Below are 70,300 nucleotides of genomic sequence, written 5' to 3'. Positions count from 1 at the left end.
ATTGGGCCAACTATTAGCCTACGCAAACTATCTTCCATGAATAAGATATATGCTACAATAGAAGAAACCTGGTCCTCCCCATTCTTTAGATAACGAATACCACTAATGACCCTTGCGGCTCCTTTCATAGCATTCAAGCCAGGTGAATTTAACAAGCATCCTCTTCCATTTATCTACAAGAACTGTTATAAGGAGATCAGACCAGCTTCCTCTTATTTCCTCAAGAAGGCCATTAGTACTGTTCCCGTACAAATCTCTTAGTTAAATTCTTCCTCACTATAGCAGACGCATCTGGCAGAAAGCCAACTACCATCCCACAATGCCTCTGCAGATATATTTGACCTACAGAAAAGGCTGACCAATGCATCGAGCACCTAGTGCCTATGTATTTGAGGAATTGTCCTTGTTTCCCTCAAAGGACATAACTAGCCATATTGTTCCTGTGCAGATATCTATCAAGTTCACTACTGATACTCTCTCTAAAGAAGCTATTTTCTGGTGAAAATAACTGCTCTCCACCTGAGCCTTCTCCCACCAAAGCTGTCAGCCATAGCTTCTTATGTTGTTTTCTCTAGGGAAAAATTCCAAGCTCCTGTATTTAAAGAACAGGTCTGAGACAGCAGCTATGTACACTTTAGTCCAACCAAAATGACAACAATAAAGCAGGCAACCTATAGGACAATAGCTATGTATTGCAGGACAACAATTATATGGAGCAGAACAGCAATTATGCGTTGTAGGACAGCAACTATGCGCTGTAGGACAACAGCCAGGGATGATCAAGTAGCAGAAACAACAAGATTGCAACACTTTAATTCACAAAGACAATTTCACAAGCAGGTTCAAGATCCTTGAAACCTTAGGAATAACCCTAAGCTTCCAAGTTGTACAATGTAAATCATAGCAAGAATCATTCAATAGAATCCCCTAGCAAGTCTAGATTGCAACCAATTACCCAACAAATTAATGACAAAACAAACAGACTTTTATGCCAAAATGGATCAGCCAAATACCACGATGAAGGAAATATAAACCATCTTCTAGTATTGATAGGCAACGAACACTCTTTCAAAATATTCTCACTTATTTTATTATAAAGAGAAATGGTCATCAAAACATTTTAAAATCAATATAGCAGACTAGGTGATGAGAAATCCTCTTCAATGCAATTATCAAATGAAGACAGCATTAGTATCAACATCCTCCTTCTAAAATAGTCTATATAAATCTAAGATCAATTCTTATATTATCCTTTAAATGAAAATGGAGATCCAATCTCAAATTGCAGAGAAAATCACGACCATGATGATATGATCATTTTAGAATTGAAACCAACGTGAATGGATCTTGAGAACAAATACTGGCAACCCAAATGGAAAATGAGAATTTTTAGTAAAAGAAATATGAAAGATGAGAAAATTTGCATTACCAAATCAACATATCTATCAAATGCTATTAGACCTTATCATATTTCAATCAACAAGAGAAAAAAGCCTATGAATATATTACCATGATTTCCTAACAAATGAGAGACTATTATGTGCAGCATAATCATTTTCATTATTGACCAAATGAATTTTGACTATTGATAGATTCTTAGAATTGGAACCCATGAAGTTAAAGAATACAACCAAAATCATCATTATTATGCTCCAATCATTATTCATATTAAGGTGCTGCCTTGACCAAGGTATGTACCCACTTACAATGCTGAACTGAGCATAAGAAAACTGAGCTTACGCAACTTATAATGCTATTTGTACAAAGAGAAATCAAACTCGTAGCCGCCCGTATGGCTATTATCCCTTGCAAAAATGAGCTGACAAATGATTTTTCTTAAAAATGACTTACAAATCCTTAAAACTATGCATGAGAACAAATGGGAAAATCCACGGCACATTTATTCCACACAAATATGTAGTTGCAGTCCCAACACAAATGGACAGAACCAAAACTAATGTAAATCTGCGGCATGGGCAACTGCAATTTTACAAGTGAATGGGGGCTGAAAATATGACAACACAGAAACTTGTGCAGAAAATAGGCTAAACCTGTGTCACAACAAGACAGAAATATGCCTGCCAAACAGGGCTGCATTGTGCAGAAAACTGTGGTCATATCCATGGACATAATTGTGTTAACATAGGAGCATATCAATGGACAGAATTATACTAGAGCAGGGAGTGTATCCATAGGTAAATTATAAGTGCATATGTCGACTTTATTACACAGAACCTAGACTGAAGTGCATTGTGCTGAAATTTAAAAGGTTAAATGGCCAGCATAGATATGAATATGACTACCAAATATACGACTGATAAGCAAAATAGTAAGCCCTCAGAATGCCCATTCTAATAGAATTCCTCAAATACAAAATTAGAATCTCAATGACACCATGGTTATCAAAACAGTCCTGAATTTGCATGCAATAAGAGTCAATCAAAACGAGGCGATTCTTTGATTAAAATAAAATTTTCAAGAAAACAACAAGAGCCTGAATGATGTTCCTTGCCACAATGAAAATCAAACGATGCATATATCGGTTTACTATCGCAAATCAGAGAATTGAACTGGACTTTGTTCAATTATCAAAGCAATTAACAAAGCTACTTGATATTAGTTCTCATGTATCAATCGCAAACAACAAGCTATACCTCATCCATATCAAGACAAAAACTAATTTGTACTATCTCATACATCAATGACTGATATGCTATATACAATTTATCATCCTGTGCACATCAAAACTCATCCAATGATGATCATTTCAACCATCTCTTGCTACCCAAGATCTTTCATATAAAATATGCTAGCGATAGCTTAGGCCTTCAAGGCTACCAAAACCTAAGTAAATGCATAAGAGATTGATCACAATGATCTAAAGAAAATCCGATGAAATTTAGCTCTAATCTCTATTCCTGATATGTAAAAATTCTTCCTGATTCCAAACCCATGATTCATAAGTAATTCTCACAAATCTTAAACTGAGAAGGATTAAAATTCAAAAGAGAAACTAACCTACAGATGTCGACTACAAAAATTATAAACCAGCTAATAAACAATCAATCAACGAAATCACAAAGTGATCAAATCAAAATCATAATCAATGCCACAAATATCACTCTCAAATCGAATTTATTAGTCTAATCAATAGAAGAAATAAGTAATACCTAAGTCTCTTACCTTTTGCAGCTATTCGAACCTTTTCCCTTTGCTTTCCTTTCTCCTTTCAAATTTGCAATCCTCTTTTCAAAGCTCCAAATCAATCAGATCCCAAATTCTAACCACTTGACCAAATTCCAATGAAATCACCAGATCTACTAATTATTTATGAAGAAAACATGGCCAGATCTGGATCATAAACGATCGGATCTAAAGAATTTTCAAATTAGGGTTTCAGATTAGGAGCAATCAGATTTAAACCAAGAGGAATCAGAGGCGATAGATCACTGGATCTATAAGAAAATTCATAAAAAAAAAATGCAGGATCTAATGAAACTTGAAGTGTAAATGAGTTAGACTTGCACAGTAAAAATCTAGATATGAGGTTTAGAGGCTTCGATCAAGGTTATATAAATCCAGATCTAAGGTTTCTAATGAGGAAATATGAAGAGATGAAGAGATTAGAGATTGAAACTTTGAGATCTTAGGTTTTAAAAACCTTAGATCTGATGCTTAAGCACTAAGAGAAGTAGAAGACAAGGTCTGAATAGAGATCGAGCCTACCTGAGATGGTGAATGGGCGAAGAGTGGTCGGAGATGGGTTTGGGAGAAGAGAAGACGATGGCCGGTCGGAGCTTGTGGTGGATTCGCAAAGATCTGAAATAGAATGGGTTTGGATGGAGATTAAGAGAGATGTTGGAAGAAGATGGGGTTGAGGATGATGAAGAGGTTGTAGAAGATGAATGTGAGAGACAAAGACAAGGATAAAGATCGGATTTCCGGCGAAGTTGCCGGAGAAGATGATCGTAAATTTCACTTCTCTCCTTTTCTGTATTACTCAGATGGGTTTTCTCTTAGCTCTCCTCCCTCTAATTTTTCTAAAAAATGAGAAAATAAAACCTCTCCCCTTTTTCTTCGTTAATTTGTTTTATATACCCACATATGGCCATCAATATTGGCGCTACCCTAAATGATGGGCGCACGAATATTGATGGGCGCACGAATATGCCGTGATAAAAAACGGGCTGATTCACCCCCCTTTTTATACACATATGATATATTTGCCTCTCTTTCCCACAGACAACCCCCTTTTCTGGTTTACAATGACTTGCATGCTAAGGGCACTCCCCAACTTGACTAATTCAGCCCCCTCCTGGGTTCACACCACGCTCACTATCCTGGTTTGGTTGGCTAGGCGAACACGCTCAGATCTCGACGAAATTTTATGGAGACCCACGGGAGACCTTAAGCTACCCTAGGGTTCAATTTGGGACTCCAACTCATCGATTTGACTAGGCTTCGCACAAGCAACGCGAACCCTGGGTCCGGTCAAAATGGGGTGTCTACAATGTTGTTCTTGGAGGAGCATCCGAAATTGGCGAGGGAGTCAGCTACAGAATTGCCTTCTCGATATTGGTGTTGGTAGCAAGGGGAGAGGATAGCAAGAAGATCTTGAATTTCTTTCCAGAGGTATTGGATGGCCCAGGGGATTTGGCCTTTGCTGAGGATGAGGTCAATTAAAACTTTACTGTCCGATTCAACTATTATCTTGGGCACTTTAAATGCCGAGCAGCATCTAAGCCCATCCAAGAGGGCATGAGATTCGGCCACCATGTTGGATCCGATCTCGTAGTATAGGGAAAATGCTAGGATGATTTTTGCATTATGGTCTCTGATTACTCCTCCACCCCCGGATTCACCCGGGTTGCCTTTTGAAGCGCCGTCGATGTTAAGCTTAAAAAAGCCTTTTGGAGGTCTTTTCCAAAGAATCCAACTATCTTTCTGAGAGCAGGGAGGGTTCGATGGAATCCCGATTTGGGAAAGAGAGAGTTCTTCTATCAGATTGGGGGTTTTAGGGAAGCCATCACAGAAGCGCAAGCTTTTGATTCCTTCAATAATAAGACAGATAATCTTACTTGGATCATTGAGCTTACCTTCCATTTTCCGGGAGCATCGTTCTCTCCAGATTTCCCAGGATATGAAAGAAGCTGAGATGCTGGAGAGAAATGAACAGAATGATTTCCTTTTAGCGGCAGCCGCCCACCATGTGAGGATTCTAGCAAAGATCGCTTGGGAGGGAATCAAGGTGATATTCCAAAGGCTAGCAAATGCTGACCAAATACTACGAGCTAGGTCTCCATCGACGAATAGGTGATTAAGAGTTTCTTCCTTGCTAGACGAGCAGCATGAGCATTTGGAGGGGAGCTGGACATGGCAAGATTTGATTCTATTGTCTGTAGGGAGGGCCCTTTGGAAGAGTTTCCATAGGAAGCAACTGATTTTGGGCGGAAGGTGATCCCAGACTGGGCCGGCCCAAACTAGAGGTTGAGCTTTGGATCTGAACAGATTCCAGGCTGAGTTTGTGTTAAAAGAGCCAGACGGGGCGGGGCACCAGATCAATTTGTCATCTGATTGGGTGAGAGACGGCTTGAAATTGATCAATACTTGGAGGATAGAAGGAGGGAGGTGGTCACATAGCATCAGCAAGTTCCATTGCCCAGAAGGGAGGATCAAATCCTTAATGGAAACGTTGAGATCGATGGATTCTTTGTGAATAGCAAAGGTATGTAAAGGGGCGCTGCCAATCCATAGGTCAGTCCAGAAAGCGATGGACCCTTGTCCAACCACCCACCTGGCATTAGCAATCCAAATGTCTCTGACGAAAAGAATTTCCCTCCACATTTTGGAGCAACCCTGGGTAGGATTTATAAGGTTTAGGTGATGGTTGTTGCAGTAGATGGATTACATTAAAGAGCTCCAAAGGGAGGATTTGGCGTGGATATGATGAAGAGCCTTGATTCTGAATGCTGAACATAGATCTGCCATGGACTTGGTGGCTAAGCCGCCCTCAGCTTTAGGCTTTGAAATGCGGGGCCATGAGACCCAGTGAGTTTTAGGCCCATGGTCTCCACTGCCCCACCAGAAATCTGACATAATTCTATCGATTTTGTGCTGGATAGCTGTAGGTGGAGTGATGGCAGACATGAGGAAGATGGGAGTACTCGATAGAACATGGTTGATGAGAACAAGTCTTTCAGCTTGAGAGAGTAACTTATCCTTCCATCCTTCAATTTTGGATCTAATTTTTCTAATTAGATCGTCGAAGAAGCAAGTTTTCAACCGGCCGGCATAAAGTGGGACACCAAGGTAGGTGATGGGAGGGGTTTTGTTGGTAAAACCAGTAGAATTGGCTATGATCCTCTTCCTGCTGAGAGAGGTCTTTGCTGAGACTGCAAAGCAGCTCTTTGATTTGTTGATTTTTTGTCCTGAAATCAGCTCATATGAGGAAAGAAAGGACATGATGCTCTTTAGGCTAGATTTGCTCCCGTTCGAAAAGATAATCGTGTCGTCAGCGAAGAGACAGTGGGTGATGGGGATACATCCTCTCATTCTAAGGAAGTAGGTTGCTCCACCTTCTCTGAATAGGGCAGCCAGACCTCTGCTTAGAACTTCTTCTGCTAGAATGAAGAGGCAGGGGGAGAGGGGGTCTCCTTGACGGAGGCCACGAGAGGATTGAAAGAACCCGTGGGGCTCTCCGTTTAAAACTATTGAAAACCAGCTTCTATGGGTGCATTGCATGATCAATTTCCTCCATTCCAAGGAGAAGCCAAACCTTTCTAGCACATCCAGCAAGAATTGCCAGTTTAATCCGTCGAACGCTTTTTCCATGTCAATTTTGAGGATCACATTGCCTCCTCTGACCTTCTTGTTGAGACCGACAATCATCTCCTGGGCGATGGCAATATTGTCGGTGATGGACCTGCCTTTAACGAAAGCGCCTTGCTCTTGGGAGATAATTTTAGGCAAGACCCTTGCAAGCCTTGAGACCATGACCTTCCAAGCCTTGAGACCATGACCTTCGAAAGGATTTTGTAGCAGAAGTTGCACAGGCTGATGGGTCTGAATTCAGAGAATGTGAGAGGGTTTTCATTTTTGGGGATCAAAGCTAGGAATGTGGAAGAGTAGTGCCTGGAATAGTTGTGTGATAAAAGTATAGATCGTCATCTATGTAAGAATTAATCCAAATTCTTCCAATCATCAATAATTCTCCATCAGACTACTAACTTCATTTCCTTATAGTCATTTCTTCCAATCATCAATAATTCTCCATCAGACTACTAACTTCATTTCCATATAGTCATTGGGAATGTCTACCACTGGGCACTGCATTCTCCATCTTATGCCTTTGGGTTTGGGATTTAACTCCCAAACTATGAGTTCCCCTTTTTTTAGTTAGGATATATAACTAACCCTAAAAATGAGATCTTCAATATTATAAACTTAATAGACTGCACGTTTCATCACCTAATCTATAGAAACCTAACTTTGAATGCTCATAAATGACTACAATCACACAATCATTGTAGTTGATGATCTTATTGTTATTGTCTAAAGTAGGGCCGACGATAAAATAGCCTCGTTAATAATTGCTGGAAAGATATGTTCTTTAGTAACCGAATCTTGCCAAAGTGTCGGAAGTGGGATTTGGGTTCTTGAGAATGGATTGAAAATAAATTTTCTACCATCTAAATCTATTATCAACCATCCTTCAAAAGATCCACTACACATTCCCATGCGAGCACATGGAGTATGTAACTTACTGTAGAACCACTCCAAACCATGTACCGACCATGTTCTTCCTATGACCATTAGAAGAGGGACTTTGCGTTTCTCTGCTACAGACAATCTCCACGAGACACAAACTGCACCTAGAAGGACGTGATCTTTTAGATTTAATCTCTTTAGGATCAAGTCCATTATCTCATTGTGAAGATCACACCATCACAGCATTGCTATTCATTTTCTTGTTACATGATAAAGGGATATCATTTATAATTAAGACTTTTCATCTTCACAAGTAAAACCGTAGGAAGTTTGTGTTTAAAAGTGAAACACAATGACAATGACAAGAATCCAAGGAAAATTCTCAGCTAAAAAATCTCTTCAAACCCTAAAATATTATGTATCTTTCTATCTTCCTTTGTTTTCGGAAACTCACCCCAAAAAGGTATGTTTGTACACATGGCCGATTCATGTTTAGGGCACCCAAAAAGATATATCTTTCGATCATGAAAGAGTATATTTCATAAAGAAGGGTCCCCATATAGAATAATGGAGTTGGGGACCAAGAGTGTAACTGAACAAATAGCCTCTTAACACACTAGAAGTCTTTCTCTTGATTTTTGGCATTTTCTCAACGAAAATGGCAAAATTACTCTCATGTCCACTCTCAATTTGTTAGGTTATTTGGGGATTTGTTAGGTTATACTCTCATGTCCACTCTCAATTTCCGTATCGGCTCTGTTAAACAAAAGAGTATGTTTCATATTTAGGGTCCATCGCGCATTTCACGCCTGGGCTGTTGCATGTGCGAGCAGCCACACATGCTCAGATTTTGTCTTATTCAACATCTGAGGTGGCTGCTCTCACATGCAATAGGTTGGGGCGAAATGCCTTGCGATGGTCCTTAGCAAATCCCACATAAAAAAGACAAAAAAAAAGAGGCAAAATATTAAAAATAAGATGAATTAGGACAAAGGAAAAGTGAATGTACCTGTGGGTGGTTTTAGCTTTGCGGCACCTGAATGACTCGCATAAAAATCAAACCCCTCGTGGCCACTTTTTTGATGGGTTTGAAAAGGTAAGATGTGTGAAGGGGAAGAGATTATGGCGTTTTGTTTTGTGCAGATTTTAAGGGCACCCTTCATTCTACCATTCCTCATACAGATTATTAGGGCTTATATATGCTTATTGGGATTTGCTAGGGACTATCGTATAGGGCATTTCTCTGAACAGATGTGGATGTAGCTAGGGACTATCTTACGAACCATCTATTTCCCATCCATATCCTTCAATTAGAGCTAACATTGAACACTATCATAAGACAAGTGACCGTTATGGATTGCATGCCTATGTTCCTTTCTTGAGGTTTCTAGGTTTCTTCTGTTGGCAAAACCAAGTCTAGGATTCTTTGATTAGATATGTAGCTTTATACCCTGCATTTCCTCTATGCTATGGAAGTTCCACTTTGTCCAATTAAACTCCTAATGCAACCAAAATACAATTGAATTTTTATCATTATATTCTTAATTTAACTTCTAAACCGTGCATCGCACGGTTGGTCCCACTAGTGTATATGTGGGTGCGTGGGTGGGTGGGTCAAAAGTAACATTCCTCGAACTTTGTGTAGACACCCCGACCAATTGAATTCCTCCAACTTTGCATAAACTGATAAACTACTTGAGAAGGGCAAATCATATATTCCTCCAACTTTATATAGACTAATAAGGAAGAGTAGATCATATATCTCTCCAACTTTTCAGAGACTCTCCAACCATTCCGAAGGATTGAAAAAAAAAAAAAGCATCATCAAACAGCATATCTCATCCTCTTAAAGAACCTGTTTACGAAGGTTGGTACATATATAGTCCACAGGGAAGCTACCTCTCTCTAGGGACACGACTCATTCCTCCTTATTTAATTACTAGGGAAAAATTGCCAATGGGGATACCAAAATACGAGAATTGCCAACGGGGAACACTCATTTCAAAAATTATAAAGGGAGATCGAAAACGGGGTTATCAAGTCTAAAAGGGGTTATCAAGTATGTAAACAGTGAAAACCTGTCCAAAATGTCTCTAGAGGTTAACAAGTATGTAAACAGGGATTGTCAAGTTCATAAAGAATTGATAACCCCTGTTTAGACTTGATAACCCCTTGTGAGACTCAATAACCCTGTTGAGAACTTGATATCCCCAGGGGAGATTTAATAACCCGGTTTAGGTTAGAGTTGTTAAATCATATTTAGACTTGTTAACCAGTTGATAACCTCTTTTTAGACTTGATAACCCCTAGGGGCATTTTGGTTAGATTTTCTTGCAAATTCTGTTTTCGACCCCATTTATAATTTTTCAAAAGAGAGTCCCCCATTGGCAATTCTCGTATTTTGGTGTCCCCCATTTGCAATTTTTCCTTTCAAAAATTATAATGGGGGTCGAAAACTGAGATATCAATTCTAAAAAAGGGTTATCAAGTACGTAAACAGTGAAAACTGACCAAAATGCCCCTAGGGGGCCATCAAGTACGTAAACAAGGATTAACAAGTTCATAAAGACTTGATAAGCCCTGTTTAGACTTGATAACCCCTTAGGAGACTCAATAACCCTGCTGAGAACTTGATATCTCCGGATGAGATTTTAATAAACCTGTTTAGATTAGAGTTGTTAAATTATATTTAGACCTGTTAACTAGTTGATAACTCCTTTTTGAACTTGAGAACCCCTTTTTAGACTTGATAACCTATAGGGGCATTTTGGTCAGGTTTTCTCGCAAATTCCATTTTCGACTTTCATTTATAATTTTTCAAAACAATGTCCCCTATTGGCATTTCTCGTATTTTGGTGTCCCCCATTTGCAAATTTTCCAATTACTAGTCTCGAGCTAGGACCCTCACCATAAACAAGATGGAAGACTAGTGATTATGTGCAAGTTGACCCAATCTAAGCCCCACCCTTACCATATTTGAGATGGAAGACCCTAGTGATTATGAGAAAGTTGATCAAATCTTAAGCTCGGCTAGAGAAATGGAAAATTTGCCAAAACCTCCAACTAGAAACCCAACTTTCAAAACCCAAGAGTGCATTACATTTGACTCACCAATCCTTGGTCCTAATGAAACCTCCCCAAGTGAGAAAATTCCTCAAGGTGTAGAAGAATAAGGATTTCTTTTCCTTTCCTTTTCCTCAAACAACTAAACATATTCTTCTCTTCTTCTTTTTTGACACATCATTCCCTCAATTTGTACGACCTGGAGAACAAAATTGAATAGAGCGTAAAGATAAAGTGGATAGAACTTTTGATTCCTCTATTGTAACAATTATATGATCAAAATGGCTAGGCACATACTTCTAAGAATCATTTTTATTACTTTTTAATCCTAAGTATCTTCTCTATATTTATCCTTAGGTTTTGGTAAATGGGAGGGGCAAAACATTTTGGGGCAAATCATTTTAGAGTAGTGTAATGACTCCAAATTGATTTACCCTCGAATTAATTTCAATTGTTATAACGTAAACTAAGGGGAACCCTTTCAATACTTTGTGATAGATTGGATCATCAAAATAAGTGAGGCCACTCTATGATCCATTTCATAGTAATATTCCAGACCGTTTGAGGTGTTTAGTAATGTTTTGAACCTCTCTGGGCCAGTCCTTTTACACCAAATATATTATAGGGCTAGGATAATCTTCTTAAGAAACTTTTCGGCCACGTCCTATCTACGACCGGTACGGTTGGGGTTCGGGTCATTTTCTTGATAAAATTTTTGGCCAATGGCCTACCAAGGTGGGAACACAAAAATTAATGACTTGGATTGGCTGGATTTGATCATCTTCTTGAGACGTTTGGGCCATGACCTACATACGATGGGTACCAATAAATGAATTGTTTAGATGTTAGATCATGTGGTCGTTAGCCCTCGATCAGAGATCCGTGATGCTCTGATTGTGACCATTTGTGAAGATCATCACATGACAATCCCCAGATATGTATCGTTTTCTAAATTATTATGTAAATATTATTTTATATAAAAGTAGTTACTTTTCAAATGGGTATCTTTATCAATCTCATGGCATGTGCATTGAGGACAATAAGTTATGAAGACTGAAAATCCACACCCTCCCGAGAGAACACTGAGATTCAATTGGGAGATATATACCCTAACTATCTCTAATCCTCCCTTTTGCATGTCCTGACGCTTGGCATCAACACGTACCCCTACAATCTTCATTAGATCATGCAAATACGTGAACACTTCTTTCTGTGTGCTACATATAAATTCATATGTAAACTCACGTTCTGCTAAATCTTTTTATACTCGCCATTTGTGTTGCAAAAAAATAGATTGCAAAGTTGAGGATCTCAGTGGATTCGAACTATCATCCCCTTGAGAAATTTTGAGGCCATAGGCCATTAGTGAGAAACTTTTTTAAAGTGACACATCTACAACAGGCCTCATATGACTGATGACGCTGCTTCAACAGCGAGAGAAACCGCGCATGTTGTGTAAGGTCAGAGTCTTATCAACTTAGTCCTTTGTGAGTAGAAGAATCAAAATTCTCCATTATCATCCAACTTAACAAAAGAAGGATTCCTTCTATCAAAATATGGGTAAAGGATAGTGTCATGTGGCTTCCATGCCTTTTAGATGCTCATTCAAATTCTCCAATATAAAACATAACGATTACTTGATCAAATTGAGGGGAAGGTAAGAAATATTTATATCTAATCCTTCAACCAAGACTCTATCCCTTTTAAGAAAACATGGCAGGGCATTTTTGTCATGTTTTTTTTACCATAGAGGTGTGGCTTTGTTTATAGCTAAATGCTTAAGCAAAGAAGAGAATCAAATCAAAGATACGATTCAAAGAGAGATAAACGAGACCAAGTGGGCTACTGTCCTAGGCTACAAGCATCCCCTCTAGCAATACAACATTTCTTGTCTTCCTTATAAATCTCCTCTCTCCTTCTCTTTGCACTACAACAACAAGAGAATTACTATAAACAAAAGCTCATATATCAAGACCAGATGTCCTCCAAATCCTTAAGCACAACTAGGCAGACTCTAGAGACGGCACCACCGCGTATCATTACAATTGAAAGAAGGCTGAGTTTGGAAAAGAGGCTTGAAACCATTCACGAGGAAAGCGAAGGCCATGGTTTTAAGGAAAAGCCTTCGGGTTTGGCGGATTCAGCAGGAGACTTAGTAAAGAAATGCCCCTCTATAGTTGTTGGGTGACGGGACTCATATGTTATTCACATTGAAGATCTTGTCTAGTGTAATTTGTAACTATTTCAGGTAAACGGTGAGATCTACACCCAAACAGGGCCTATGTGTGCGTGCGACATAGAGTACACTTTTAGTAGCTAGGGGTGCAGGGTTGGGTTTGGTTGAGTTCGGGTCGGGTTCAGGTTCGGGTTGAGTTTTTCAAACCCAGGTTGAGTTCGGATCGGGCTCAGGTTGAGGGCTTGGGCAATCCGACCTGAGTAAAACCCTACATTTTTAATCATATTTTTTTCTACTATGCTTAAAAACACGAGCTGGGTCGGGTTGAACTCGGATTGGGTTCAGGTTGATTGAGGGCAAGTTGGACTGGCTAGGTACAACCTGCAGCTACACGGTGTCTGAGAGAGTGTGTGTGTGTATATATATATATATATATATATAGTAGAAGAGAAATTGGAGAATTATTGTCCATTTAACACGTTAGTGTACATGATTTTTACCCTTTTTTGCCCTCCCCACTTATCTGTACATAATATCTATGAGGGTAAAATAGACATTTAATTCACCCGAAATATAACAGTCATCATTATTCTTTTACCATTAACCCTTTGCTGATATCTAACATCTAACTCTATGAGAAATTATTTGAGGGTAAAATCATAATCTACATACAAAAAGTACCAACACAAGGTTCCTGTCTATGACAATTACGGAAAAAAACTTCCGAGAAGAGGTAGAGACATATGACAAAGACGAAATAACTACTTATATTACTCATGCCGGACACTTGCAAAATATTGACGAATTTTGAGCACCTAAAGAGGAACAACAATTACTGAAACCTCTCTCGATTGGAGAGCTAGGATCAGCCTATATCGATTGGAGGGCTAGGATCAACCTATGGAAATTATTTTATGGGTACAACCAATTGATGTTGTGTTCCATCACATGGACAGTTTGGATCAACCTATAAAGCCACATAATTTCAATCTTACCCCCCTATTTTATGCTTTTTTAATAAAAAATCTTTAGGGTGATCTTAACCATCCGATTTAAGAGGAACAACATATTATGGAAACCTCTATAGATTGGAAGGCTAGGATCAGCCTATGGAAATGATTTTTGGGGCACAACCTATTTATGTTGTGTTCCATCACATGGACGGTTTGGATCAACCTATGATGTGGTCCGTACAGTTCTTTGTCGGGGTATATATATATATATATATATATATATATATATGAGAAAACGGTTCCTACACATATGTGTAGAGAGTTCTCTACACACTAGCTTAAAATACAGTGGGGGCCCACATTGTTTGGGTGATCCAAGCCATCCATTTTAAAGGCCCTCACATAGATAGGGTGTCTACAAAAAATCAGATCCATAGGATCATCCCAACCCTACGATTTGTGGAGGTAAAATGGATGTCTTTAAACCTTCACAAATTAGTCCATTTTTTGCCTCCACAGTTCGAATGGTTAGGATGATCCTATGGATCTGATTTTTTATGGACACCTATCTATGTGAGGGCCTTAAAAATGAATGGTTTGGATTACCCAAATAATGTGGCCCCCACTGTATTTTAAGCTAGTGTGTACATAACTTATCTACACATATGTGTAGGAACCGTTTATATATATATATATATATATATATATATATATATATATATATATATATATATATATATATATATATTAGATTGGAGGGCTAGGATCAGCCTATGGAAATGATTTTTGGGGCACAACCTATTTATGTTGTGTTCCATCACATGGACGGTTTGGATCGATCTATGATGTGGTCCGTACAACTCTTTGTCGGCCCGTGCATCGTATGGGGTTTTTTACTAGTATATATATATATATATATATATATATATATATATATAGGGAAGTTCCTATATAGGGGTGGCAATGGTTCGGTTTCGGTTCAGTTCGACCTCAAACCAAACCGAACCGAAATTTGAATCGGTTTGGTTTTACCGAACCGAAACCGAATTTTCGGTTCGGTTTCGGTTCAGTTCCGCCAATTTTGCCACCCCTTACTCATAATCATTGAAATATTCGGTTTCGGTTCGGTTTGATCCCCGAACCGAACCGAAATTTGAATCGGTTTGGTTTAAGCAAACTGAAACCGAATTTTTGGTTCGGTTTCAGCTCGGTTCCGGTTCGGTTCGGCCAATTTTGCCACCCCTATTCCTATAGTCCCTTTCCTCTCCTCTTGAATGCAGCAGTACTCTCCCCATTAAAAGTCTCTATCTTGTCCGCTGGCTTGGGGTTGGAACTCCCACCTGTAGACTTTTTTTGGTATTCTAAGAAGACATTCACTATTGGATTTAATAAGGGAGAGATGAATAAGCCTTGAAATACAAAGCTTGCAAGCACTCTCAAAAATAAAAAAACGTTAAAACTCTCTCTCTGCAAAAGAACGTAAATGACACTCTAAATTTTGTTCACTTCAAGAACAGTATATATAGATCTCGGTAATTTGAAGTAAATTTAGTAGGTATCTAACAAGGCATATCCAAACCGTTCAAGTAAAGAGTAAAAATAAATTTTCTAGATATCACAGTCCTAAAATTAAAAAACTCCATGAGTCGGTGGTGATTAGTTCACATGCACCACCTATATTATTCAATAGAGTTGTACTAACTAGAGGGCTGCGGACATGAGAAAAGCCATTTGCTGTAGTTGTACTAGTGAAGGAAGGTCCCCTTAATGCATCAATACCTTGCGCGCTCGCGTGCTTGCGTACTTGGGGGCCCCGTCCTAAATAGTCTAATCAAACCTGAATTATCACATTTGAGTTTCCGGTATAGGCTCTCCTACGTTAAATATGAAAAGTCTGGTGCCCTGCTCGCCATTCATTGAGAGCAAGCTCTAACTATCAGTTCTCACTCAATCCAAGGCGAAAACGAAGCATTCATTTCATCTTCTTCCTGTAGCGCATCCGGCTCCTCGCCCTATAATTTTAAGAAGTATAATAACTAGAAAACTGCTAGGCCATATGAACTTGATAGGGAAAGACGGCCCTCGAAGCAACTCATACAGAGACAGAAAGCCCACCCGAGGTGCAGACGTTCCTTTGTCTGAACCAATGTAGTCTTTATGTTGAAACTGCAATTGATCGCGACTTCCCAATTGAGATAGATGTGGGTTCGCCCGCCCTTCAGCCCTAGCTTAAAGGTGTGAGTGGATCTTTCTCTCCGGCCCGGGAGATCGCTTCGCTTCTGGTGACTAACTTCTACCACTTCAATCAATGGCAAGCTAAAGCTACCTTTCATCAATCAATGAATGAATGAAAAGGAACCTCCATGTGAGGGGTTCGAGGACCTGTTGGTCAAAGGAAAGGGGAGGTCCAGATTTCGGGATGGAGCCGTATGACGTGAGAGTGTCACGTACGGTTCCTTTGAGAAGGGTGTGGCTCACTACCAGGAAGTTGACCATTGCGAAAGCTTGACAGGGCGGTTCCCAGACGAGGACTGGGAGTTCGATCTGTCCTTCCACTTTAACAATTTCTCCCAAGAAACTGAACAAATCAGAGTTCGCCGGCTTCAAGCGGTCGTCTCCTATCATCATCTGTTTGAATGCATGATAGTAGAGGATTTCGGCCGAACTCCCGTTGTCGACGAGGATTTTCTTCAACTCCCAGTTCGCAACTAGCATGGTTATGACAATGGCGTCATCATGGGGGAGTATCAAGTTGCAAGATTCGCGTCTGAGAAGGAGATCTCATTCTCTGTCTTCATCTTTTTGCTGAATGTGTGCACGACATTGACTCGGTGTGCATAGGCCTTTCGAGCAGCAGATGATGTACCTCCGGCGGCCGGTCCCCCCATAATTGCGTTGATGACCCCATTAGGCTGGGATCGGCGCATCTCCGGCTGTGAGCTTGATGGTGGGGGAGATTGATTCCACGCAGGGGGCGGCTATGACAGTCGAGGGGTCTGGCCCTGAAGGCTCTTCTCCCTGCGCTCTCCCCTGTGGCCGTCATCTTTGACATATTTTTTCAAGTATCCCCGATTGATCAGCAGCTCGATCTTTTCCTTGAGCTGCCAGCACTCGTCTGTGTCGTACCCGTGGTCCTTGTGGAACCGACAATACTTCGACTTATCTCTCTTGTTTCCTTTGGAGATCATCCTGGTCGGCCATCTCACGAATTCTTCTCCTTTGATCGCGGCCAGTATGTGTCTCCGGGAGGTGTTGAGAGAGGTACAATTCTCTTCTCTCCTCTGGGGGTGGCCTTTCTCTTCTGGAGACCTTATCATCCATACGCTGCTTGGTAGGGGTTGTTTTCTTCAGAGGTCCTCCTTTGGTTTGAATCTAAGGCTGCCAGAGTCTCCTCCACGACTATGTACTCCTCGGCTCCAGCCATTAGATCCGCCAGTGAGTGCGGGTTTTGGCGAGCTACTGATCGATGAAAATCATTGGATTTGGCACCGGTGAGGAGTGCATTCATGGCGGCTGAAGGATCCAAATTTGGCACTTGGAGGGCCTCCCTGTTGAATCGGCTGACGAATGTTTTCAGATGTTCATTATCCTCCTGCCGCAAGGCCATTATGGATGCTGTTGTTTTCCTTGGCCTCCGGCTGCTCATAAAATGGCGGACCAGATCGTCCCCAAAGTCCTCAAAATTGCTGATGGAGTTCGGCTTGATCCTTGAGTACCAGTCCTGGGCTGCACCGGTCAGTGTGGTCGGGAATGCTCTGCAGAGGAACCCGTCAGAGGTGCCGTGGAGCAGCATCATAGTCCTGAACGTCTCCAGGTGGTCTATAGGGTCGCTGGTTCCGTCATATTGCGGAACGGTCGGCATTTTGAACCCTCTGGGCGTTGGCGCATTCATAACGTTGTTGGTGAACGACGGTCTGTTTGAGAACGTCTTTACAACAGGCTGGCCATTCTTCACTTCTAACTGCAATTACATTCAGCACTGGAAAGTGGTTGTAGAGAAATCAAGAAAATTTTGATATTTATGCATAATACCCTTTATAATCATACTTTATGTACTTTGGGTAACTGCAGAACCTTCGATATATTTATAGTGAATTACAGAAAGGGGAAGTTGAGAAGCCTGCCCATAGATAGAAGGATGATTCTCGATGGGGTAAGCTTGCTCCCTATGTTTCCTTTCATGGTTATGAATGTATAATATATGTATTAATTATACTGTGTGGCATCCTTCCTTAAGTTGCATGTAAAGAAAAAAAAGGGAAAACTTTTGAAAAAAATGTCCCACAGAACTAATAAAATATAAAAAAATTGCGAAGAAAATTCAAATAAAATCACAAAAACAATAAAGAAGATGTGAAGATTTCTACTATCTTTGAGAATACTCAACTCAACTCAACAAAGCCTTTGTCCCAAACTAGTTGGGGTCGGCTAAATGAATCCTTTAGAAAAAATTCATGAAGATGGTGAAAAGAATCTACCCGACTCTAATCCTTGCTCTAGTTGGGTTCTTCTACGTGGATCATTTTCTTCCATTCTATCCTATCCAAGGTCATGGTATCTGTTATGTTCCTAGCTATCAAGTCTTTCCTCACTGTTTCAACCCAAGTTGTTTTCGGTCTGCCCCTACCTCTTTTTACTCCATCAACTTGACACGAATCACCTCTTCTACAGATGTCTTCATTTTTAATTCTGTCTAACCTTGTGTAGCCGCACATCCATCTAAGCATTCACATCTCTGGTACATTCATCTTATGCACATGCTACTTCTTGGTGGCCCAACATTCTTAGCCGTACAACCATGCTATCCTCACAGGTTTCTTATAAAACTTTCCCTTAAACTTGGTAGGGATTTTACGGTCGCACAGAACCCTTGAGGCAAGCTTCCACTTCAACCAACCTGCTCTTATTCTATGGTTTACATTATCTTCAATCTCTCCTTCCTTATGTAGAATTGAACCAAGATAGCGAAAGATATCCCTCTTAGGTACCTCATGTCCAGTCATATTTACTACACCCTCGTCCTGCCTCCTTGCATTGCTAAAGTTGCACTCCATATACTCTGTCTTAGTCATACTCAGTCTAAAACTTTTGGATTCCAAAGTAGTTCTCCATAATAATAGGGTTAAATGCTCTTTCTCTCCTCCACAACCTTGAAATTAAAATTGTATCATATGACCCTAAAACGAAGCTCCTTAGGAATATAAATACTTTCAAATACCAAAATTACCCTTAATACATGATAAAGTGTAATACTACCTAGAAGATCAATCATCGACATAATATAAATCACAATGAATCAATGGTAACATTCATTTACATCTTGTTAGAAAATGTTAAATAAAAATTAGTTCACAAATAGCATAATAAGTTGATAATTAAGATAGTTGTAAACAATAAATTTAATGCAAATTTGCAGCTATGCATGGATGCGTGCATGTATTCTATATATTATAGGATTTGCTAAGGGACCATCGCAGAAGGCATTTTGCGGAATGGCTGTTCCATGAGTGTGCAGCTATGTAGGCTCACTTTTCAACAAATTTTGTCTTATTCATTCAATTCATCTAAGGTGGCTGCACTCTCATGAAACAGCCATTCCGCAAAATTCCCTCCAAGATGGTCCTAGCAAATCCCATATGAGAATGTCTAGACAATTTCGCACAAAGATTTTTTGTGGCCGAGGGAAGAGCAACATCATAGTCTGAGTTGTCTAGTGAACTAGGTTTTCAAGGAGCGTTGGTTTTTGTTGTCCGAGCTTGTTCCGGACTAGGAGTGCGCTCCCGGTCTTTGCGGAGACGAGCCGTGGCGAACCAAGCAGCGAGTACCCTAGTTTTAGTGAACTGGGTTTCCAAGGAGCGTTGGTTTTTGCTGTCCGAACTTGTTCCGGACCAGGAGTGCGCTCCCGGTCTTTGCGGAGACGAGCCGTGGCGAACCAAGCAGCGAGTACCCTAGTTTTAGTGAACTGGGTTTCCAAGGAGCGTTGGTTTTTGCTGTCCGAGCTTGTTCCGGACCAGGAGTGCGCTCCCGGTCTTTGCGGAGACGAGCCGTGGCAAACCAAGCAGCGAGTACCCTAGTTTTAGTGAACTGGGTTTCCAAGGAGCGCGAGGAGATTTGCAAAAGAGTTTCTATCATTCACATTCAATATATGTTTACAAAGTCAGTTTTACGCCGGGTGGTCTATCACTGGTAGTATTTCCGGAGGTTCTTTGAGTTCCAGGCATGGGGTAGTAGCTGCTCCCCAAGCGTCTCCAGCTTATAACTTCCCGGGCGAATCACCTCTTTTACTTGGTACGGCCCCTCCCAGGTTGGGGAGAGTTTTCCGACCTTCTTCGGTTGGGAGATAGCAGCTTTCCTTAGGACTAGGTCCCCTGTTCGGAATTCTCTGGGGCGTATCTTCAAATCATGATAGTTCGACACTTTCTGCTTGTAGGCGGCGACCCTCATCTGGGATTCTTCCCTGGCTTCTTCCAATAAGTCAAGATTTGCGCGGAGCCCGTCCCCATTGAGCTGTTCGTTGAAGTTGGTGACTCTGGGAGATGGGGCGCCTACATCGACTGGTATTACGGCTTCCGTTCCAAAAGACAAGTTGAATGGTGATTCCCCTGTAGGTGTGTGCGGAGTAGTACGATACGCCCATAAAACGTGAAAAAGCTCGTCTGCCGATCGGCCGGCCTTTTCGTCCAGCCTTTTCTTAATTCCCTGCAGCAAGATTCGGTTCGTCACTTTTGTCTGCCCATTTGTCTGAGGGTGCGCCACTGAAGTAAATCTTTGCTCGATCTTCAAGTCAGTGCAGAATTTTCGAAAGTTCCGGCAGTCGAATTGTCTACCGTTGTCTGTTATCAGGAGGTGTGGGATCCCAAATCTGCACACCACCGATTTCCAAAAGAAGTTCTGCACGTTTTGCTCTGTGATCTGGGTTAGAGGTTCGGCCTCCACCCACTTGATGAAATAGTCAATGGCCACCACTACGAACGCGCGTCTTCCGGAGGCCGGTGGAAAGGGGCCCAAGATGTCCATCCCCCATACTGCGAAGGGGAGTGGACTGATGATTTGGGCCATAGACATAGCAGGTTGGTGGATGGTGGGGGAGAATTTCTGGCATCTCTTGCACCTCCTGACCAGATCCAGTGCGTCTTGCCTTAAGGTGGGCCAGTATAGACCTCTCAACAACACTTTGATCGCCAGGGCCTTGCCCCCTAGGTGTTCCCCACAGATCCCCTCGTGCGTCTTTTGTAGGGCGTACGCGGCGTTGCTGGGCCGGAGGCACTTCAGGTATGGGAGGGTGTACGACCTTTTGTACAGGCTCTCACCATCGAGGGAAAACCTAGCTGATCTCTGTGTCACTTTGCGGGCCTCCTTCTTGGCTTTGGGGAGTTTTCCACTACACAGGTAGTTGATGATCTCGTCCATCCACCACGACTCGTGCTCTACCTGCATCACTTCGGTGGCTTCATTTTCGTTACTGGATTTCTGTAGGAACTCCATACATATACTCCCAAGAGTGGTGTATCCGGATGCGGCCAGCTTAGACAGCACATCTGCTTTTGTGTTTTCGATCAGCTCATTGATGCCACCGCAAGTCACGAATTGTTGAGCTTCATGGACGCCTTCTCCGGATACAACCAGATCAGAATGTATGAGTCGGACATACCAAAGACTTCCTTTATAACGGATCAGGGGACGTACTGTTATCGTGTCATGCCCTTCGGCCTAAAAAACACCGGGGCCACGTATCAGAGGCTCGTGAACAAACTCTTCCAGAATCAGATCGGTCCTAACATGGAAGTCTATGTCGACGATATGCTGGTCAAAAGCCGAAATGCACAGAATCATGTGTCCGATCTGAGGGAAACATTCCAAGTCCTTAAAGAGCACAACATGAAGCTCAACCCCACCAAGTGCACTTTCGGCATCAGCTCGGGAAAATTCTTAGGGTTTATGGTAAGCCAAAGAGGGATAGAGGCCAATCCAGAGAAGATCAAGGCCGTGGTGGAGCTCACTCCACCGAAAACCATAAGAGAAGTGCAGCGGCTAACGGGAATGGTGGCCGCACTGGGTGCTTCAACTCAAAGTCCGCAGAGAGATGCCTGCCTTTCTTCAACGGCGTCAAAGGAATCAAGACAGCACCTTGGACAGAGGAGTGCCAGATCGCGTTCGAGGAACTGAAGCAGTACTTTTCCTCCCCACCGCTCCTGACAAAACCAGAGCCCGGGGAAGAAGTACTCCTGTACCTGTCCGTGAGCCCTATGGCATTGGCAGCCGTGCTAGTTCGAGAAGAACACAACCAACAAAAACCGGTCTAGTATGTCAGCAAGGTCCTGCACGATGCCGAGATCAGGTACCAGCGGGTCGAGAAATTGGCCTACGCCGTGATCATGGCAGCCAGGAAGTTGAGACCGTATTTTCAAGCCCACACAATAAAGGTCTTGACCGATCAGCCGCTCAGGCAAGTTCTCCATAAGCCGGACACCTCAGGACGACTCGTGAAATGGGCCGTGGAGCTGAGCGAATTCGATATCCAATACGTGCCTAGACCAGCGATAAAGGCTCAAGTGCTGGCAGATTTCGTGGCTGAATGCACCATCCCTCAGCAGAGCACTGAACCTGAAATTGCCCAAACCCCGGCTGTGGAGAAAGAGACCACAACTGAGGAGCAAACAGAAGATAGGACTGGAGCAGAAATCATCCCCGTATCAGCAGAACAGGATCCATCGGCCGCCGAACCGCTCTGGGAAGTGTACGTGGACGGATCTTCGAACAAGGGTGGCTGTGGAGCAGGTTTGATTCTCACCGGGCCTGACAACTTCACTTTAGATTACGCCCTGAGGTTCGGATTTCGCGCATCCAACAATGAGGCTGAGTATGAAGCCCTCATCGCCGGAATGAATCTCGCAGTCCAGACCAGCGCCCAAAGGCTGAAAGCATACTGTGACTCCCAGCTGGTTGCAAACCAGATTTAAGGTGTCTATGAGGCCCGCGACGACTCTGTTGCCATTGGATCAAAGTAAGGCTAGAAGAGAATCATGAAAAACCGCTAAAACTAAGGATCTAAAACATGAAAACCTGTAAAGTCGGATGAAAACCACTAAAATCTAAGATGGTGAGTGAGATCAGCCCACTTCAGGAAGCCCTGTTCACTCATTAACTAGGGTAATTTTGGGGTGTTTCACCCATGATCATGTGCTTATGTATCATTATTGATCCTATCCTGCAATGAAACAGCCCCAAGATCTAATAATATTAAAACAAAAAAAAAGAAGGTTGCGTTAGGTTACCTTATGATTCATAAATAGGTGGGGCCTTTAATTGGTTTGGATGCTCCTAGTGGGCCCCTTGATGCATACATGGCTGAAAATCTGCAACAATCATCCTAATTTTTGTTGCAACCAATCGACTTACCCATAAGGTGCTATTGTCAGTATTGCAGGAAGAGGGATCACAACAGACGAGAGCGAGAAACTCCTGCCCGTCTCTCCCACGATGGTTACTATCCCAGAAAAATGACTTCGGCCATCTTTGTTAGGCCGACCGGCTCACATTAATTTCACTATTCATTTAATGATAGTGTCTTTTAGTTATAGAAATTATATAGAATCAATATAACTTACGAAAAGAACAACCTGACGTAACCTTGAGAACCTATCCTCTAATCAAACAGCCCCTACGAGTTATAAGATAAAAACTACCATTGCTTATGATTCATAAATGTCAATGTTGTACCAAGTTACCTTAATTATGGGGGCCTTTAATATCATTTCCCAAAAATAAAACATGTAAAATACTCGCACATGTTCCCTTAGTTGTACTAGATGTACTCCTTCATAAAGGCGGCATACTAAGGGCATTGATGAATTCAACCCCCCGCCCCCCCTATGGTTGTGAAGCCACAACCGGTGTACAACCATACCATCTCTCTCTCTCTCTCTCTCTCTCTATATATATATATATATATATATATATATATATATATGAGGAAAATGATTGTAAGCTTGAGCGCACCAAGCTTAGGTGAACTTGAGTGCCCAATACTCATGCGTCCCCACTACAAGAAAAATGAGTTTCACCGACGTTCTTCATGTTGAACGTCCCTAATAATACTGCATACACCGACGTTCATCAAAGAAGCGACGGTGAAACCACTCGCGCCCAAAGATAAGGAAACCCTCGCGCGCGGGAAAACCTTATTTCGCTCTCTTCTCTCTGGCGCGAACAAAAGCTAGGGTTTCCTTCTTCCTTTCTCTTGCCGTCGCCGCCGAGAAACTCAGCCGCCGTCGCCACTGGTTTCAAGGTAGGTTTTCTTTTTTGAAGAGGAAGAAGAAGAATGGGTTTGGGTTTCGATTAATGGTCGTTTTGAAGAAGAAAAACAGAGAGGATTCGTCAAGGAGGAGCTCCATTGTGTCAGCCTCCATCATCTCTTAGATCTCATTTTTTGGGAGGGTTTTGGAGGTCTCTACGTAAAAACGGTACCCTCTCTCTCTCTCTCTCTCTCTCTCTCTCTCTCTCTCTCACACACACACACACACACACACGCTTCTTTATAAATAGATTAATTTCATGGAGGATTCAGTTTGATATTTGGGGCTTTTTTCATGGATTTTTGGGGGTTTTTTCATGGTAATATGATTATGTATTTTTGGGTTTTTATGAGATTTTATTTTGGGGTTTTCGTGGACTATGTATGTATCGGACCTAGGGTTTTCGTGGGTAGCGAATCCAAACCTTTACCTTAATCTTTTTTTCCTGTGAGTGGACTTATTTTAATGGAATGTGGAAGTATATGTTGAATGTCTTCTGTAAAAGTTGTTCTGCTATTACTTGTTTGATTGTTTAATTTGGGTTCTTGGTTATTGGTTATGTGTTTTGAATTTTGGATTTGTAGGTGTTTAGGTTATTGAATTCAGGCTCTGTATTTCTTGGATGCTTGAATTTGCATTATTTAGTTTCAGTAATTTGCTTTTAATTTTGGGGTTTCCACTTTTAAGGATTTTTGTAAACTTGGCTGATGGGTTTTTAATCTGCAACGGTCTCCAAGCTTGTTTTCATTGTTTTTTTTAGGTTTCTGGTTTGTTGAATATGAGTTGTTTGTTTTTTTTACCATTATTTGCAGTGTCTATTTCATTTTTTTTCCATTTCCCATTTATAATTGAAAGGTGGCAACTGTCTGGCATGACGCGTTGAAAGTTTCATCTGTATTTGCCCTTGGTTGCTTCTAGGATGGAATTTACATCAACTAGTTGCAGGTCAAAGACAAGTATTTGATTGTTTACTTGTTACATCAGCGTGGCAAGGTTCTGTGCTGGCAAGGTTTTATTAAACACTGATGTAGATCTCCCTTTTTTATATTACAGGTCATATCTTTATCATTCAGTTATGGCAAAGAGGAAGAATATCCCCACCTCCCATGACTCACAGCCACCCTCTATGAGGAGACATATACACCCCCCCGCCCAGAGGATGGAGCCTCACGCACCTTGCATGGCAGTTGAGACGCTCCCATCTTACATGGAAGATGAGACACTCCCACCTTCAGAGTGGCAAGAGCCGATCACACATTCAGAGATACAGGAGACGAGCCCACATTTAGATGCACACGAGCTTATCCCACCTTCACAGGATCTCCATATGTCTTCCCATTTCATCCCCTCATTGAAGAGGACTCGAGGGGCCACACATTGCAAAGATACATGGGGTTCTAAAGAGAAAAAGATTGTGAAATTTAATGAGCTTGGGCAGCCCGAGTGTCCAAAAGCTTGCAAATTGGCGAATTTCCTCGGGTCTGTAGCGAGAATGGGTGATAAATTGCCGCTTACTTATCTTGACTGGAGGAAGATGCCGAAGCAAAATAAAGATGACGCATGGGATATTGTTATGGTATATTGAAATGACAGACATTTGTCTTTGTTTCTTCATCATCAAATTGCCAATTATATTATATTCCGGTCTTTTTTTTACATGTAATGTAGGAAAAATGGGCTTTTGGTGATAGCCATAAGGGTTGGGTTATTGCAAACATTGGAAGGAAGTGGCGGGAATGGAGGTGTACCCTGAAGACAAAATATTTTGACGAGGATCTTCCGCCGCCACTAGATAGAATTACTGAGTCGCACTACCGATTTCTGTGTGACCACTGGAGTACACGAGCATCGAAGGTAAGATTGAATGTTAAATAAATTTTGGGTTCTTCTACGTACAAAAGAATGAAATTGAATATTTTTTGGATGTCATGATTTAGGACCTTTGCATTCAAAACAAAGCGAACCGCGCCTTACAAATGATAAAACACACCGGTGGGACAAAAAGCAACGCAGTGTATTGGAAAGAGGAGGTAATTTCAATAATGACTTTAATTGATTTACTTGTCAGCTCTTCGATACTTACAAACAATGATATTTTTCTATGAGGACAGACCGTCAAGAATGGTAGGTCTCAAAGCCGTGGAGATATCTTCATACGTACCCACCAAAAGAAAGACAAAACGCCTTATGATGATACCTGTGAAGCTATTATAGTAAGTTTTGTAACATTCGTAGTTAATCTACTATATTACTCTTGATATTACAATTTATATAAAACTTGATTATTTCACCTTCTCTTTATTGCAGGCACAAATAAAGGACATCCAGACTCAGCATCCAAAGTCTAGGTCCTCAATTGCCTCAGATGATGACTTAGGGCGGGTCTTTGGCGCAGAGAAACGAGGCAGGGTGCGCATGCTGGGACCTGGCCCTACGCCGTCTAGGTTGTTTGGCTCGCCATCAGGTGGTGGGATGTGGCAGGAGAAGGCTGCATCACTTGAGCGGGCCAATGAACAACTGAACGATGAGGTGACGCGTATGAGTGCGAGGCAGTCTGAAATGGAGCGACAGATAGCAACACTACTTTCTCATTTTCAGGGCGTTGAAAGTAGCAATGTATGCATATAATTTATTCTTCATTTAATAGATCTACTTGTTCAATCGTTCCTTCACATATCTATGTTGTTTTTTTTTTCGTAGGCATCTGACGATCTTACTCCTTTGCACCAGCATGTACCCCCCACTAGCAGCCAGGGAGATGAGATTCTGGTAAGACCGGAATAAATTTAGTGACTTTTAATCTATATCATATGGCAAAAACTGTCCTCATTAAATAATATATGATTTTTTTCTGATTATTTGGCTTTTTCTAAGGTTACATTAATGAGCATTCGACGTGCGGGGGTCAGAGTTGCACGTGGCGTTCGTATGAGCGTCGATCCATTACATGTAGTTGATGATGAGCCATTAGGGGAGTATTTCACTGAGGTCCAGATATCGGTCGCAGTGCTTCCGGACGAGGCTCTAGTAAGACCGTCTGAATTCTTCACATGTATGGGAGACGCGGTAGGAGCACCAATCGCTTGGCCATCCCACCTAGTAAGTAAATGATATATAAGGCATGAATTTATTGGTGGTTGATGATATTTTTATTGACAAGTATACTAATTTTTGTCAATACTTTTGCGTTTCATTTGTTTTCAGGTAAGACCGGGATGGATTCTTTGAGCCGCCTTATGTTTGTGGCTTCCCTTGCTCTTAATTAGTTTTTTTGATCCATTGTATTACACTTCCTCATCTTATTGTCGTAGAACCTTTTTGGTTTTTGTATATGTTTGGTGATGGGGATGGTGATGGTAATGCTGATGGTGGGGGAGGTGGTGATGGTGATGGTGATCCTTTTCATTAAACACTCTGTCTATTTTTTGTAAAATTATACATTTCTATTCGTTTGGGAAGATATGCTTTTGAGCCTGTACATGAACTTGTATTTCCTGTTTGGTTCAGAAATGAAACATGGATCTTTGATGACTAGAAAGAAATGCTATATTGTTTTATTATACTTACATTTGGAGATTTTAATCCATCCCCAACCATTTCTTGCGTGTGTATATTTAGTTGGAATTCTTAATGAAAACGTATTACTTGAGTCAGCATATACGTGTAAGACCTTGCATGCTGAATTGAAAGTTACTTCCTAAAAGCCAAGCGATCGGTCAAGAATCTTGTGATAACTTCATCAATTTCAGCGGTGTGGAAACAGGATGGTTTGGATAAAGAGAAAAATGATCCTTTAGATCCCTTTACGTTTTGTACAGGATACTACAAGTCTTGGGAGGGCATTGGATCAAGAGAAAAATGATCCTTTAGATCCACATAATGGAAATCGTGAGTTTTTTTTTTTTTTTTGTTGCCTCTTTCCTTCTATGCTTCTATGGTTTATTTGATTTGGGTTTTGCTTTGCACAGGGTACTAGAGGTCATGGGAGAGCTTTGGATCAAGAGAAAAGTGATCCTTTGGATCTACATAATGGTAATCGTGAGTTCTTTTTGTTATTTGTTGCCTCTTTCCTTCTATTTATTAGGATGTGGCAACACTATTGATATGATCTTTTGTCTCTTCAGTAATTGTTCATCTATAATTGTATTCAAGATGCTATCTAATTGTACATCTACATTTATGATATGCATAATCTCGTGGTGGGTGGTGCCCACATATTCATAAAATCAGCATTGAATGGCTTCGCATGTCCATTACTGAGGAGCCCTTGTGATCACTACCTTAGAACAATCAATAAAGACTTCGATCAGGTGAGGAGGCTTTTTTCTTTCACATATTTATGTTTTAGGATTGAGTTTTTATATGATGAAGAGCAGTATAAAGCAGTATTGGAGTACGTTGGAGATCCCATCCTTGATATTTTGATCCAACGGCAGCTCACTTTTTGAGGCAAAAAGTGAGCTGCTGTTGGATCAAATATGAAGGATTAGATCTCCAATACTGCTTTATACGGCTCTTCATCATATAAAAACTCATGTTTTAGTAGCTATTATCATCTCTTAAAGAAATCCTATTCAAATCCTTGTTTTTTTATTAGGACATTGAGCAAGGGATAGGGACCAAATTTTTTTAGTATTTGTGAATGTTAGACTTTTATTATGATTAGAGCTCAAATTTCTGTTCAAGTTCCATACGAGTAGATGTGTAGTAGCTTTAGGCAAAATTGTAGGCAATGGACTTAGAAAATATTCTTGTTTTGTTTTTAAATGCACAAGGATCATTTTTTCGATTTCCTTTTACTGAATATTCTATCTTGGATGGATTTTTTGAGCCTGCTCATTGATTCTTTTCAGCCTGCTCATTGATTCTTTTGAGCCTCATATGTCATACAAACTTTGTTCAAGCTGATTGATTTTGTCTCTGACCATTTTTCTCCCTATAGGTTGATCTTCTTCCTCCCTATTTTATTTTAGTTTCTTTTTTTGCCCCTTGCAGATTGTTCAGAAGAGAGAGGGCTTACAAGGGTGATTGATTTTGTCTCCTCTCTTAACGGCATCAGCGGTATGCCTCAAACCTGTAGTCTCTCATCTCATATCTCTCATTTCACATATCAAATCTCTCATCTATCTATTATTTTGTCTCCTCTCTTACTAGCTGCTGATGCTTTATTGGATTTAAGTTTGTTTCTTGTAAGCCCCTGTTGCTTTGGATTTTGAGAATTGATTACTAAGTCCAAAACTGATTATTGGTCTCAAAATTAGTCCAATAATCAGTTTTGGACTCACAATCTGTTCTCAAAATCCAAAACAAACAGGGCTTAGAATTCTCTACTAAATTCTCTACTAAAAGAACACAACCTTAGTTAATAACTGGTAAGAAGACTATAACACCCTTGCCTTGCCTTATGCACTAGATATTACTATCGCAAATTAGCCATTTTGATGGATAAGAACATAAGGGACATGCATTTTTTGTTTCTGATTCTCTGATTGAACTGTCGTCCATTTCCTTGCTTTTCTATTCGATACTTAATGCTCAATGTACCGACAGTAGTAATTTTCTAATTCAACTGTCGTCCATTTCCTACAGTAGTAATCCATTTCCTTGCTTTTCTATTAGATACTTAATGCTCTTGTAGCTGATTTTATTGAATCATTTTAATGAAAATCAGAGCCCCATACGAAGAGTGGCACCCGAGGAGAAATCAGAGCCAACAGGTTCCTGTATAGTCCTACACAAGGACTTCTTTATTGACTTTGAAACAGAGATGGATCTCATTTCTTGAAGACACTTGGGATCTACCTCAGTGCGTACACCATCAACCCTTAACTTCTCAAATTTCTTTTTTGCCAGATTTTTGAAGCTTACCCGTTTAAAGTATATGGTTTCTGGTGCATTGTACCTCCTTTGAGTTTACACCAAGACTACCTACTCGAGTTACTTCAAGTTTGCTTCATTCAATGTCTCTCCAACTGACCCAATGGCATCCAGTCCATGGAACATTACTCATGGCCAGTTCTTTCATGAGTCTCTTGATCAGATTGAATACCATTTCACTATATGAAGTGCCACTAGATGATTTGATTCTAGCGAGTAACATAAAGTAACAGGTGACCCCTATGTTTCTTCTCTTTCTCCACTTTCTTCTCCTACGTATGTACTTACTGCTGACAATGTATCTCATTGTAGACACCCGGATCTGGGATCCACACTCATATCTTGAAATTACCTTCTTCCACATTTCCTTTACATTTTCCTGAAATTTGGTATGTTCCCAAGTGAACACGACCTTATTATTTCAGGTTAACTTGTTGAGCATAACTGTCATGTCCCATTTCTTCATTTGGAGACATGCAAGACTATTTGTCAATTGTCAGGCAGACAGACGGTGGAGGGGTATAAAGTTGGAAGATTTTTCCATCTGAATTTTGTTCAATTTATATGATAACTGCTCAAACATTGTTTGCATCTAGCTTTTTGCTTCATTGGCATGTCAATATTGGACACGACAACACAATCACCCTAATCGTAAATCTCTGGACCTTCTAGTTCAGCCTGCTGTTATCCTTAGATTGCAAAATTCAAATGTCACAACTCACAACTCTATTCGTAAGATATATCAGATAGGAAAACATTGCATTCTTCCTTCCACAGTTAGATAGTAGACAGCTACTAATTTTGAATTTTTGCATTTTGATGCTTGGGGCACTGCCATCAACCAAGAAGATCAATGGTATACTTTCACTAAGAAATGAAGATACATTTGTATAGGATCAACCTCAATTCCAAGAAAATATCTCAGTGGATTAAGATCATCAATATTGAAGGCGCTTCTCAAATGGCCTTTCAAGTATTATAACATATAACAGCAGAATTATCCCTTATGATAATGATATCGTCAACACACAATCATGATAGTAATCCCTTCTTCCTAGTTAAAAACTAAGCTCTAATAGAACTTCGATGAACTAGAAACTTAGACACGAAACAAAACGAACTAAATAGACTGGACTAGTTGGCTTGATCAAGTCAATTTTGATCAGATTTTACAAAACAAGTAACCAGTATTAAGGCTTCTTTACTGTCTTAAGAGTGGGAAAGTGTTAAATATAACCCATTGATTAATGTTCTTGTTGCAGATAGCCAGTGTTCAATGTTCTTGAAAATTGATCTTTGTGAGGAAGATAAGAAATCACAGGTAGATTGAAGGGTGGGGCCATCTAACGCCATTTAAGTGAGTATCAATAATGTTATAAATTGTGTACAAGCTGACAGATGTCCCAAATGGACAACTCCATATTTTTTTGGTCTACATTCATAGCCCATATTCTGCATTGAAGTTTCAACGATCTATTAAAAGAATGGTCTTGGTAAATGGAGATCTATAATAAATGCAAGGATAATGTGAAATTTATACAAATCTTATGCATGCCTCAACAGCTTTTAGAACCAGGTGTTATGGATTTGTGAGAAAGCCTATTAACTATGATAGGGTTCGATTCTTGGGTAGTGTGGGTAACATAGGGGGTCAAAGAAAGAAGGTTGGGAATTAAATCACAGAATTATGGATCTCAGGAAGCAAGCGAACTTCATCCTACTCGTGCTATTGACTTGATTCTCCATTTACCTTGGTTTTGGTTTGAGCTCATGGTCAGCAGTTTGAAACTTTCAGATGAACCTGACTTATTTGTTGTAAGGGTCTGTAATTTCTTTCTTTAGTTTGCTCTCTCAACAGCCTAGTTTGCTCAAGTTCACTCCACTTTGGTTGAAATGTTTTTTGTAATGTCCTTGTAGTGTGAGGTTGTTTGAATGCCATATTGCAGGCTGTATCCCAATATTCTGATAAAGGGAATTTTTAAAAAAAAAATGTCTATATTTACCGACGGTCAGGACCGTCGGTGATTCTCACAAGTAAACTACGGCCATACATTTTCACCAATGGTCCTTAACCGTCGGTGTATTTACCAACGCTCCAAAAACGACGGTAAATGTACGTATCCAAAGACCACTTGGGAATTAGCGACGGTCACAACCGTCGGTGTAATTTCTATACACCGACGGTTTCTTAAACCGTCGGCGATTACCTTAACAGCAACGTTTGATTTTGATTTATAACGACGTTCATAAACGCCGGTATAAATAGTATCACCGACGTTTTTAAATAAACGTCGGTATATACATTTAGCCACGGTAGCATCAGTGACGTTCACTACAAGTGTCGGTGTAATTTACACCGACATTCATCGGTATATACACCGACGGTCATGACCGTCGGTGAAACTCATTTTTCTTGTAGTGCCCACATTTTTTGTGGTGATCCAAACTATTCATTTGCAAGACTCCATCATAGATAGGGTGTGTACAAAAAATCAGCTCCATTGGATCATCCTAACCCCTCCAAAAGCGGAGGGAAAATGGGCAGATTTGTGGCAAACGGTGTCTGTCCATTTTGCCCTCCACTTTTGGATGGGTTAGGATGATCCTATGGAGCTAATTTTTTGTACACACCTTATTTATGTAAGGGCCTTTCAAATGAATGCTTTGGATCATCCTAACAATATGGGCCCACATGAGTGTGTATATATATATATATATATCATGAACTTTTGGACTTTTGGTGGGTACCATAACCAATACTCTCCCTTCTATCTTCTCTCTTCGACGCAAATCCTTGGTGAGCCCAACAATGAATGGTTTAGATCATTGAAGAAGGTGGACCCCGTAAAAAGTGTACTCTTTTAAAAAACCACTTCCACCTACCTAGTTCAAAGATCCTAACAGTTCATTTTTGGGGCCCAACGTATAGAGCCCTTGCCCATAAAATCTCCATATATGATCCAAACCATCGGACAACCAAACACCGGTACAACTATTACTCTCTCTCTCTCTCTCTCTCTCTCTCTCTCTCTCTCTCTCTCTCTCTCTCTCTCTCTCTCTCTCAACATGAACCCTTGTGGGACCCGATCCCGCGAGAGGGGTGGAGCGCGAGCCGCCACGCCTTCTCTTGGTCTCTCGTACCCACGCGATTGGCGTGTGTATTTTAATGATTGATTTTAATTCATCTTTTATGTGAACTTGGGATCACTAAGGCAATCCGAATTCCACACAAAAGAGACTGACATCGTCGCCACCTGGATGTGGGATCTAGGACCCATAATTAACCAGAAATCTAGACTCGCTACCAGTTTACGAGAATGGAAGGTATGGGGAGTTATCCACCACATGCACCATTCCTGCCCGATAATCGGTCTTCGATTCCAAAAGCTAACTCTTTTAAATTTATTTTAAATGGCTCATTCAACTCTCTGTTAATATGCGAACTAAGTGACATGCATCCTATGATCTAATTTCATTATGGATCCTAAATGTGTATCTTGATTCCTTAATTTGTTTGAATTCAATCTAGGTGCAAGTTCTCCTAAGATTCTAATTTCATGAAAAGTCCTAAGTGATTTAATTAAGCATTTACAAGAAAATTAATATACAAAACCCCACAATTTGTTGTGGAGCCGACTCGCGGTTGGTATGCCATCAGACATCCAAGCTGCCTACGTACCCAAGCCTCACTGGGATCAAAGTCGACGTAGTTCGGTGCACCTAAGCTAAACTACTTATGCCTAACTCATCTAGGACACCGATCTAGACTGGATTGACTGTTTCAACAGTTTTAAGAGAAATTATTTAATTCAAGTTGAAGATTTTATTATCCGAGGATTTCATCTAAGATTCTATATGATTCTTATCTAAATGCAAGTTGTTCCTTAGACTAATGCAGGTTAGCCTACATCCTAGTTTACTAGGCTTGTCCTAGGGAAAGATTGGGTGACTAGTGTAACTAGATCTATAGCACGGTTGCTATTCATAGCAAGCGTTCGTGATGAGGCTGGACTCCTAACTCTAGGATTCCCTAAAACCTAAGACTCCCTAAAACTTAAGACAAGACACGGCACCCGTGTTCCTAAATTGGGCTCTAATGGTTCTTATGACGGAAACCGTAACCCAACGGTTCCGAGAGACACGAGATGCATCGATTTCAGTTCTTGAAGTTAATGAATTTTAGATTTTAAAGATTTTCAGTTTATGGACAATTAAGGAATACCAATGGTTCTAGGGTTCACCAATTTCGGCCCAGAATGGCATCTAAGGAAGAGAATCGTGCGTTCTTCCCTTGCGCAATTTAATACTTAGGTTATAGCACCTTATTGCCTAGCATATCTCAGGATTTCCGTGGACAGTAACCTCGGAGCCAACAACGTGTTATAGCTTAAATATTCAAATTGTCAAAGATCGAGTGCAATAGGGATACAATTATGGATGCGCTGGCCATTTTTCCAGGGAAATCTAAAGATCCTAAGATTTCTATTTCAATGGATTAAGGAGTTAATATGTGACAGAGATTTAAGGTTCTTTAGGGATTTTCAGATGATTTTCAATTAATTTCGGATTTTCAACGAATTTTACCAATTTTAAACATATGAGTGATTTTACAAGTGAAACTGTTGTAAACGAATTTGAAATGAGTTGAAACTTCTACAGCAGCAAGATATGATAAAATTTAGCTTACTGAAAGATTTTTACAGATTTTTACCTTAAGCTCATATTTAATTTTGATTTAACAATTAATTAATCAGATTGCAAAAATAACACAGAAACTACTAGAAATAGAAATCTAAATTCAATGAAATTTCTACAGAAATAAGATATGAGTAAATATAGCATTCTGTGAGATTTTCATGAATTTTAGAAACTATTTACTATCCATTTCGGATTTTTCAATTTTCAGCCTAGATTATGAATTAGCACTACATCCCATATGAAACAAGATCCAAAGCACTTGAAAATTTTACAGCAACTAGAAATATGGAATTTAAGACTACTGTAAAAATTTTGAGAATTGTATCTATGATCTGATATCAGTAACAATTCTCCCACAATCTGATAGTTTTCAAAGAAAGCATAAACTAATAAACCAAAACAGTTCTAAAAATTCTCAAAAATTCATGGTAAAATGTATCAGCAGTATATTATTTTCCTACGAAATTGCATTAATTTTGGAATTCGTTTAGTATATATTTTATTTTTCTTCGTCGAAAAAAATATTTTTGAAGAGTTTTCTATTTTTAAAACACGATTTTCGAGAAAATTACGATTCCGAAAAACGTCCTCCAACCTTGTTCTGATGTGATGAACACAAGAAAAATTTAAAATTCCAAAAAATAGATCATCCTGAGATGGCTATTTTTTCGAATTTCGTAATTACTCAGCCAATATTTTAAATAAAATACCACTCTTCAGTCAAATTCTAAAAAACTGTTGATCCAATGTCCGATCCGATCCGATAGTTATTTTACTCTATTTAGATAGATCGTTGTATTAAATTTCGGGACGAAACGGAATTGAAACACCCATGTAGATCATGATTTTAAGCACACACATTTAATATTGAATTAAAATCATTTAAATGCTTAAAAATCATACAAAAATCTAAAAAAATACCAAATAATTTCGGAAAAATTCGAGAACAGTGTACTTACCTATGGTGGAGTTCCTCGCCGCATCCAAATGCCTAAGAACCCGAAAAATCCCGCCGACGTTGCGATCCGACCCGCTTTCTTCTCTTTCTTTTTTCTTTTTTTTCTTTTTTTTTTTTGTTGTTTTTTTTTTATTTCTCTCACGGCTGGGAGAGGGAGTGATTGGGATATGGGGAGTAAGAGAAACAATGAGAGATATAGATAGAGGGTGAAAATGAAACCAAGAGATAAGGGGGATAGATAGAGAGAGTGCCGATGCTTTTTTTTTTTAGAAATAAGATGAGATTGAGAGATGAGAAACAGAAAAATAGAACATGCAGAGAGGTAGAGAATGGGTGTGAGAGAACAGAGGGTGGGAGGAGAGAGAGAGAGAGAGAGAGAGAGAGAGAGAGAGAAATACAAAAAAAAAACAGAGTGTTTAAAAAAACGTTAATAACACAATGTTTTTTTCGTAGTTTTTTTTTTTTTTTTTTTTTTTTCTTTTGAGAAAATGACCAAAAAAAAGGCCTTTATTATGATAATGACGTGTCCAGAGGGGAGATTTGAAAATGACTAATATAGAGTGACTTTGACGAGAATACCCTTCCTTACATACGTTTTTCTCTCTCCCTCTCCCTCTCTCTCTCTCCCTCTCTCTCCCCTATCAAATCAACTGAGAACTATGATGATTACTTTCAGCTGTTGGAAATATAAATTTCAGAAAACCAAAGCACTTTACCCACCCACCTCTCTCTCCCTCTCCGGCGGTCTTCTCCGGCGGTCTTCTCTACCTCTCTCGCCGGTCTTCTCTACCTCTCTCGCCGATCCTCTCTCTCCCCGCCACCGGCACAAAAGAGGTTGGTACCCCTCTGACTGTGAGTTTATTTTTTTGAGATGGGTTTTTTTTTTTTAGAAATGGCCTCACCGTGACTTTCTCCTTCTCTTTTGTCAAAGATCAATAGGTAAAACCCAATAGAGTTTTGGAAAAAATGGTTTAAATCAATATTTGTGAAAAATCGTTTTTTAAAACCCTTAATATATTTTCTCATTTTTCAAAGATCAATGGTTTAAGAGATGGTTTAAAGCAATAGTTTGTCAGAAGTATATTTTGAAACCCTTAATCTGCATGGTTTAAACCACAATTTTGTAGAAAATCAATTGGAAAATTCGTAATTTCTGCAAAATCAATGGTTTAAACCTACAGTTTGTAAGAAGTTGAGATATCATTGGTTTAAACATCTAATATTTTACAACTCAGTTGAGAAAGCAGCTAATTTTTCAAATAATTTGTCACAGATTATTTGAACAATCAATTGTTTAAACCAATAATGTGTGAGATATCATTGGTTTAAACCACTAATATTTTATAACACAGTTGAGAAAACCTCTAAATTTTCAAATATCAATGGTTTAAATCAATAATTTCTCACAGATTATTGCTTTACAACCCTAAAGTTTGAACAATCAATTGTTTAAACCAATAATGTGTGAGATATCATTGGTTTAAACCACTAATATTTTATAACACAGTTGAGAAAACCTCTAAATTTTCAAATATCAATGGTTTAAATCAATAATTTCTCACAGATTATTGCTTTACAACCCTAAAGTTTGAACAATCAATTGTTTAAACCAATAATGTGTGAGATATCATTGGTTTGAGCCACTAATATTTTATAACACAGTTGAGAAAACCTCTAAATTTTCAAATATCAATGGTTTAAATCAATAATTTCTCACAGATTATTGCTTTACAACCCTAAAGTTTGAACAATCAATTGTTTAAACCAATAATGTGTGAGATATCATTGGTTTAAACCACTAATATTTTATAACACAGTTGAGAAAACCTCTAAATTTTCAAATATCAATGGTTTAAATCAATAATTTCTCACAGATTGTTGGTTTACAACCCTAAAGTTTGAACAATCAATTGTTTAAACCAATAATGTGTGAGATATCATTCGTTTAAACCATTAATATTTTATAACTCAGTTGAGAAAACCTCTAAATTTTCAAATATCAATGGTTTAAATCAATAATTTCTCACAGATTATTGCTTTACAACCCTAAAGTTTGAACAATCAATTGTTTAAACCAATAATGTGTGGGATATCATTGGTTTACACGCCTAATAATTTAGAACTCAGTTGAGAAAACCCCTCATTTTTCAAATATGAATGGTTTAAATCAATAATTCCTCACACATTATTTGTTTACACCCCATTCCATTGCTTCCTTTGTAGGGGCATAAACCACCATTCGACTGATTCACTCCAAAGTATCATTCTATTGCATTGCACCAATACTAACCTCCATTCCATGAAAATGTATGTAGTTCCCTTTCCATTCTCCTCTCTTTCCATTTTTAGCACATTTAAATTGCATTAAACAACTTCTAATAAGTGTTTAATTTTGTCTTTACAGGAGAGAGGAACGAAGGGCTTCTTTTGTCTTACACATCGACGGCACTCTAAAGGATGTGCTATCATTTGAATACGTGGGCGGCAAGATGTTCCCTCTTATTGTTGGTCGGAGAGCAAAATATAGAGATTTTGAGAATCTAATTCATAGGAAAATTGGGACCAATAGAAGTGACGTTTCTCTATTTATAAAGTGTCGATAAGTTTTCGACTCATCTCATATCATCTTATATGATATTCGAGATGACAACGACCTTGATCTAGTAATGATGCTCTTTGATAGTACGGTCTTTAACACTGTGAGCCTATATGTAACTAAAGAGTTCAGATTCGGAGGGAACAATTCTCCGGAGCCTACGATTCCTTCCTCATTTGCAAAGGCTTCGAGGCCGAATATTAGTACTGTCCCCGTGGTTTCTGCATCACCGATTGTAACGGCCGTTGGTCGAAAAGAGAAAAGAACGCTTGGCGGTATTCATACCATACATCGGTAAATTATAGTATTGAACGTTGGGTGCGATTAATATTCATTCCTTTCATTGGATCATCAATTACTTTAACTTTAATTGGCTACCGATCTGCAGGTATGAAGTGACTTGAATCAGGATTTTGAAGATCCCACTTTGAATGAGACCGGCGCGATTGAGACCGACTTTGAGAAAAGCCAACCAGGCATAAACGATTGGGACTTCTGTAGGGATTTTGGAGGTGATATTCATGATATTGATTTGGTTCGACCGAACGATGGCAGTAATGACGACGATGAAGAGGACTTCGGTTATGATGAAGACGACTTCGGTTATGATGAAGAGGAATTCCGTTATGATGAAGAGGACTTCGGTGACGATGATGAATTGGGTCATGAGGAGGAGGATGAACCTAGTAATTATGTAGGCGATGCTTTGGGAAATACCAATATAAGGCAGCCGATGGAAGCGGATGAAATGGTTGTAGGGGGTGATGAAGTAAATGTGATCGTGGGACCTGAGGATTTCACGGTCGGGGCAATCTTCCCAAATCTTAAAGTCTTTCAGAAGAAAGTCACAGAGTACGCAATCCGGCATCGGTTTGTGTTTGTCCCACAAGAGACAAATCCCACAAAGTACGGCGTTAGATGCAAGGATCGTACATGCCCATGGCGTATCACAGGGACCACTTATACATATTATGTTAAGGTAAAAACATTTATCCCTCAGCACACATGCTCAAGCACAATGAAAGGGAACGATCATCCCATGGCCACAGCAAAGTGGGCTGCTGAGTGCTCTCTAGCCTTATTCGAAAGCCCAGAAGATGTTAGGGCTCCTATGATAAGACGGTACATCAAGGCCCACTGGAGTATAACAATGTCGTATCGAAAAGCCCACATGGCAAAGATGATCATACAGGAAATTATGTGTGGGAATGCCGAAGCGTCATATCGCATCCTGCCTGCATATGCTGATGAGTTGGTAAGAAGGAATCCTGGCACAGTAGTGCAGTTGTGCCGAACTCGAGACCTGCGGCCAAGAGGGGATGATACATTTGGGCGTTTCTTTTGGTCATTTGGCCCTAGCATTAGTGCGTTCAATCGAACAGTTAGGCCCCTCGCCCTAATTGATGGGACCCATCTGCGGGGGAAGTACATGGGGACTCTACTAGCCGCAACTGCGATAGATGGCAACAATGGGTTATTCCCGCTGGCACTTGCAGTAGTCGAGGCCGAGACGTATGAAAGCTGGGTATGGTTTTTGCATTTGTTCCGTCAGAATTTCATTTCGGCAGGACGAGATGTCATCACGATTGGGTCTGACCGGATGAAGGGTTGCCTAGAGCCGTAGCGGAAGCTCTCCCAGGGTCGTACCATTTCTATTGCATCCACCACCTCAGTGCCAACTTCTATGGAAAATTTAAGAGTGAAGATCTGCGGAAACTTTTTATGAATGCTGCATATTCCCTAAGGGAGGGTGTTTTTAAGGATGCGATGGAGAGTATTAAAACCATGAGTAAAAGCGCAGAGAAATGGATATCGGAGATTCCTAAACAAAATTGGGCCAGCTCTTATTTTGAAGGTTGTAGATATAACGTGCTGACAACTAACGCGGCTGAGAGCTTCAATGCACTTTTAAAGAGCGCAAGGGAGCTGCCTATTGCAGCACTTGTCGAACAGACAAGATGGAAACTATCTGACTTCTTTCAGTACCGTCAGAAGGCAGGTACGAAGTGGACGACTCGTTTGACCCCAAACGCGGAAGACTGGTTGGCCGAACAATGTATTCTAGCAGGTGCTTATATGGCGCACCAGTGTGGTTGGACCGTATATGAGGTGAAGTCCAAGTACCACGTTGATGAGGTGGACTTAGAAAAGAAAACATGTACGTGTCGTTTGTTTCAAACGATGGGAATGCCGTGCTCCCATGCAATAGCAGCCATGGGACTGGACCAACGAGAATGGTATCATGCCGATACGTATCGGAGGACTTACGATGGAGCAATTTATCCCACGTTAGACCGATCGCAATGGCCGGAGTGTACCCATCCTTTGCCGTTGGTATTGCCGCCAAAATCAAGACGACAGCCAGGCCGACCGAAAAAAGTGAGAACGGAGAGAGGGATGCAAAGAGGAGTGCACCATAAGTGCGGTATTTGCCGTCAACTTGGACATAATAAGAGATCGTGCAAGAATCCGCCCATCGTAACTCCTCAGCCAAACGTGGTCACAATCGGGCCTTCCGCAGCAATGGAAAATTGGTATGTAATTTTTGAACTTCTGTTTACTCTTATATTATGATCCTCAATACAATCCGTGCCCCATCTTGAAACTATTCTACTAAATTTGATTGCAAGCCCGTCCTATCCCGCCCGCCTCCGTTCTTTTAAGTAGGATTCTTTTGTTCTATTTTTCGGATCATTTGAATTGAAGGGACTTGGATTTCGTTGATAGAAACTGTTTAGAGGGTCGTCATCTAATGCTTTATCGAAAACTTCTGGTCTAAGGACCAATGAAGCACTGCGCAATTCAGAAGTTTGGATTCATCTGAAGATTATGAAGTTATATGGGAATGACCTAGAATTATGTGTAGTCTATTTTTGAGAAATTTTACTGTTTGATACCCTATAATGTACAGCCTTCAATTTGTACCTACAAAATGGTTGATTAATGAAGTTTGCAACACAGGTTTCATTTTAGATGCTACTTTCATGCCATTTGCAAATGGGGGCAATTATGAAGGCAAGTTTTGTTCTGCCTAAAATGGGTATCCTTGATCAAGCACACTCACTGTCAAAAAGTATAAAGCTATATAAATATAAAGCTCCAAAAATATCCAACCATCATATAGCAGCTGTAGAAATATAAAGCTAATACAGCCCAAAACATCCAGAAAGAGACTCACAATATAGCAAAGGAGTCGGACCAAAAAAATTGAGCCATCAGCAAATAACTGCATCCATCTACTGGTCTGGAGGAGGTGGTGGCGGATAAGAAAAGGAATTGCCCGGGTGCTTACTCGACGGACCACCGGTGAGGTACTGATAAAGGGTAGAGAACTGGGCGTCAACGTGAGTCGAGAGCGATTGGAAACGCGTAGACATCTCTGTGTCAACATGGGTAGTGAGCCGCTCAAACTGCGTGGTCATAGATCGCTCAAGGGCCTCCTGCATGGCTGCGAAACCCTGAGACAAATCCGAAGAGGCATAGGGCGCCGCAGGGGCCTCAGTGTCCGGAGCGTCCTCGTCTTCTTCTTCATCAGGGTCTACGGCAACTTCTTCATCAGGGTCAACGGCAACTTCTTGATTCGCAAGTGCCATGCGCCGGAAGGTCCGATCATCAAAAGGAGCGGTGGGAGTGTCGGTTGCCTCACTCTCCAGAGTGATACCGAAGTGGCGAAATACACAGGTAAGGAGCATGCCATACGGCAATGAGGCGCGGTGTCGAGAAAGAGTCTGGAACATGAAGCGAAAGATGATGTATGGTAGACAAAGCCGGCGACCCTCAAGGATGCAATATATGATGTATGCCTCAAGGGGTCGGATGGCATCGGTCATGCCACCGCGTGGGGTGAAGTTGTTGAACATGAAGTTATGAAGCATTTTGGCCACGGGTATGAGGTGAGAAGTTTGCACAAGCATGTTGGGCCGATAGTACTTCGTAATTCGGCCAAACACAGTGTCGTGATCAAGATCTGGGAGGGAATGGATTCCATTGCTTGGCCAAAAGTAATGGTCAAAGCCGTCGGAACTAATTACGAGAATCTCAGCAAGTTGATGAATATTGAGTTTGATGGGGGTGTTCTTGACACGAGATTCAATTCCGAAGTAAGAGGGAGTGATAGTGAGATTGGTATAGAAAAGACGAACTAACCGAGGGTAGACAAGCTCGTTGAGATGAAGAAATTGGGTCCACCCAACGGCATCAAATCGCGCTTGAAGGTCGAAATGGTGGAGAACGTCGGGCTCAATGAATCGGCCGGTGAGGATGCCCCGATTAGCCAGTTTTGGCCATGTCTTCTTGGCTTGGGCGGAGGAGAAGTATGAATCGGAAATAAACTCAGTTTTCCGAAGCGGAGCTTTAGCCTTGGCTCTCTTTCTTGATGGTCCTTCATCGTCTCAGCCGCCGGAGGAACGGCCAAACTTAGGATTTTTCGTTCTAGGCATGGTTGGAAAATTAGGGTTTGAAGAGAAGGAAAGAAAAGAGAGAAAAAGAGGGATTTGAAGCCCTAAATGGAAGAATATGACGAAAGAAGGGGGGAGAAGGAAGAAAAACGGGTTGCATGTAGGATGGAGAGGAGAGATTGGGGAAAAGAAGAGGAAGGGACACCTAAAAGATGGAAAAATGAGAGAAAGAGGAAAGGGTTTCAAGAAAAATGGTGTGGGTAGGGTTTAGGAGAGGAATGTAGGGTTTCGTAAGGAAGAAGAGGATCGAGGATGGAGGGAGTATGGATGGTGGATTTAGGGGAAAAAAAATAAAAAACAAAATGAGATGGAGGAGAAAAAGGGAGAAACAAAAATGAGAAAAACGAGTCGGTCCACTCTTTATGCGCGCCTGGGCCGAAACTCGGAATTCCGAAAAAGACATTCGGAATTCCGAGACATTTTTTTTGTCATTTCGGTTACTGCGGAATTCCGAGAAAAATAGCGGAATTCCGCAGTACGCAACTCGAATGTAGACGTTTGGGATATGGGTACTGCGGAATTCCGAGAAATAACGCGGAATTCCGAAGCATTTTTCGGAATTCCGCAGTAAGGTTCCGACGAATTTTTTTTCCTTGCTTAATGTTTTCACAAATTTCTCACTGATTATTGCCCACAATTTGTCATCTGATTTTTTGCCACGGAATTCTGGGATCAAAACTGATTATTGGTCACAAATTTATTACCGACTGAAGTAATCAACTTTCGGCTTACATTGGATCTCAAAATCTAAAATAAATTTATAGAGTAAAAACCATCATCCATGTATTTGATAAGATCCACATATAGAACAACAGAGATGAGATGTTTTCGTGTTGGAATGTGTACCACTTACATATCAGTGTAAAGCCTATCTTATTTACAACAACATTTTCTACTGGTTGGTAGAAAAAGACAAACCAAATACAATGTTGATATCAAAAATGATTTCGAATTCTTCCGAGCCTTTACCCACATATAAACATTACAAGGATATTTTTTCTTACAAACCTACATTTCAAATGGAATTCAACCTCGCCAAGCCTGCCTGTTCATGAACTCCTACAAGTTCAGAACCGTGCCACACCAGCCTTCTAAGAAATTCTCAAACAATTGTCGTCTCATCAGCGCTATATCTGCCTGACTGAACTCAGGCGGAACGTCACGTGCGAGGCAGTCCATCTTCTTAAGCACAAACAGCCCGCAATCATTGCTGCAAAACAACAACACATCATCGACCACGCTCTTCCACAATAAATTTAAACTTCCAAACTGATTTTAAGTGAACTTTATTACCTGTTGAGTTGTAAGGGCCTCTTCTCGACTTCCACCACTCTAAACTTGCTTACATCGAAGTCCCACATACTTATGTATAGCCGTTCAAGGTATCGTATCTATAAAACAATCCATACAAGCTAAGGATTTTATATACATTGAAATATAACCAAGGAAAGTGGGACCCGAACTCACCAATGGTAGAACATCTCTATAGTAGATCTGCTCTCGCAAGGAGTTGAAGATGTAGAACTTCTCATCCACCATATCGAGGACCAGGAGAATCCAATGGTTAGGGACATGCAGCGGGAATAAGACTCTTTTTAGGGTATCCGGCGGGTAGTCGTTTAATCGTTTCACATACTTCATAAGACTATCTCCGCCAGTGTAGTCTTTGCTAGTTAGACAATCCTAAAAACATAATACAAGAGAAGTTTATGGAGTGACGAAAACAAATTCAAACCTTGTGAACAACCACCTCTAAAAAATAACTTGTGATTGGGAATGAAAAACTATCTATTCTTACATAGAGGAAGGTAGTAATGGCCACACAGGCTCTTTCTGCAGGCTTTCTTTTATTTTCGTCCCGAACGTTTAGATATTCGGCGTATACATTCATAATCTACGTAAAATAACATATAGAGATTTGAGACAAATATCGATGGTGAAAGAATTCAGCTTTAGCATAAATAACCAAATTATTTACCGGAGAACTTAACCACTCATTGGGGTTGTTAAGGATAACCAAGTCCTCGGCAGACAGGAAGTCGTCGTTGACCTGTATAACTCGTTCGCTGCAAAACACCTGATAGTTTAGGATTTACAAAGGCTAGATAGTTTAGGATTTACAAAGGATAGTTTTGGAAAAGGGCTTCAATCCAATTTACCTTGGGGGAAGCGCAAGAAGCTTTGGGAGCAACCGATGGCATTGCGGGTCTGCCACCAGCAATGCTTTATCATTGACCTTCTTAGTCCCGAAAGCCGTATACGGCGAAGTAGTATGTTTAGAGGGTTTACTTTTCCTCAAACGCAGCCTCACTCCTCTCTCAATACTCCAAATCACTTTTGCCACAGGTTTCAGTGGACTGTCGGGGATGGAAATGACATTCCGTTTTATTTCCTCCTCCAACGAATCGTGGCTGGGGATGACTACCACCCCTCCGTCATCCCGTCCCATCATCTCCCCCTTTCCTTCATCCTGCGATTCGGCCACCCCTCCGTCATCCCCTTCCATCATCTCCCCCTTTCCTTCATCCTGTGATTCGGCCTCCATTCCACCCGAGGCAATGATCCTCTTAAGCTCGGCTATTTCATTTTCATGTCGTACTGACCTCCTTTCAAGGTCTCTAACCCTCTCCACTAACAAATCAAAATCAGCCTTGCTTATAGACACATGGTCTTCCTTCACTTCCCTATCAACATCTCTTTTTCTCCCTGTCCTCCCCTTAAAAGGTATGCTCCTCTGAAAAGTGGAAATGGAAAATTATTAACATATCACTCAGAGAATGTACTATATAGTAATTGAATATAGAATTAAAATTCAGTACCTTACGTAACATATCACTCAGAGACGCTATCGTTTCTTTCTCTAAAATCCGAATGTCTTGGAGGTATTCCTCAACTGTTGGGGCGGTCGCAGAAGCTTCTTTCTTATAAATGTATCAACAATAGAGAAAATGTATCAACAATACAGAAAATTTAGATAACTTGAATATAACGACCCTATGCAAGAAAGAGAGTCATTTTCGTTACCTCTCCCATCACAGTATCAGCCTAATCTGCCGTGAAAGATAGCAGGCCCTCTTCTCGAGGAAGAGGTAGTAGGCACCTCACAACCTGAAATCAAATAGTTAATCTCGGTTACAAGAAGTGAGTACTAGGGGAGTACAGACGCTCTAGGTCTTACCTGGGTCTTCTTTAGCCTCCCATCACGGATCTGTCTGATAAAGGCTGCATGGTCAGTCCGCCGTGTATCGATCCCTGTGATCCACTTTAATAGGCGTGGATGTGCATCTGGTGCTGAAGGTGCCCACAAGGTAGTATGCTCAAAGAGCCACACCTGGAATGAAGACAGACAGTCAGCCTTTAGAGAAGAAAAAACCAAACTTACAAAAGAGTAATCATGTATATAATATATGTACTCTTCACCTGTACCACAATAGCGCATCCGGTGATATATCCTGTCTTCCTATTTTTCGAATATGAATCCAATGAGTCTACCAGGAAGTCGTACACAGGGTATGCCCAAGCAATTCTTCCCACGGTCTCTGCTCCTAAGTAAGGGAAGAGGCAGGATTTTGTCCTGTGATCCACAGGGTCAGCTCGGGCAAAAAGCACACAGCAGCACAGAAGCAGCAACAAATGTCTCACTGTTGCGTGGACGGATACAATCTCATCCGATCTCGACTCCGCCCTTATAACATCTGCAATCTCACTAAATCTCGCCCAAGCACCGGAAAACCTCCAACCTTCGACCTCCTCTGTCGAATCCCAGTCTATTCGTATTCTATTTCCTACCAAGCTTAGGCCCAATGCCAATGCTAAATCCCTTACCTCAAAGGGGAGTAATATGCCACCTATTTGAAATGCCCTTGACTTGGGTATCCAACATCGCACGAGGACGGTCAAAATTGCCTTGTGCAATTTCAGACCTTCCAAATTAAGCAAGGCCCCAAATGGGCCGCGCTCTAGCATATCGGTATGTGCTTTCCTCAAGTCAAGGGACCTGAAGAATTCGTCAAACTTAGAGGGGCAGCATCTCGACGTAGCATAAGACGCCTGCAAAACAAACCATTATTAGATATATACAACATTTTTAAAAATACAAGGCTTAAAAGAATAACGGAGGCATTACCATGGTTTGATGAGATGATCACTAGGGGGGAAAGATGGAATCAAATCCACTAAATCAGATTTCGACCTGTTGAAACAGAATGTGGTGAAAAAAAGTTAACAACTGCTTTAAACCAACTGATTTCTCAAATATTAAGGGGTTTAAACCAACCTTTAGGGCTTTAAACCATAGATTTAGTAAAACATTATGGGTTTAAACCAACCTTTAGGGCTTTAGACCATACATTTAGTAAAAAGTTAGGGGTTTAAACCAACCTTTAGGGCTTTAAACCATAGATTTAGTAAAACATTAGGGGTTTAAACCAACCTTTGGGGCTTTAAACCATAGATTTAGTAAAACATTAGGGGTTTAAACCAACCTTTAGGGCTTTAAACCATAGATTTAGTAACACATTAGGGGTTTAAACCAACCTTTAGGGCTTTAAACCATAGATTTAGTAACACATTAGGGCTTTAAACCATACATTTAGTAAAAACTTAGGGGTTTAAACCAACCTTTAGGCCTTTAAACCAAAGATTTAGTAAATAATTAGGGGTTTAAACCAACCTTTAGGGCTTTAAACCATACATTTAGTAAAAACTTAGGGGTTTAAACCAACCTTTAGGACTTTAAACCATAGATTTAGTAACACATTAGGGGTTTAAACCAACATTTAGGGCTTTAAACCATAGATTTAGTAACACATTAGAGGTTTAAACCAACCTTTAGGGCTTTAAGCCATAGATTTAGTACAAAATTAGGGGTTTAAACCAACCTTTAGGGCTTTAAACCATAGATTTAGTAAAAAACTAAGGGTTTAAACCAACCTTTAAGGCTTTAAACCATAAATTTAGTAAAACATTAGGGGTTTAAACGAACATTTAGGGGTTTAAACCAAAGATTTAGTACAAAATTAGGGGTTTAAACCAACCTTTAGGGCTTTAAACCATAGATTTAGTAAAACATTATGGGTTTAAACCAACCTTTAGGGCTTTAAACCATAGATTTAGTAACACATTAGGGGTTTAAACCAACCTTTAGGGCTTTAAACCATACATTTAGTAACACATTAGGGGTTTAAACCAACCTTTAGGGCTTTAAACCATAGATTTAGTAACACATTAGGGCTTTAAACCATACATTTAGTAAAAACTTAGGGGTTTAAACCAACCTTTAGGCCTTTAAACCAAAGATTTAGTAAATAATTAGGGGTTTAAACCAACCTTTAGGGCTTTAAACCATACATTTAGTAAAAACTTAGGGGTTTAAACCAACATTTAGGACTTTAAACCATAGATTTAGTAACACATTAGGGGTTTAAACCAACCTTTAGGGCTTTAAACCATAGATTTAGTACAAAATTAGGGGTTTAAACCAACCTTTAGGGCTTTAAACCATAGATTTAGTAAAAAATTAGGGGTTTAAACCAACCTTTAAGGCTTTAAACAATAAATTTAGTAAAACATTAGGGGTTTAAACGAACATTTAGGGGTTTAAACCAAAGATTTAGTACAACATTAGGGGTTTAAACCAACCTTTAGGGCTTTAAACCATAGATTTAGTAAAACATTATGGGTTTAAACCAACCTTTAGGGCTTTAAACCATACATTTAGTAAAAACTTAGGGGTTTAAACCAACCTTTAGGCCTTTAAACCAAAGATTTAGTAAATAATTAGGGGTTTAAACCAACCTTTAGGGCTTTAAACCATACATTTAGTAAAAACTTAGGGGTTTAAACCAACTTTTAGGACTTTAAACCATAGATTTAGTAACACATTAGGGGTTTAAACCAATATTTAGGGCTTTAAACCATAGATTTAGTACAAAATTAGGGGTTTAAACCAACATTTAGGGCTTTAAACCATAGATTTAGTAACACATTAGGGGTTTAAACCAACCTTTAGGGCTTTAAACCATAGATTTAGTACAAAATTAGGGGTTTAAACCAACCTTTACGGCTTTAAACCATAGATTTAGTAAAAAATTAGGGGTTTAAACCAACCTTTAGGGCTTTAAACCATACATTTAGTAAAAAATTAGGGGTTTAAACAAACCTTTAAGGCTTTAAACCATAAATTTAGTAAAACATTAGGGGTTTAAACGAACATTTAGGGGTTTAAACCAAAGATGTAGTACAAAATTAGGGGTTTAAACCAACCTTTAGGGCTTTAAACCATAGATTTAGTAAAACATTAGGGGTTTAAACCAACCTTTAGGGCTTTAAACCATAGATTTAGTAACACATTAGGGGTTTAAACCAACCTTTAGGGCTTTAAACCATACATTTAGTAAAAACTTAGGGGTTTAAACCAACCTTTAGGACTTTAAACCATAGATTTACTAAAAAATTAGGGGTTAAAAATTAGGGGTTTTCAGAAAACTGATTTTCAAACTGATTTTTGTTTTCAAAACCCCTAATTTTTGGTTTCCCTAAAATCCTAAAAATTTGGTTTCCCTAAAATCCTAATTTTTGGTTTCCCTAATTTTTCAAAACCCTAAAATCCCAAAAAAAAACTGAGAGGGAGAGAGTACCAACCTATGAGAGAGGGAGAGCGACAGGGTGCCGTGCCGTCGACGAAGAGGGCCGGAGAGAGAGAAGGTACCGTCGAGAGAGAGGGCCGTCGAGAGGTCGAGAGAGAGGGTGCCGTGCCGTCGACGAAGAGGGCCGGAGAGAGAGAGGGTACCGTCGAGAGAGAGGGCCGTCGAGAGGTCGAGAGAGAGGGTGCCGTGCCGTCGACGAAGAGGGCCGGAGAGAGAGAGGGTACCGTCGAGAGAGAGGGCCGTCGAGAGGTCGAGAGAGAGGGCCGTCGAGAGGTCGAGAGAGAGGGTGCCGTGCCGTCGACGGAGAGTGCCGGAGAGAGAGAGAGTAAAGAGAGAGAAAGGCCGGAGAGAGAGGCCGGAGAGAAAGGCCGGTGATTGCGACAGAGAGAGAGAGAGAGAGAGAGAGAGAGAGAGGTGAAAATATCTTTGTGAAAATATCTTTTTACTCATTCCCAAAGTAAAAAAATAAATTCAACTGAGGGGTACTTTGGTCTTAAAACACCCAAACAAGTCACTATCACTCTATATTAGTCATTTTCAAATCTCTCCTCTGGACACGTCATTATCATAATAAAGACCTTTTTTTTGGTCATTTTCTCTTTTCTTTTTCTTTTCTTTTTTTTTGAAGAAGGAAGGTTAGAGGGAGAGGCCAAGATGGGGATCGCTGTTGGAGTAGGGGAAACAGAGGGAGAGCTTGGTGGGATGAGAGATAGAGAGTATAAGAGAGATAGAGAGATGAAAATGGAAACAAAGTGAAGAAAAAAAAACCAAAACTACGATCCTCTGTTCTTTTGAGCAATGGGAGAGCTGCTGTTATCGTTTTTTCGTCTTTCTTCGCAGCTCGCCAAAGCTGCTGTTGAGGGGATAGGAGATGAGAGAAAACGTGTGAGGGTGATGAGTGAGGGTTGTGAAACAGAAAGAGATATAGAGGGAGAACGAGAGAGAGTTGGGAGGAACCACTGGTGAGGGGAGAACTGAGTGAGATGCAGAGGATGATGAGAGGTTGAGGGAGATGAGAGGCTAAGAGGGTGGAGAAATGAGAGCGATCATCCGCCCAGAAAGCTGCTGCCCCTACCTCAAAAACCTTGAAACAGAGCCTCCCTTTTTTCTTTCGTTTTTTCTTCGTTTTTCTTCTTTTTCTCTAACGAGTATCTTCTCCCCCAAAAAAGACAACCGGCTCATCCCCTTTCTTAGAAAAGAAGAAAAACTTCCTTTTTAATCAATCCTCACTCTCCTTTTTGTATAAATCTCCAACCAACTTCATATGGCAACCTTGCTATCTTCTTCTAACAATAGAATAAAGTATCCTTCATCAGAGAAGGCAACATGCAATTTTCGATCAACCATCCGCATATAATTCCATTCCATGGCATGCTGGATATAGCCAATTTCCAAAGAGACCAAAAACCTTATTCCTCTTGCTTTTTATTCTTTCACTCTCAACCCTTAATATTCTCTTGGTATATTTGGATAAATCTTATTTTTTATTGGCAACATCTCTCTTTTTTCAACAGAATACTCTAAACTTTATTCAAACAGTGGTGGGCCCCACTTCGGGTGAATTCTTCTTGCACTGCACTACTTGCATTCAAATCCCTTCCATTGGATGATCTCAGCCGTCCAATTTATGGGTCACGGCCCAAATAGATTGCGCGCCCCAAATCACTTCCATAGAATGGTCTGAACTATCCATTTGATGCAACATAATGTAGATTGGCCGCGCCCCTCTAAATCATTTCTGTAGGCTTATCCGAATAACTCAACTTGATGATCGTAATAAAATTGGTTGTTAAAACGACGTCTCTGAGATCTTGACCGCTCCCTTGATGGACATCTTTATTCATTAGATCGAAGCAGGCTCAAAAACTCATTTTTCATTAAAACCATATGCGAGCCCTCTGGTTGATCCAAATCTAATCAAAATATTCAACGCGGCCCACCAAATGGGTCCAAATTCTCTCTGGTTTGGATTTTTCTGAATAGCTCTTCTCAACACTCAGCGGAAAAATGCAAAACACGGCAGAAATGATCGGAAAGATTAAGGAAATATAAGAGACGGACACGGGAATGGAAAATACCGAAGAACCGATAGAAAAACACTGACTTCTGTGTTGACTAAGGCGGAGCAAAATGGGGTGTCTACAACCCTTGGTGGGGCCTAACAACTGAATTGTTTAGATCTTTGAACAGGGATGGCTTCACCCATACTTATTCTCATAACCAATATTTTCTTTCTTCTCTTTTTAATACGAACCTATAGTGGGGGCCAACAATAAATGGTTTAGATCTTTGAAGGTGCACACCATAAAAAGTGTCATTTTTGAAAAAGAAAAAACTTCGGCTCACATTTTAAATAGGCCCCAGAAACCATCTCTCTAGGATGATCATAACCCTTTGATACCGCCGCATGGTGCCATCATATTAGATTGAAGGGTTAGATCATCTGATGGAGATCATTTTTTGGGGCACAGTCTATTTCCGTTGATTCTTGACAAATGAACAGTTCGGATCAGTGATGAAAGTGGCCCAATGAATTTTCTAAAAAATTTGTGGTATGTGATGTATGCACATAGGTGCCATATAATTGGTGGGTCCAAATGTATATTGTGTTCGTTCCTAGGTGAGTATATATTTTGAAAAATACAATGAAGCCCACTTTGTTTGAAGATCCAAACCTGTTGGGACCCAATATTACTAAATTGTGCCCCAAAAATCATCTCCATTAGATGATCCTAACCCCCCTAGTCTGTATATATAAAAATCTCTATAGATCCTAGAGTTAGGATCAGCCAATGGAGATGGTTTTCGTGGTACGACATATTTACGTTGGGCCAAACAACTAAATTGTTTAGATCTTTGAACAAGGTGGGCCCCATTCTTCTTTTTTTTAAATGCATGCACATGCATACAGACACACATATTTATTAAATAATTCATTGTGGCCCACATTATTCTAATATATTGACTGTTCATTTGATGGGCCTCAGTGTTAATAGGCCTCTCCCCAAAAATCATCTCCAGGTGTTGATCCTAACTCTCCGATCTGGATCATCTTATGGAGATGATTTTATGGGCAAGGCCTCTTTACGTTGGGCCCAACAAATGAACCGTATGTTTGGATCTTTGAACCAAGTAGGCACACGTGAATTTTTTTTTTTAAAAAATACATTTTATGGGGTCCACGTTCAATGATCTAAACCATTCACAAACCAAGGGTTTGTGATCATGAGAGAAGAGAGAGTACCGGTTGTGGTAAAAGTTGGGACTAGGACCACCAAAGTTCATGTAGAGAGAGAGAGAGAGAGAGAGAGCACAAAAGGCTTAAACTAAAGGGAAGTGATAGATTCGCACCTGTTTTTTACTTGGGACATATCAGTAAGTTTTTTACTTGGGACACATCAGTAAGTTTTTCTTGTGCCAAGAGGCACCCAACTTCCACATATAAATACATTGTAACAGCATGTAAATTGTTGTCTATCATATCCTTGTAATATCGCCCTCATATAAGGGCATTATTGTCATGTAACAATATATTTTGTATATATAAAGCAACCAAAGAGTATTAGATTCAAACTCTCTTCACATTGCAGAATCATTTTCTTTCTCATTATTCTTCGAAATGGACTTCTAAATGGATTTGGGGTGTATTTTACAGTCTCTGGAGCACAAAAGCATCTTAGTCACTGGTTCTACTGGCTTTCTAGCAAAGAGTATTATCCTTTTTTTCTTTAGCTCTTTTGCATTGTCTGGTATATTTGTTTTTAATGATAGTTTTTCTTTCAAATGAATGTAGTTTTTGTGGAGAAACTACTTAGAGTTCAACCTCATATGAAGAGGCTTTTTCTTCTTATAAGGGCTACAAATGATGAAACTGCTAGGCAGCGCCTGCAAAATGATGTATGCCACTACACTTCATTCTTTCTTGTAATATCATTTTTTAACTCCTCTATCACTCAAGCCTCTTTAAGGAGGAGGTATCATACCTGTGAAACAACCAGTTACTCTAAAAGCTTAAGCTCTTGGAGACGGTGTTATTTAATCTTTTATATTTAACACTCCTTTCACGTGTGTGGCCCCTCTTTCTAGGGTTGGCCTACAGATGGCACATGTGGCTCATCTTTTGGGTTTGGTCATTGCATGTGGATTTTTGGTATCAGGGAGGTTTGAACTTAGGACCTTTGGCTCTGATACCATGTGAAAACTACCAGTAACTCCAAACACTACAAGAAAGTTCACCTTCAGCGGCGCTCTTTTACCGACGTTCCAAAAAAACGTCCCTAAATGATATAATTACCGGCGTTTATTTGGTTAACGCCAGTGCATGTAAATTTCATGCGGTCCCGTTGGTAGGAATATTCACCGACGTTCACTAAACGTCCCTAAATGTTGCTAATCAGCGACGTTTGCTATCAAAACGTCGCAAAACATGCGTTTATCCCATGGCTTGGACCAAATTTTGTCTTTGTTTTCAACGACGTTTTGTTAAACGTCGGTAAATCGAGGAATAATCACTTTCTGGCTTTGTTTTCAGCTACGTTCAATGAAACGTCAGTTATTCTTATGACACCGGCGGGTTTTATTGACCCTCGGTGAAGGTCTTAGTAAAAACCCAAAATTGAAAGAAATGGACCACGCACGCAAATCCCTTTTCTCCCTCCCGCGAACTGTTTTCACCCTCCTCTTTGTGGACTATCTCTCCGGTAACCCTTTCTCTCCGGCGAGTATCTCTCCGGCATCTTCCTCAATACGTTCAATTGAAGCAGTGCCATGTTGTGCTTAAAGTTTGATTAGAAATACTCTTTATATGATTGCTTTGTGTTATAATTGTGATTTATTTGTGGGTTTTTTCCATTTTGAAATCCTGTTTTAAGGATTTCCTTAGTGTTACAAATGCGATTTGTTTGTGGGTTGTTGCCATTTTTTAGTGTGGATTTGGGTGTGGGTTTTGGACTATCCCATTTTTCAACACAAGTTCCTTCTGGCATTGTTTCCAGTACAAACACATGATTATCTCAGAATTTTGGCACCGACTAGCAGCCCATTCATCAAACTCGACAAACATTGTTATTACTTATGCTTGGTAAGCAATCAAGGAGCCATGTTTCAATATTTATTATGTGCTACCATTTTAACATGGAATGGTTGGTAATAAATGTCAAACAACCTAAATATAAAGCAATCCATGCTTAATTTTTTGCAAACTGACTATGCATTCAAAATACTTTATGAACCCAATAGAATTTTAGCAAATGGTCAATCGAAAACCATGATTTTATAGCACTTCAATAAATCATTGTGCGAAAATGTTCCAACTCACATCTCTCACCTTCCCCATTTTTTAGTACATATTATAATTTTATCAAAATGTGATGGTGGGAATGTGTGTATAAAACTGTTTATTCTTGCATGTCAATTTTTCCATCTCAGATATAAAAAATTATCAGTCTGTCCAACACTAGATTTCGAGTTCTGTTACATAGATTATAGGTTGGACAATGTTTTATAGACTAAAGAGATATGACTCTTGATGTCCTAATGTTTTGTGTTAAACAACCAGTTAATCCAAAAGCTTAAGTTGTTGGAGAAAGTGTTAGTAAATCTTTTATACTTTAAAATCAGTTTCCCTTGTTTTTACATTACCTTATGGTGCTTGTTTTTATACTTTAAAATCTGTCACACTGCTGCCTTGGTGCTTGTTTGGATCAAATGTTTATTCAATTCAATTTGGACCCATTTGGTATCTTATTTCATGACAGAGCACGGAACAAACATTTGAAACTTTATGTGTTTCCACTCTTTGACAGGTTCTACTGAACTTAACAAATGATAATCCTGTAGGCTGTCAGAAAATTACTGGTGTATTACACTGAATTTATAAGCTCCCTTTGTCATCTGAATGTGTCTTAGTCATCTTGAAATCGTCTCTCCCAATAGGTTGATCTTCTTCCTCCCCGTTTTTTTTTTTTTTTTTTTTTTGCCCTTGCAGATTGTTTAGAAGAGAGAGGTCTTACAAGGGTGATTGATTTTGTTTCCTCTCTTAACGGCATCTGCGGTATGCCTCAAACCTATAGTCTTTCATCTCATATCTCTCATTTCACATATCAAATCTCTCATCTATCTATTAATTTCTCAGTTATTATGGTCTTTATGGGGGTTTTTTCGGTGATCAAGACAGTTGTGCTCAATTGTCCTCTGATACCATGTAAGGAATCTATCACAGGTTCCACTAGAGAAACCAAGAGAAGAGGAGCACAATAGATACATAGAGAAGACAATGTCAGTGGAGATATACTACTAACCTCTTGGTTGCTGAATTTCTCAATTAATAAATATAATGTTGCAACATATTGAGCAACAATAAATATTACAAGATATTACAAGGATAGGAAAAGAAAGGTGTTGGTGATTGACCAAACTCAAAAGGACAGAGAGGTGGCTGATTGCCAAACTCTAAAGATAGAAAGTGATAAAGTTGGCCGGTAGCCAAACCCTTAAGATGGAAAAGACAAAAACGAAGACATAATGTTTTTTGAGAAAACTCTTAAAACAAGGATGGAATCCGCAAAGTGATCTGTTATCTCTTAAAATCCCCCCACCTTCGGAGCTGATCCCATGAAGAGATAGCACTGAGGTCACGCTCCTCCGAGAGAGGTTTCCGTTACCGGTGAATACATGAACAATGGGTCAAATGGGACTTATCATAGCTCTAAAATTACTGCTGTCACCAAACTGGCAATTCTTTTCTTCTTTCACCAGTGACTTGCGTGATTTAAGTTCAGAATTTCTGTACAATATGATTCAATTTGGATCACCATCATTTTTTGGGAGATTGGAATCTAATTGTAGAATTGTAACAATTTTTTTGCAACCTTATACTGATAAACTCATTTCTTTGACATCAAGATTTTCATCTCCTCATATACGAGTATGAGATTTGTTCTTATTCTGTAACACTACTATAGATACTGTTTTTTCACAGCTTAAAGAGAAAGGTTATTTTTTCATTATGCCCATTACTGTTTTATATTTGGGTCATGCATAAGCAGTATTCTTTATGTGTTCCTTTCCTTAAGCTTGTATGCATGCATTCAATTACCCTGTGTAAACTTGTAATGGAAGGAGCTTTTTTTTTGGTAGGTGCAATTGAAGGAGGTGACTGATTAGATTTCTGGATTTGAGACAAGTTACTGGATGTTTTGGGATGCAAATTCACCCTTGAATTTGTTTGCAATCATAGTGAAAAGGATGCTGAAGGAGATCACAGACGTAATGCTGGTGTAGGTTTACATATCATTTTCTGAATTTCTGGGAACTTTGGAAAGTAGAAATTGTTTCTACTTCAGTTAAATAGCAACATGCAATCTGAAATCAAACTAATAATCAAAAGCAGCTAGAGTTATATAGAGATGATGAGCTTTTACAGTACTTCATCAATAGAAAACAACTCATCCAAGTAAAGTCCCAACAATAAGTTATAACCGAGGGGAAAATCAACTATAATTAAAAGAAATCAGATCTCAATATATGTCTACCAAACGAATCCGATCTACTAAATAATATCCATGGCCCAAAAAGGTGTCTAACAGGATATAAGACTAATGGAAGTTAATAGGATAAGACTTCATAGTATGGTGAAAAGCAAATAGGCAAGGAATAAGGTTTATTAAAAAGCTGTGTTTTATGGATTTGGTAGCTATCTTATTCCAAACACTGGTTGACTTTGGATGCTTTTGAAATCCTTCCTTGCAGGATGTGTTCAATCTACTTCCAAATCTAAATGTGAGTGAACTAATCAAGGCTTTTGCAGATAATGGCATCAATGTTGCTGAAAACTGTATTTTGGCCTTTCATTCATCATCTTGTAATTGTTACATCTAACTTTTTACTCTTGCAGTGAAAAAGAATGATATGATGCTGGTTATTTTCCTTTCGTCCCTCATTCGGAGCGTAATTGCACTCCACAACCTGATAAACAACAGGGTAATGTTGTTTCTCATGATATCAATGCTCAGTTTTTAATCTAAATTCATACTCTTAAATTTCTGCCTCCATGTAGTGGCCAATTCACTATAAATTCTGGGCTCTGTTAAAAATGAAAATTGTTAATAAGTTGATAACTATTTGAATTTCATAACTACTTGAAGATTCACCTCTCTCTCTCTCTCTCTCTCTCTCTCTCTCTCTCTCTCTCACACACACACACACACACACACAGAGAATTGTACGGTGTAAGCCCGTATAGTCCAGTATTTCTCAAAAAGTACAGTAGAGCCCACACCGTAGGATGATCCAAACCATCCATTTGATGGGCCACAACGTAAATAGGTTGTGCCCAAAAAAATCATTTCCATAGGATGATCCTAGCACTCACATCTATAGATGAATTGCATATTATGGAAACCTCTAGAGATCAGAGGGTTGGGATCATCATATGGAAATGATTATTTGGGCACAACCTATTTACATTGTGGATCATCCTATGGTGTGGCCTTTTATCGTCGATCTATGGATTTTTAGAGGAAGGGATGGAACCTTTTATATAATTTTGTTTCTTGTCATTGTATTTGAAACGATGGATGCCAATATAGTGTCATTTAATGTCCTTTAAATAGTCTTTTTTTAGTACTGTTGGATGTCACACTGAGGAAGAAGTTGTTGGTATATGGGTTGATTTTAGATGGAGATGGAGATAGTTGGTTTGATGATTTTTGTTTGGAGGACCTTCTTGGGTTTAATTTAAATGGAAATGGTGGTTTGATGACTTTGGATGCTTTTTTTTTCTATCGTTTGGATGCCAATATGTGTATATATATGTTACTTTCTTATGGTGGTACAGGTTTTATACAGGTTCATATTCACTGTGCTGCTTTATTTCCAAAAAAAAATAAAATGCTAATCACCGGCGGTCATAAAACCGTCGGTGAATAATAAAAAGAAAACGCCTCTACATCTTTTACCGACGGTCCAGAACGCCGGTGTATGTCATCTACACCGACGGTTCCAATGAACGTCGGTATAGTTTAAAGAGAAAGTCCTAATTTTTAGTCTCATTTACCGACGCTCTTGGCCGTCGGTGTAAAAAAACCTTTACCGACGTTGTTAACAACCATCGGTGAATGTCCTTTTTCAGGCTCTTTCACCCCTTTTTACCGACGTTGTTAACAACCAAAGAAGCCTACGTATTCCCGCCTCCACGAGAATCAAGGCAACGTAGTTCTTCGCGCCTATTCTAAGCTAGGATGCCTAAGACACCTAGACCTCTATCTTAGACTCGATCTAAAAGACCGGACTAGTTTTTAAAGCTTCTTGAACGATTATTTAAATTCCAGTGAATTGTAGATTTTATGACACCCTATATGCCCTAACTAAATGCAAGTTAGCCCTAAGCCAATGCAGGTGGTTTCTACAACCTATGTGTAACTAGGCTGTATTTCCTAAGGAAAACAATGGGATCACTAGTGCATTCTAGACCTAGTCATCAGTCGGCGATGTGAATCGCCAACTGACCGGACGGAGGCGCTCCTATAACTCTAGGACAAACCCCTAACTCTAAAACAAGCACACAATAACTACAACAAATCAAAGACAAACCCCCTAACTCTAAAAGAAACTCTTTATTTAGGAGAAACTCTTAACTCTAAAGGAAGAGCTTTTTGAAAATACGGTTTTAAAGAAAAAAGATTAAAATATATTTATTTACAAAGTTTGGCTGGACCTGAGATAAGAATCTCAAGCTGCACTACGTACCTCGTGGAAGAGGATCAAGCCAACGTAGTTCGAAACGAACTCTCAAACTACGCTTCTAAAAGAAACACTCAACACTTTAGATTTTTTAAGGTTTTTTATGTTTTCAAATGTTTTTTTATGTTTTAAATTTCTAATGTTTTTGGATTTTAAAGCTTTTCCAATACTCTGGACCTTTAAATGTTTTCAATCTTAAAGGGAACACGCAAGTAACACCACAAACTAGGGCAAAGCCCTAAATCTAAAGGGGAAACCCCAAATAAGCAACTAGCGTCTCAAAGAGACAAACCACAACAAGAAAGATTTCGCCCCAAGAACAAAGAAAACAATCTAAGATCCCAAGCAGGGAAGGCTCTAATAAGACTGAGTTAGTCTTGAACGAAAATACTCCTAACTAATGACACCAGGGAGGGAGTAGAAATGAGTCGGAGACACTCTAATAACACTACCAAGTCAAAGACTTGCTCTAAAAGAGGAGGCCACTCTAACATGAGGCTAGGTAAGCCTCCTAAAGGGGAAACTCTCTATATGAGACAAGGCTTGTCTCTGAGACACAAATGACGTAAACAAGGGTTCTGATGAGACTGGGCAAGTCTCCTATATACAAAGGAGGGGAGCTCTACTCGGACTGAGCAAGTCCCCTAAGGATGGGCTTGGGCTAGCGCCTTCATCGCCCTCATAGAAATGGTGGCTCGCATTCCTTTTGATCAGCCCAACAGATACAAGTCAACTGGAGGAAATCTCCTTGGGGCAGATCGTGTTAACCTGCCCTAAAGGCTTGCATGCAACTCCTTCAGTTCACATTGCAGCACTGGACATAGTCAAGACCAAAAGGAAATGTCCACACGGGATGAGGCTTCATTGCAGACAACTAAATAGAACAGACGAAAACACTAAGTAACATAGATAGGACAACAAATAGCGCAACTCTTATCCATTCATCCGCAGGCCAAAACAGCCACAAGAAAAACTTGCCAAAGGTTCCCCCTCTCAATACCTCTCGCCAAATTTCTGGTCGAGTACCAACATAAAAGGTTATTTAGATTATGCCCAAGAAGACAGCAAAGTGTCTAGATAGCTCCACATGTCCAACCCCTTGGCACCAACTCTAGGTAAGCCGAAGCACATCCAAAATAGCAAGAACCCAGAAGATTATAGGAAACCATCTGTTGATCTTAAAAGGTCTGGATAAAAACCTTTTACAGCCCCACATCAATAGTTGTAGATCATTGAATCTGCAACTCCAAAAATGACAGAATAGTCTGTATTCGATAATTCTGTAAGATGGAAGGCCAAGAAAACGCTATCACCTAGAATAAGCAAGACAAGGAGACGGAAGCTTCTAGAAGAACAAACTTTCATCAATATCAACCTAAAGATCCACTCGGAAGAGCAATCAACCAAAGATCCAGTCAACCTAGACATGCGGAAGATTTAGCGGCAATTGTCATGGACACCCTGCAAGCACTAATATATCCTTCATGGTTTAGATGAAGGCATTCCAAGATAAAGCACAAAGATCGCCTTACTGGCTGTGTTTTACATGGGCGAGGCAAGCGCACAATCAGAGTTACTGCCTGAAATAAGAACTAACCCAACGAAATCAAACACAGAGGCAGCACAATAGGAATCGAGATTTTCAAATCCTAAACCCCAGATTCAGGATTCAAGGCCAAAAGAATCAGATAAGACTGGACTTATTAGATTAACCCACCTGTGAAGGTTGAGTTTCTCATAAACCTTTTTCCTAGCAGATCAGTGACACAAGAATCAATACCAAAACTAGCATTTGAAGAGATCAACTATTTTGATATAATTCAAAGACCACAACCACTAAAAAAAATGAGATTTGAAAACCATATCCACGAACTAAGCATCATCCAATCAAAGAGAGAACGAGAACCAAAAGTAATCACCCATAGCTTAAAATATGATAGGGAAGAGTTAGGGAATCAAAGAACAGCGAAGCAAGCCATGACTAACACAATTCATGCGAATGAACTTGATCGAAAGATAAAGTAAGCTGGCGATTACCTCCTCTTGGGTGTGATACGGTGATGGACGATGGCTGGCCGACGATGAAGCTATCGGAAATGAGCTGCCGGAGATCGCGGATATCACCAGAATTAGTAGAAAATTGCTGGAAATGATGCTCGAATGTGATAAAATTTGATTGAACTGTCAACGAAACTTAGAAACCTCCAAAATGAAATGAACCCCCCCCCCTAAAATCTGTGCCAGAACGGAGCAATAGCAATCCGGCTCATTCCGATCATACGTCAAAAATGGGAGAAGTATAGAGGTAGGTGGAATTAGGAGGTGGAAAATAACCGGAGCCTGGCCGGATTCCGACCGGAATCTCGTCGGAGAAGACAAAGATGGGTTAGGGTTTGGTGATTCTCTCCTCTGCTCTCTTTTTCTCTGTGTGTATAGGTGAAAATGGGCGTAGCTGTGGTGGGAAGAATAATGGGTTTCGGGTAAGGGAGATGGGAGAATCGGATGGTGCGGGTTTGATCGGATTTCGGCAAGCTTGCCGGAGGTGGAAAGGAGGCAAAAACAGGGGATATGGTTTGAGGGTTACAGATGGGGTGGCTGAGAGAGGAGGGTTAATGGATCTAATGGTGGCCGCAAATGGGTGTCAAAATGAAATGGGTTTGGGAGAATATGGCCGGAATTAATGGCGGGTGCCGGAGTAGGGTTTTGAGGGTGGGGATTGAGGTGAAGGTGGTGTAGAATGGAGGAAGAAGATGAGGGTTGGAGGAGAAGGAGGGTATGGTGGTGGTGGTAGGTAGGCGAAGAAATGGGGTTGGCCGGGATTAATGGAAGCTCGCCGGAGAAAGTGGGTTTTGGCCTAATCTAGGGTTTAGAGGTATTAGGGAAAACGGTGGTCGGAGATTGTCTGATGGTGGCTTGGTGGAGCTGAACAGAGGAAGAGAAGGTGGAGGTGATCAGAGAAGAAGAAGAAGAGGAAGAGGAAAGTGGTGGTCGGAGGTGGGGTCGGCGATGGAAATGGGTGGGGATGGTGGCTCCTCCCCTTCTCTCTTGCGGCTGCAGAAATCCTCCCCTCTTTCTTTTTTTTTCTTTTCTCCAAACCCTAGTCGATGGATGGGCATTTAACTAAGGGAAAATGTTGAATTCGGCCCCCCCTCTTTTCTAATGGACAGCCCACTCTAGTGTATTTGACTATTCTTTTTATATCAATAGGGGGCTGTCCAAGCAGAAAATAGGGGTAAAGATTCCCCTCCCTCTACACGATCCTAACCCTCTAATCTGATCTAATGGTTCATAGACATTGCTTACAACAGAAGCAATAATCAAAATTACCAAATTATCCTTGTAGAGGTTGTAAATCCCCTTTCTACCAGACAAAGATATCCTGCATTTTATAGATAAAGGGAAATGATATCAGCACACCCAAACTGGATGATTCACTCCCCTTCTGCTCACTTTAACAAAGACAAAACAATACAACATTGATAACGGCATAAACTTGGCTTGTCTTATTTTCTAATTTTCGTCCGATTGCCGTGAAATTTTGCAGGGGGGGCCTTGGGGTTATCAATGATCTCTTGGGGAATTTGTACTCACAAATGTGCACAACAAGACGCCCAAAACTCGAGCCTTCTTCTTATTTTGGGCCCAGCTCTTCAGGAATCTTTCAGATCAATTTCGGGATGCTCCGGGACTCGGAATTTGGGAATTTTATTCGACTTTGGGGAAAAAAAGGGTCCGGTCGAAATGGGGTGTCTACACACTCTCCCGTGAAGTTGAGGTAAACTCTAACTCCTCTTGTAATTCATCAACTAGTGATAGTGGAAACATATCTTATGATGAATTATGCATAACTTTGCATTATCAAATTTCTAAAAATAAGGTTCTTAAAAAATCTATTTCAAAATTAGAAAATGAACTTGATTTTTTGAAAAATTAGTGTTCTTCTTACATTTCTCAAGCTAAAGTAAAACTTGAAAATTTTAAACTTGAGATTAAAACCCTTAAGGGTATTTTGGATGAGAAAACTTGCCAATTAGCACAATTTCAAATGTGGCAAGCTCTTCCAAATCTTATGAAGATGAATTTAATGATTCTTTAAATCAAATAACACATCTTCATAATGAAAATGAAAGGTTAAGATTATGTCTCCATGGATTCCTAAATGGTAATAAAATTATTGACATAATCTTGAAAAAGACTAGTCGTAGACCTAATCATGCCTTTTATGATAGGACTAGTCTATCTAATCCTCATGTTAGATGCCATTACTGTGGAATAAATGTTCATTACCAATTCCAATGTGCATCTAGAATTAGGGATTGTGGTGGAACCAAGAAATCTTGGATTCCCAAAGCCCCCATATGATTCTCTTCATATATGGTTAGATTAGGGGCTCGTTTGCTTAATTATTTGTATATCTTTGAATTTTAAAATCCCCTCTTATATTGAATTTGTTTTCCAAATAGGGGGAGTTCTATGTTTGTCTTTTTCCTTGAAAAAGGGGGAGCTTAAAATTAAAAATTTTATCCCTTTGATTTCCTATTACCCCATCTTTTTTATAGATGCCAAAGGGGGAGAGAAATCTAGTGTAAGGAAATATATGCATGCTTTTATTGGAAAATCTCTTATGCTTGTCATCATAGAAAAGGGGGAGATTGTAAGCCCAATGGTTCCTACATTGGCAATTCCCATCTTATTTTGATGATTCTAATACACAAGTGATTTAAGATCACTAATGTGTCTAATTGTCTAAGTTGTAGATCATAATTGCTTAAAGACAAGATTGCTTGGATTAAGGCCAAGAAGCTCTCATTAGACCACTTAGGAAGGCCAAAGACATCGGAGATCCAAGACGCATGAAGACTTGAAGAATCTATTGAAGATCAAAGTCTATTAGAATGTATAAGATCCAATCTTAGTATTAGATTTTAAGATGCATAAATAAAGTTAATCTCACACACCCTAAATTGTTTGAAGTGATTGTCCTTGTGGTGTTCCAACACTTGGGAACCCTCATTTACAATCCCAACTTGGTGTAAAGTTGGAAGCCCAAACAAATAAGAAACAGAATTGAAAATCTGCTGCTAATAGGCTTCTCGGAGCTCTGAGCTCGGAACTCCGAGAAATCCTCGGAGCTCTGAGATTTGGTCCAGTAGAATTTTTCCATCTTCTGTTTGTATTCCCGGAACTCCGAGAGAAATTCTCGGAACTCCGAGAACACTTTAACGGGAAGAAATTTGACCGTTGGGAACTTTGCCGGATTTACGACAATGCCCCTCAAACGGTCATAATGTGTTTTCCTATATATATTGGGTATTCCAAACTTCCCCATGATTAATCCTAACACTCAAAAACTTCATTTGAACATCCAAAGAGTGATTAAATCTTGTTTATGCCTCTTATCTTCTAAGATTAGGATTTGGATAATTAGGCTCAAATTTGTACATCTTCTAAAATTTGTAAACCCTTGTGAGGGATTGTTTTTAGTTCTTTCTTTCTTTATCAAGATTGTATTAGGGCGAGTGTTCGGAGAAGCGGAGCTCACTCTCCGTGGTGAAGATTGCCACCAAGGTTAAAGGCATTCGGAATTGTAATCGGCATTGATCTTCGCCGAAGTTAAGAAGATCGAATAGTGAAGCCATCAACGGGTTTGGTTGGTGGAGTGGAGTAGGCCTCGCGTTAGAGGACCGAACCACTTTAAATCTCGGGTGCATTCTCTCTTACTCATGCTCTTAATTTGCATTTGCATTTAGGATTTAACTTGTGTGCTTCATTGTCATTCTTGATTTCTTAATATTCTAAATTTGGGTTAAAGTTTTCAAAAGCATAAAACTTTTTAGCAACCTAAAATTTCCCTCCTCATAAGTTGCCGTACTAGGGACCACCCTTAGAATTTCATACTTGATCTATGGTTCATTCCTTAGTCTTGCTTCATTCAAGTTTTGAAGTCTTTCCAAGATAATGTCAATTTCTCTATAAGAGAACCAGACATGAATGCATCAGGTAATTTCATACCTTCCTTAGCCAATTCTCTAACTAAGAATTGATACTCATCAATTTTTTTAAACACATTTTTACTATCTTTCATGACAAAATCCAAAAATTTTCCTATAAAATATTTCTTATTTCTAACATTTTTTAAGTGCACATTTTCTATGTAGTGCATGCTAAATATTCAAAGAATGTGTATCATAATAGTATACATTGTATAATTCATTTAATATTCCATTCAAGTTATGATAACTGCAAACATAATCAGCTTGATTCCATCCATTAAATCACATTGCGTTTTCAACTGGTGATGGTTGGGTAAGTGCAACAGCCACCCCAATTTGCTGTAATGAAAATAGAATATGTTGTTTCCACCACTTGTAATTTGAACCATTGAACTGTTCGATTTTTGAAACATCAAGAACATTGGTTACACTGATGTTTGTAACAATGGTGGAAATAGAGGAGGACTTGGGGGCCTCAGTAGCCATAATATCAAAATATGATTCTTGATATATATTGTTGGAACAATAGATGTATGATGGATGCTCAATAATATATATGGCGAAACCGAGTTTGAAGATTGTTGAAAAAACAAATTACTAATGAAATTGGAGAGACAGATGCACTAATCGATTTTGACGACATAACCCTTGCTTGAAAAAAAAAATTGTTTGTTGAATGAAGAAGAAAGCTAAGTCTTTCCACTTGATCACTCTCCTTAAGTATCGTATCCGCCCCCTACTGTACAATCCAGGATCCTTGGACCAACCTCCAAGATAAAACTTCTCTTAGGCTCCAATAGACATGAACTAGCTTATTGATCTTCATAGAACCACTTAAGAACTGCTCAAACATAGAATGGATATGGAGGAACATAGTGCGGAAAAACCTTAAGGAGAAAATCATTCTTTCGTCTATGTCTATATTGTTTTTTATGTATCTGTATTCTGGGTGCTGGTATTCTTCCTTCTTTATAGAGAATACCACCCCCAATTCGAAAGGAAGGTATGCCTCTTCAGAGAAGACGGACCACAACATTTAGAAAACGGTAATAAAGATGTTAGATATAAATGGATGCTTAAATGGAGTCTGTTCATAAATAAAAACTATTTGAAACTTAATTGTAGATTTTGGACGACAAACAAGTCATTTAGGATGTAAAATAAAAGATTTTTTTATTGATGACCAAGACCTAGACCTCGGACCATGGCCACGACCGAACGCGGCGAGTGTGTTTGTTTATTTTAGTTCATGTAAAACTTGGCTCACCCAAACAATTTTAATGCTCCTTGAAAGGCCCAAGCCTTTTCCTGTGCACCACCTCTTATAAGGAGGAAAATGTTTCTTCCACTTTTCAATATGGGATTAAATGCTTTCCATTGGCTTTCAAACACACCCTCACAACAAGCATGGTTTTGGGTTTGAGGTTCAAGGCAGGTACGCTTCGCTACCATGAATTTATTTCATGATAAATTAGCTTTTCCATGTGGTGAGGAGGCTGGGCGAGGGATTTTTTTTCCCGGAATACATGGGAGAGTCAGTGAGGAGAGGATAAGAAAAGCCTGAAAAATCACGAAACAAAAAACTCTACTCCAAATGTGATGGACTTTTGCTAACTTTTTAGCCACTGCTCACCCTCGACTCATTCCTGCCCTCTCAAATTCCTCCTTCTCCCACCAATTACATGACATGGAGACACTGATTTATCATGAAAAAAATCCTGGCTTAAAAGACAAGAACCCATGGATTTGCAGATTACATACACTACTATCGTCTATAATTTCATATTCTTCAAATTAGTTACTTGATTTAAGACTTAGTTTGTTGACATACAAAAAAAATCATTTATTGACATGGGGTATCCACACCCCAATTTTTAGGGCGGGATTATTCCCTAGGATGCGCACAACCTCCTGTTTACCACGCGCATCGGGGAAGCCCGGCGGATTTGAACTTGCGTCAATGGGGACCATACCTATGACTCTAAGCAAAAGAGCCACACCCGTACGGGTTACATACCCCAAATTTACCTAACAAGAAATTTTAAAACATGTTAATGCTCCTGTAATCTCTCTCTCTCTCTCTCTCTCTCTCTCTCTCTCTCTCTCTCTCTCTCACACACACACACACACACACACACACACACACTAACTGTAAATAATTTTCTTTGGGATCTTCTTCATAACCTTCATGTCTTGGATATCCTTCACTTCAAAAGGCAATTTGATTCATTCAATGACATTCAGCACCGAAAAGAGGTTTTAGAGAAATCAAGAAAATTTTGGTATTTATGCATAATACCATCTTACTTTATGTACTTTGGGTAACTGTAGAACCTTCGATGTCTTTATAGTGAATTATGGTAAGGGGAAGTTGAGATGCGTGCCGATAGATAGAAGGATGATTCTCGATGTGGTAAGCTTGCTCCCTATGGTTCCTTTCATAGTTATGAATGTATAATACATGTATGTATTAAGTATAGTGTGTGGCATCCTTCCTGAAGTTGCATAAAAAAAAAGGGAACTGTTGAAAAAATGTCCATTTAACACGTAAATGTGGATGATTTTACCGTTTTTTGCCCTCCCCACATATCTGTATTATTTGCAAACTCTGTGGCATTAACACGTCGCTGGTAATTTTGAATCTTGATTTGCTAGTCACCTTCTCCAAACGCTACGTCTCGCCCATCCTTTGCAATTGTATGTATTCAGAGATTTGTCTTATTAGATTGATGAAAAACTACACCGAAATACTATTTCTTGAAAGGTTGCTAGCAATAATAAGTAAAGAAAGAAGCTAGCAATAATAATGACAATTACGAAAAAACGGGCGAGTATAAATTTGTCTTATTAAATGGGCGGGTATAAATTTGCCCACTTACCTGTCCATTTTCCCCCTCTTTCTCCTCCACAGTACGAAGGGTTGGGATGATTCTATGGAGCTGATTTTTTTGGGCACCCCTTATCTACGTCAGGGCCTATCAAATGACCGGCTCGGATCACCCAAAAAATGTGGGCCCACCAGCTAATATGAGGGGCCGCTCACAATCACTTTCCCCTATATATATATGAGTAAATAGTTCCTGAGGTGGCGCTAGCGCTACCTTATATGAGGTGGCGCTCGCAAAACATAGGAGGGCTACTTTGTTTGGATGATCCAAAGCATTCATTTGATAGGCCCTCACATAGATAGGGTGCCCACAAAAAATCAGGTCAATAGGATCATCCTAACCCTTCCATTTGTGGAGGTTTAGATATATGGAGGTTTATACCCATCCATTTTAAGCTCCACAAATGAAGGGTTAGGATGACCCTATGGACCTGATTTTTTGTGGGCACCATATCTATGTGAGGACTTATCAAATGAATGCTTTGGATCATCCAAACAAAGTGGGCCCCCCTATGTTTTGTTAGCGCCACCCCATATAAGGTAGCGTTAGTGCCACCTCAGGAACCTCTCTCTCTCTCTCTCTCTCTATATATATATATATATATATATATATATATATATATATATATATATATATATATATACACTCACACACACATATGTTAATATGTCTATATTTACACACACACATAAAGAGAGGAAAGTGTTTTTGCGTACGTGCGCAGGGAGCTCTCTGCGCACAAGTGGCTTAAAAAGCCACCGGTTGGTCGCGTTTTGTGGACCCTGCAGAGGTGGACCCGCCATACCAACAAACTGGTGGCTTTTTAAGCCGCTCCCTGCGCATGTGTACAGAAAGACTTTTCTCATATATATATATATATATATATATATATATATATATATATATATATATATATATATATAGAGAGAGAGAGAGAGAGAGAGAGAGAGAGAGAGAGAGAAAACTGTTGGTGCGCTTAAGCTCACCAAACTTATGGTGCGCTTAAGCGCCCAATCACATGGGTCCCACATTTTTTGTGGTGGTCCAAACCATTCATTTGCAAGGCCCTATCATAGGTAGGGTGTGTACCAAAAATCAGCTCCATAGGATCATCGTAACCCCTCCATTTGTGGAGGACAAAAATGGGCAGATTTGTGGACAAACAATGTCTGTCCATTTTGACCTCCACAAATGGATGGGTTAGGATGATCCTATGGAGCTGATTTTTGGTACACACCCCATCTATGTAAGGGCCTTTCAAATGAATGATTTGGATCATCCTAACAAAATGGGCCCCCATGTGATTGGGCGCTTAAGCGCACCATAAGTTTGGTGAGCTTAAGCGCACCAACAGTTTCTTCATATATATATATATATATATAGAGAGAGAGAGAGAGAGAGAGAGAGGTTTTCACACACTACCTTAAAATACAATGGAGGGCATATTGTTTGGGTGATCCAAACCATTCATTTGATTGGCCCTCACATAGATAGGGTGTACATAAAAAATCAGCTCCATAGGATCATCCCAACCCTACGATTTGTGGAGGTAAAATGGACGTGTATAAACCTTCACAAATCTGTCCATTTTTTGCCTCCACGGTTTGAAGGGTTAGGATGATCCTATGGAGTTGATTTTTTGTAGACACCCTATCTATGTGAGAGCCAATCAAATGAATGGTTTGGATCACCCAAACAATATGGGCTTCCACTGTTAGTTAGTGCATTTATTGTGGCTCTGAAAACTGTAGATGCAATGATGTGGATCCAATACAAAATAAAGATATGCAATAATTCAAATTCAGTGGCCAAAAAAGGCATTTGGAGACATGATTTTAATAGTTCATTTTGCTAAGACCAATCTAAGGTAGATAAGTGGGGTTGGAATTTTAAAACGGTTACTTGTATTATCCTCGGCATTATAAAATCTTTTATCCTACCTAAAAATATGTCTATGGTGTATTAAAGCTTTAAATATTAGTTTTTTATTTTCAATTGTTCAAAGTTGTAAATTTTCAATTCTAACGTCCATGTTTGTGGGGTATTATTCTTTCATTTTAATACTACACTATTAGCTATAATATTGCCCAACTTATGATCAGTCTAGAGACTCATCTAGTGGGCCCTATTTTGTATATTTTCTGGCCCAGAAATCATGTTGATTAGATATCTAAGTTATCATTTTCAGCATTTAATCACTAGTGGAGCTATTTACAAATTCTTAATTGCAGGATTAAGATCTTCTAATCAG

The 70,300-nt window shown here is 39.8% G+C and overlaps 2 protein-coding genes and 2 long non-coding RNA genes across 6 annotated transcripts; 3 read left to right on the top strand and 1 right to left on the bottom strand.

Annotated features, from left to right (window-relative positions):
• The first annotated feature begins 23,940 nt into the window (after positions 1 to 23,940).
• LOC143863993 (uncharacterized) lies at positions 23,941 to 27,760 on the top strand. Of its 3 annotated transcripts, none has more exons than XM_077374803.1 (9): positions 23,945 to 24,362; positions 25,248 to 25,770; positions 25,863 to 26,048; positions 26,132 to 26,224; positions 26,306 to 26,407; positions 26,502 to 26,810; positions 26,925 to 26,963; positions 27,069 to 27,293; positions 27,399 to 27,760. In XM_077374803.1, the coding sequence occupies exons 2-9, from the start codon at positions 25,270 to 25,272 to the stop codon at positions 27,420 to 27,422; spliced, it is 1,479 nt and encodes a 492-aa protein (XP_077230918.1). In that variant the 5' UTR covers positions 23,945 to 24,362; positions 25,248 to 25,269; the 3' UTR covers positions 27,423 to 27,760. The 3 variants fall into 3 exon arrangements, with proteins under 3 accessions (XP_077230919.1, XP_077230918.1, XP_077230917.1); XM_077374802.1 differs by having other exon boundaries at positions 23,955 to 24,362; positions 26,895 to 26,963; XM_077374804.1 differs by lacking the exon at positions 27,399 to 27,760 and having other exon boundaries at positions 23,941 to 24,362; positions 26,896 to 26,963; positions 27,069 to 27,211.
• A 12,330-nt stretch (positions 27,761 to 40,090) lies between these two features.
• On the top strand, positions 40,091 to 41,358 carry LOC143863366 (uncharacterized). The gene is made up of 2 exons (XM_077374045.1): positions 40,091 to 40,857; positions 41,235 to 41,358. Exons 1-2 carry the CDS (start codon positions 40,091 to 40,093, stop codon positions 41,356 to 41,358), a joined length of 891 nt encoding a protein of 296 aa, XP_077230160.1.
• A 2,715-nt stretch (positions 41,359 to 44,073) lies between these two features.
• On the bottom strand, positions 44,074 to 44,763 carry LOC143863666 (uncharacterized). Its single transcript, XR_013240934.1, has 3 exons — positions 44,579 to 44,763; positions 44,248 to 44,463; positions 44,074 to 44,171 (listed from the first exon to the last, which is right to left on the bottom strand). It is a non-coding gene; the product is annotated as an uncharacterized LOC143863666 (long non-coding RNA).
• Positions 44,764 to 55,158: 10,395 nt separating this feature from the next.
• Positions 55,159 to 57,735, top strand: LOC143863892 (uncharacterized). The gene is made up of 5 exons (XR_013241023.1): positions 55,159 to 55,285; positions 55,414 to 55,479; positions 56,565 to 56,704; positions 57,177 to 57,206; positions 57,322 to 57,735. It is a non-coding gene; the product is annotated as an uncharacterized LOC143863892 (long non-coding RNA).
• The last annotated feature ends 12,565 nt before the right edge of the window (positions 57,736 to 70,300 follow it).

This window comes from Tasmannia lanceolata, unplaced genomic scaffold, assembly GCF_043159265.1.
Source record: "Tasmannia lanceolata isolate RefF3 unplaced genomic scaffold, GAP_Taslan_0.1 ptg000044l, whole genome shotgun sequence".
Lineage (NCBI taxonomy): Eukaryota > Viridiplantae > Streptophyta > Magnoliopsida > Canellales > Winteraceae > Tasmannia > Tasmannia lanceolata.
This window is presented reverse-complemented; position numbering and strand designations above follow the sequence as displayed.

Excerpts from the sequence above, each read along its gene's own strand:
- LOC143863993 (XM_077374802.1), top strand. The coding sequence starts at position 25,270 with ATGGCAAAGAGGAAGAATATCCCCACCTCCCATGACTCACAGCCACCC. Across the intron at positions 25,771-25,862 it reads ACGCATGGGATATTGTTATG|GAAAAATGGGCTTTTGGTGA; the intron begins GTATATTGAAAT and ends CATGTAATGTAG. Across the intron at positions 26,811-26,894 it reads AGGGCGTTGAAAGTAGCAAT|GCATCTGACGATCTTACTCC; the intron begins GTATGCATATAA and ends TTTTTTTCGTAG.
- LOC143863366 (XM_077374045.1), top strand. The coding sequence starts at position 40,091 with ATGGAGAGTATTAAAACCATGAGTAAAAGCGCAGAGAAATGGATATCG. Across the intron at positions 40,858-41,234 it reads TCCGCAGCAATGGAAAATTG|CCTTCAATTTGTACCTACAA; the intron begins GTATGTAATTTT and ends TATAATGTACAG.